We start from the raw sequence: 72,089 nt of genomic DNA, 5'->3' as shown, positions 1-72,089 counted from the left end.
GCAATTATCATTTTCAAAATTCCCAGTATGAAATTGATTCTATATGTACATCATTTTTACTAGTGCATTATTTCTGTGCTTCTCCCCAGCAGAAATGTGCATAGCTGATAGTTCCAGTTCTATTCAAATCTTAGAAGAGCATCTTTTCTCACCAAAGACAGAACTGGAACTTGCAGAGCTCTGCTTGTCTCAATCCCGCTTGCAAGCATTCACACAGGTATACCAGTTTTTGCAAGTGGCCATATTTGGATGTTAACAACATCCCTAATTTGGGAGTTCTGAATGACCTGGTCTTGTTTGTAGAGCAGTACCTTTCGCAATCTTCCATTCTGGACTTTCTATAGATTGTAGCATATGTGTATTTTTCAGTACCTTTCAGTCCCATTTGTTCAGCCTTGAGGAACACTGATGTGATGGTGTACACTAAAACATCAAGATTCCTCTTTGTACTGTGTTTCATCAATGTACACAGGACTTCAGTATATCAGTAACCTAGACAGGACAAAAAGGCACATATGAACAGAAGGAACTGAAAGATTGGTGCCATTGAATTACGTGGTTTGATTTTCTGAAGCATGGAGATGTCATGAAGCCAACTGCCATTGTATAATATCCAGTCTGTTTACTGTGTGATATCAGATTGGCTGAACAAATCTATGATATCTTATCTACAGAACTCATTGTTAGCCATGGAAGTTAAAAGCACCTGTGCAGAAAAAGACACAAAGAGTAATGAACATCAGGGTTCTTTTTTGTAAAGTAGATAACCTATTCTGCAAAAAGAAAACCCTGTTGAACTTGAGAATGCTAATATTTTGAAATGGGCACTATGAATTTTCATTACAACTATCTCTTTAAGGAGAGGTACCCCTGCAATATAAATCCTTGAGCCATTCTGCTTGCTTAAATAACAGTAGAGCTATTATCTTATTATCATTGCTGCTGCTGTGGATTTCTCAAGTATTCATGATCTGTTCTGTGTATAGTGTAGTAACATTGTGTTCAGGGACAGGGGTAAATCCTGCATTTTGAACTAGCCATACTAGCAGACAAATAAATACTTCTGTGTTGTTTTCAAAGAAAGCACCTGACATTTCTGCATGAGTAATGGTTCCTTAAGAAAGAATATTTTAATTAGCTTTACCTAATAAATGGCCTCTAGTCCCATATGGAAAAACTTGTAGAAATCCTGATAATAGGAAATACAGATTTAAAAATAGATGTAGACTATCAAACAATAGAAAACATATTCTTTGAATGATATCTGGAATCTGGGAATCAGGCCAGCAAGTAAAAACATTCAGGATATGAATTAATAGAGTTCCAAGATCAAAAGATCAAAGAGTTTCCTCAATCTACTATGCAGATGACATTTGATTTATGAATGTTTGCCTTGTATCAGACTTCCAAAAGAAAAAGTCTATTAGTCAGAAACCTCTTCAGAAGTTTTAATGGCAGCCTTTGGGTTTCTGGGTGAAATATTAAGACATTGTTACTATATTCACTTTAATTCCAGCACTTTCCAGGCTTTGCAGCTTGTGCATGCTCATACAAATTATTATACAAATTATTTGCGTAGGTAAGCTTATTTTAGAATTTCCTATTCAGGCTCCTAAGAATAAAAGAGCCCTTCTGGATCAGACAAAAATCCCATGTAGTCCAGCATCCTGTTTCTCACAGTAGCCAACCAGATGTAGCTGGAAAGCCCACAAGCAGGACCTGAGGGCACTAATCCTCTCCTGCTGTTGGTTCCCAGTGATTTGTGTCCAGAGTAGGGATGGGTGAGAATTTCAATTCAGTTTACATTTCAAGTTGAATATCAAATTTGCACTTGCCGACACAATATGAGAATAGAAACAAGTCATGATTTGAAATTTGCACTTATTCAAAATTTGCGATGAAGTTTGCCAACCAACCAGTTTACAAAAATACATAGATTAGAGGAATACATGTATAAAAATGAATATATGTGAAAATAAAAACCAAAAATGCATTATATGATAATAAATGGCTTTCAAAATGTGTACATTAGTCAAAACTGACTAGAAAAATGTGCTTATTAGAATAAATTCACAGTAAAATACTGGAGAAATTTCATGAGGATTTATTTTTAAAAAATGCAAATTGCTGCAGAAAAGTTTAACATTGAAAAAATGAGAAACTGAGAACCAAAACTGACAGATTTTTCCATCTCTAATCCAGAGCCATACTGCCTCACAGAGCAACCCAAATGATAGGATGCCAGTGGAAGGTGGGGCCTGTGGAGGAGAAGCCAGTGGAAAGCCCAGCGGGATCCTCCCCCTGCTCGTGAACCACCAGCCCAGCTCAATGCTGGCTGTACCTGCAGCCACACGCATGAGCCAGCTGGGAAGCACTGGCTCCCACAAACAGGCCTCCCATGTAGTAAGTGCTCCCCGTAGACCACAACGGAAATTATTTTACTGTGCCGGTCTTTTGGCCAGCGGAGTTTCTGGGCAGATTGGGACACAGGCAAGGGCTCTGAACACAAGGAGTATCTCGCACAAGCCCCCCCTCATGGCCCCAGCCTGCCACACCCACGGAATGCCCCACATTCAGGGCTTATGCCGGTTCTCCATCTACCAGGCTGGCCATCCCTGGTGGACCCCTGGTGGCAGTATGGCTCAGTCATGGTGAAAGGCTGCTGCCGGCAGAGGCTGGCAGTGCCGGGAGCCTGCCAGCACAGCCGAGGGTCTGTGGCATCTAATTCCCCTGAGCCTGGCAGAAAGGTAAATTGGATTGCACCCTCAGAGGTAACATGTAGCCTTCAGGACTAGTAGCCACTGACCCATTATAGACCTTTTCCTTTCAACACCTAAAAACACTGGATTGGGTAAGTGTTATCTCAATAGTGAACACATTTTGTATCCCTCTCTCCATCTTTTGCCTGTACAATGAATCAAATTTCAAAGGTGCTGTTACATTTCACTACAAATGTCTCAGTTCATATTACTGGAATATTTGTAATGAAATGGGAAAAAGTGGAGGAAGCAGGGAATTAGAAGATACTGAGAATAATTATTAAACCCTCCTTTCTTTACCTTCAGTATCATGGAAATTACTTTTAAAGTATTGACAAAGATAATATCATACTGAAGTAAATACAGTATGCATTATATTGACAAGAAATGTCCTCATAAATGTTGGAAGATATGTGGCAACTGATGAACATATTTACCTATTTAGTGGTCATGGCCTATGGCAGTCTTCCCCGATCTGGTGCCTTCCAGATATTTTGGACTACAGCTCCCATTGGCCATGTTGGCTGGGACTGAGAGAAGTTGTAGTCCAAAACATCTGGGGGCAACCAAGTTGGGGATGACTACCCTAAGGTAACCTGATACTGGCAAGCTTCCTTAGCTATATAAAGTGCATTTCAAGGTGTGATGAAGAAGTAGCTAGATTGTCTGTTCATGAACAGCCTGATCAGTAGTAAGCCAGAATGGGCTGCCATGGAGGTAATGGTGGAACAAAGATGCTGCAACACCTCCAGGCTCCTCCTAATGCCTTATAAGCCTCAGAGGGAGTCATGGGAAGGATATATTTGATGAAAGTGGAGATTGGCTAGATTATCTAACCCCCCCTACTCTCTCTCTCTCTCTCTCTCTCTCTCTCGTGATGAGCAGGGCTTCTGTAGTCTAGCAAGAAAAGAAAAGAGTGCAACCTGCCTCTGAAGGATGCAAGGAGCAGCTTCCCTAAGGTCTAGACCAGCCTTTCCCAACCAGTGTGCCTCCAGATGTTGTTGGACCACAACTCCCATCAGCCTCAGCCAGCATTGCCAATGGTCAGGAAAGATGGGAATTGTGGTCCAACAACATCTGGAGGCACACTGGTTGGGAAAGGCTGATCTAGACAATCTAGGATTCCAGGAGTGTCTGTGACACAACATATGTAATCCCCTTGAACCCACTTGTAGTTCTGTTGGATCACTTAAAGAAAGAGAATATTCCTGGTACATAAAGTGAAGTAATAGGCAGCTGCTGATAGACAAAATACACACTTATGTGGTGTTTACCCTAAATACACATTTTGGGGTTAAAAGCGTGTTATTATAAAATGCATATTTGATATGCATTTTAAAGTCATGATGATACATTTTTGAACCAAGAAATGTACAACAACATTCAGAAAAGCACAAACATAAAAAATAAAAAACCTTCCAAAGGATGGCTCTTTCTAATAAGCCTAAGTGACTGGGAAATACAAATCAGGTTGTTTCACTTAAAAATGTGGACTGATTGAACACCCCTAATTGGATTTTGTCTTGATGATACTTGTTCTGCATACAAAGATAATACACACATATTACACAGTATTTGTGCTGCACTAATCTATATTCTTTGGACCAGAGGGAAGCCACCTATTGTTTCTGTCATTTTAAACTTCCCTGTGTTTGCTGTGTCTGAACCTTTAAAGTATGCTGCAGACAGACAAAGGATAAGAGTAAGCATGAGCTGTTTTTGGTTTCTTCCATCTACCTTGGGGAGGCAAATGCAATTTGTTCTTTGCATAGGGCAGCCCGCTGTGACACACCCTGTGACACCCCCCTGCCCTAAACATTTATCCAACTAATAAATGCTGCCTTTCCACAGCCACTGGCAAGAATCCAAATCTCTGCTTCACATGACCTGGAACAAACACTCATCGTTAACAGGCTATGCTGTGACAATCATTCCTTATGCTACAGCTGTTGCAAGCAGACTCGGTGTCACTGGAGCAGAGAGAAACTTCATGAAAAATAATATGGTTGTTGGTTACATACAACAGTAGGGATTCAGAGAATGAAAGGAACAAAATATCTTGTCAGCACATCTGAAAGAGAGACTGAGCGTGGTTTAAGCATTTCTGTTCCCTTGTTGTTGTCCCCTCTTTTCTGCCAAAGAAACCATCACATACAAATTCTATTGAGATGTACTGAACACTTGCCTGCTACTTAATGTTGTACACCCAATAGAATAAGTGAGGGAAAGTCAGAACTGACAAGGTCATCCCTGTTGCAATTGCAAAGGTCCTAGAAATCAGTGGCTCCTGGCTCTTATAAGAAGACCATCCTATGCATTTCTGACCTCTTACTGTCAGTTGGAAGCAGCCAAACCCTTCAAAGGGGAAGAGGAATGACAAGATAGCCCAGTTTAACCTCTGCCTCAGTGACTGCATCCCCTAGGTTCAGGCTTGCCATCTCCTCCTACCTGCTTCTTGCTCAAGGGATAGCCTCTGGCTTCTCCCCTGCCTCAAGTTCTGTCCAGTGATAGCATGTGTACTCTTTTAGACATGTGTATAACAGGTGAATGACAAAAACAAGACGTGTAAAAGACAGTTGCGCCAAATGCTGATATATCGGTTGAAAAAGCTCCTGTTCCTTAACGCAAAAGGTACTGCAATGTGAAAGGAATTTTAGAAATCGGAACAGAAGTGCTACCTTTTTAATCGATTAAACTAAAGCAATCAGCCCCATGTGTGAAAGCAGCCAAAGACTACTAGTTTCATTTATCTTACTCTTTGCAAACTCTCCTCAGAAAATAAAAATACAAGCCTGCCTGTCCTACCCATCCAACCAACCACTCCTCAACATTCCTCCCAGATATGTTCATCATCCCCCATTCACTCCACCAATCAGCACACAGCATTCTTCAACATTCTAACTCACTCACTCCCTTCCCCCCTCTCTCCATATCACATTTATTCTAATATAAACCCCTTTCAAATGTTATCTGTTTAACTGATTGTAATAAACCAGGAAAAGTGAAACATCACAGGCTGTCATATTTCAAAGAGCAGAAAAATGCTGTACCGCAAAATGGTGTGTCTGTGGCATTCAATGAAATGTAGATATGTTTAAGGGCCCATGTTTAGTACAGGAGACACTGAACCAGTGCAAACAAGAACTGAGCAGTGTTCTCCGATATCTTGTGGGTTTTTAGAGTAGATATTTGCTGACTCCCACAAAAGGTCTCAATAGGTACTGGTGAACATATTGGCATTTGTGGGTACCATGTTGGCATCCCCTGCTCTGGAATAATCCTTCAAAAAGGCAAGGGTAAAGTATTTTTTCCCTAAAAAAATGTGGTGCTAGAGAAAAACTATGTGAAAGAAACCAACTACCTAAATACACTCATAAAACAAGTGCTTCAAATGGATGCTGTAACTCCTGCCTCAGCCCCACATGACTAACTGTGACATTTCATGGGTTTATCTGGCAGATTCAGTAACACAACTCTGTAAGATGTCAGTGTAAAAGGATCTCATACCTTCTACTCATTACCCTCTTTTAATTTATTAATATAAAATGGACATTTTAAAAGAAAAGCTTTTCAAAATGAAAGAGAAACAAAATATAAGATTCATAGCCTTGGCCTAGTACTAAGTATGAATTCTGCTTAGATGTTTTGTTTTGTTTTTGTTGTTGTTGTGTAAACAGTGGGTGCTTCTTTTTTTGTAATCCAGATATATTTTTATTTTGAATGCTAGCATCTGTCACAAGGATAACTATAAGATTTCATACATCAGTGGAACTACTACTATATTTAAATAAACTGCTGTTTATAAGAAGGCAGTAAAACAGAAGGAAAACAATGTTAATAACTGTCCAAATATTAGGTTCTGAATTGAATTGCCAGTTATTAGAAAATGTGGTGAAAAGAGAGTCATTTGAATGCTGAGTGTGAAGCAGTTTCTGGCATACTATAAATTTCACATGCATACATGTTATATAGGGCTGCACAAATCATACTTTAGAAGTCAGTTTCATTTGTGCAGTGTCTGCTGTAATAGACCAAAAACAATTCAAGCATGCTTAGTTTCCATTTTCAGGGAACTCAGGGATCATTCAGTCGAAGGAGCAGAAGCTTCTAATAGTATTTGAAATATAGCATTAAGAAAAGTCACAAGCAACAGTTCAGTTAGCAGGGCAGTTTATAAAATTCCTGCTCTCTCAGCACTATGGAGGATTTCTTTCTCTTCTTTTTCTTTTCATTGCCTTAATTATGTATTGAAATGTACTATTTTGAGTAGCAAGCTGCCTTTAAACAAAGGCACAGAAAAAGCTGCCTTATACCAAGTAGGGCAATTAATTCCTCTAATTCAGTATTATCTATAACACAGCAGCTCTCCAGTATCTCAGCAAATGGCCTTTCCCAGCCCTACCTAGAGATGCCAAAGACAGAGCCTCGGACCTCCCGCATACATAGCATGTGCACTGAGCTGTGGCCCCTCTCCTAAAAATGCTACCTTTCAGAATAAACATTACAATGGGTCTTTATGAGGAAAATAACTTTCCAGTTAGTCTCACTATATCTGCTACTCTGTTGCATTGTCTTTTTAGGGGAAAGGCCATAGATCAGTGGTTGGGCATCTGCTTTGCATTCAGGTCCTAGTTTCAATCCCTGGCATCTACATGTAGAATTGTAAATGTCCCCCGTCTGAAACCCTGAAGAGTTGCCACCAGTCAGTGTAGACAACACTGAGCTAGGTATGGACCAATGGTGGGCCGGTAAGGTAGCTTCCTATGTTTAGGGTTGCCATATTGCCCGGTTAGCCAGGTTCTACCCGGATTTTATGCATGCCACCCGGCGCCCGGCTAGCCCCTTAGGTGGCCCGGATTCTCACCTTTAATTTAAAAAAAAAAGTTTCTAGGTGGTCCAGTTCTCAAGATATGCATAAAAACGTCAGCCGCCCCCCCGACTGTTACATCTTTCTTTAAACAGTACTGTATACATTACTATAGCACTTCCTAGCTTTAACCCCGCCCGTTCAGCATTGCAGCCAATCAGGGATTGTGTTTTAGTTTCATTCAACTGAGGCAGTGTCTAGAAAACAAAATGGTGGTTTCACCCCCTGTTTATCTGAAATCTCATAAATTGGGTAAGTATATACATTTCAGTTTCTTTTCCTCTTGTGTGCAGGAGTCAGATCCTGGGCAGTGTTTTCAAAACCTTCCCAATACTTGCTTTCGTGGGGGTGAAGCATGCTAATCCCATATGCCCAGAGTAAATCCCATTGAATTCAATTGGACTTACTTTTGAGTAGACATGGTTATGAATGTGCTGAAAATCAATGGGACTGGAGTGAATGTAAAAAAGAATTGTGTTTGTGTCCTCCAGTCCTATTTTAAAGCAAGTAGGCAGGGCTTACTTAGGTATTACAGTTTTTATTCTGTAGGAAAGTAATACTGATTTTAAAAAAAACTAATACTGATTTTTCTGCAATGACCAGCTGGTTTGACAATAAACTATTATATGGGCTGTATGTATTTATACATCTGCAGTGTGTGCATGTGCGTGTATGGGGTCTTTCCAACACCCCTGTGAGGTAGGGTTGGAAACCAAGGCAGCTCACAACAAGAAATAAATCCCTTTAAAATCCAATAACCATAAAAACAAGTATAAACAATTGCAAAACAGCGTAAAGTGGCATGATTCGGAATTTTGGGTTGTGTGAATGAAGTTGCTTATCACTTGAGGTTGCATTACTGTCCCTGTTTGAGTAAGCCCCACTGAATACGCTGGGACTTGCTTCTGAATAAATAAACCTAGGATTGCACTATAAATATCTTTACAGTTTGTGTTAATAATAAATATATTTGATAGTCATGCTTATATAAATATTTCTTCATTTATCATATTTTGGGTTTTTGGTTAGGAATCCTGACTGGTTGTGAGATGCTGAGTTTTTTGCCTTACTCATAGGAATCTTGTTGTGGTTGGTATGGTATTACATTTAGGATAGTGTTACTGCCTTCTGTGTTTTTTTTCCTATTTGCATTTCACTTATCTTTAACCTCACTCCATTACAGCTATAGAAGCAACAGCAGCATATGCAAGATAATTAACTCCCATTAGTGATAAGAACAAGAATTTATAATTATTGTATCAATTAAAACAAGAGGCTTATCAATATTTTGAAGAGGACCAGATATTTATTTTGTTTCTGAGCCCAGGACTGGGTCTTTCATGATGCCCGGGGGGGGGAGCAGGAGAGTAGTCGATAAGACAGACATCTTGGCATTGGTAATCTAATTAGCAAGGTATGTGTGGGGTTGTTGCACACTTCCAGGCCCAGTTTCATTTTGAGTATGGAGGTGGAAACTGTGTAGATGTGGTTGATCAAAGGGAGAAGAAATTTTGAGTTAAGCAAAGCTCTGCTTTTATAAAACCTAAGAAACATACAGATACTTTGAATGTCTGAGTGCCTGCACCACTGGAATACTGGAGGAACTTGTAAAACTTGCTGCAACAGTATTTAGAACTGAGCATGTGGCGTGAAAGACTCCTTTTCCTAACATTTTAGCTTCTTGTTTTTCTCCACCCACCACATCTTTGAAATATATTGTATATGGTTAACTGTACTGCTGCCCTGACTTACTTTATGTTTGTTGCTATTTTGTGTTTTTATTATGTTTTTATATTGATTGTGTATTTTTATTGTTTTTATTATATTTGTAAGCTGTGCTGAGCTCTGTTTTTAACAGCAGAAGGGCAGGATATAAATCCTCATAATCAATCAATCAGTATTCCATAGTGTTGGAAACTAGAGTCTAGGCATTTAAGGCTGAAAATGTTGCTTTTTAAAAAAAGATTTCTCATATCTTTCCCCAGTTTTTGGTGGTAATTCCTAGGCACAAAAACAAAACAACTGGACAATCCAAATTTTAATATGCAAATAATATGCACAATATGCAAATAATATGCAAATACTTTACATAATATGCAAATACTTTACATAATATGCAAATTAACCTGCCCGGGTTTCTTCTTGTTGCATTGTTCTTGTTGCATTGTTCGTGTTGCATTGTATTTTTACTGTATATTTTTTACTGGTTATTTCTTATTTATTTATTTTTGTAATATATTTTATTATGTTGTTCACCACTTTGGGGGCCTTTTGCCCCAAAAGTGGTATATAAATAAACTATACAAATAAAATAAACTATACATTACATTGTTTTTCTGAGGTTAAGCAGACAGGCATGGCCAGCACCATGGGTCACTTAGTATCTCAGCAGCAGGGAAACGGAATACAGGCTTCTGCTGGGCTCCTAGCAAGAGGAGCTCCACATCCTGTACACTATAAGCACATATACCCTGGGCAAGCAGCATTGTACCCTGAGAGAATTTGCTAAGAATCTGAAGACATGGGATGAGCCCTGCATTTATTTAAATTCTTGTCATTTAAAAAAATGGCAATAAAACTCTATACAAGATAGCTTTTCTACTAAAATGAGATGTGGCAGTAATGATGTAAAGAATTGTCTCTAGAATTATTACTGATTCTCCAACAGTTAAGTGCCTTCAGGCTATTACTGTATGTTTTTAGTAAATGTAACTTTCACTTTTCTTAAAGTATCAATCTATAGCACAGAAATTTCTTATTGCTTGCAAACCTTCATAACTGCATTTTAGATTAAACATATGGAGTGAATCAATAAAGATACCTGATGAGATGCAAAGCAAATGTTAACACATTTATTTGATAAATGTAAAAGACCAGTAGATAACGCTGTGAACTTTTGGAACAGGGAAGCATTTCTATATGGCATAATATTAAACAGAATTTAACAGGATAAAAATCTAATTTTACAAACATTTTGGTAACATATCTAGAATCAGAGTTGGGTAAAGCTCTTTAGCACCACCTGCTGCTGGAGTCAAAAAAACTCTTTGAAAACTCAAAATAAATTTTAGTCTGATTTTAAATATTCATTTTAAAGTTTCACATTTAAAGCAGGAAAACAATTATCAGCAATCACCACTATCCTTTGTAGCATCCAAAAGGCTTCAAGAGTTATTATGCATGCAATATATAATTTTATTTCTAATCTTATAAATTCCTGTTAAAATCTGTTATTCTAAAACTTGTTGCTTTCTACAAGAGATAAGACATAAATCTGAGCATCTGAGAACTTTAGAATTACTGAGAACCCTACTGTTGCTGCCCTGCACTCCGGCTGGGAGGAAGGATGGGGTATAAATAAATAAATTTGTGTCTTTTCTTATGCAATTGTCCTTGCATTATTTCTATTTCTTATTATAACATCTGCTATAGCATATTAAATTACACAAAGAAAAATTAAAAGAGTATGCATAAAAGCTGCACATTCCCCCACAGCTAAGATTATTGTGAAAATCTAGGAACAGCATAGCCATGGTTCACTAAAATTTAGTTTTAAGAATATGGGAGCAACATACAAATACCCCAGGTCATAATCACAACAGTGGTTTACCTGTTTCTTTCATCTGTTTTGCATTATTGTCTTGACAGTTTCACTATTAGAGTGGAGTCTTGTAACTCTGGAGTATGCATTCACATAGTATGCTAAGGCAACTGATGTCACTATCAACCTCTTTCAAGGAGATCGTGGAGATCAAAGAATAGAAATCAGCAAAGCTTTACTCTTTAATCAATCTTAGATAATACTGTTCCCCATATAACCAGAGCTTGGAAAAGTTACTTTTTTGAACTACAGCTCCCATCAGCCCTAGGCAACATGGCCACTGGATTAGGCTGATGGGAGCTGTAGTTCAAAAAAGTAACTTTTCCGAGCTCTGCATATAACCTTGCTTGCCCACTGAGATAGGGTGATGTCCAATGTTGCAAGACTTCGACTCATACAACAGGATTTCCTCTTCCTCTCTATCTACACTCCCTCCCCAAACCTGTTCTGGAGACTACCCCAACTGTCCGGAGGAGGTTTGGGGGGCATGTGAGGAGCTGCAGGCAGAACAAAGGAAGGGGAAGTCCCATTGTACCATCAAAAGTTGGTTCTACTGGCAGGTGGCTACTATTGGATATCACCCACTATCTCCAAGAGTTTTAAATAAATATCTCAAATAAAAAACTAAGTAAGTTACACTAGCAACATTAAGAACCTGTACGCCCTTTAGTTCGGGTTGTTGTGCTTGTGTGTGCTTCTTGCTTCCTTAACATTATGGTGGAGCTTCTTTCACAACAGAGATTGCTTATCTAATAGAAAGTGTTGCTATCAAACTGTTTGGGGAAGTGATCTTCCTTGAACAGAGGTTTTCTAAAATGTCAGATACTTTTACTGTGCTATATAAATAACCATTTTAGGAAGTGTATCTCACCTGAACCTTTATCCATTTGCTTACTTGCCCACAAAGCCAAATTTCCTTGTTGCTACTGCCCTATTGATATTTACTTTGCATAAAGCTCAACCTGCATTTTTCAGGAGTTAAGTAGCTTCTATGTCTGAAGTGCAATCCCATCCAAAGTGAAAGTCCTTCACTCAAAGGAAACTTTATTTTTCAACAGCATATTGTGAATATGAGATAGCCAACTGATTTATCTAATTTATATCCAACTTTGTATCCCTGGATTTAATGGTATAAAATCCCTACATGTTTTACTTTTGGTACCTCATGCAAAGTAATTCATCTCTTAAGTGAGTCAATGAATAAGACTCATCAACTTTCAAGATTCCTAATTCTATGCTCATTGGACAATTAGTGAACAAACAACCGGAGTGACAAGTTTTTCAGCCACGGCATTCATATAAATGACACTAAGAATCTGAAGCTATATCTGGAAGAGCATGGTGAAACATCTGTATAGAAGACCATCATGTATCTTCAAGAAAGCCAGGAGGCATTACATGGGACCTTATTTAACATGGGAACCAGCACATTATCCGTATCCTTTACACGCAAGACTTCATATGTTACAAACATGAAGACTCCTTCATATATTAAAGATACAAAACCACTTTTATTTAGGAATTACCTTGTGAAATTGCATTACACAACACACAAACATACATCATGGTTTTCCAGTATACATGCACCCATCAGGACTTTTAAAATAATAATAATTGTACCACCATCTCACAGAATATATCCCATGTGTTCTGGAAACAAAAGAGATATTCAAGTAAAGAGGATTCCTATATAAAATACAAAATACATGTCTAGATTTTATCTGAAGTCTCTCTTTCACAGGAGATGGCATTTGAGAAGAATCACATTGACAATAATGTTTATGGATCATCTATATTAAAAGTAATAAACAGGTGCTCTGTAGATATCTTGTAATGGTCCAGGGGTTATTTTACAATATTAGGGTTAACATCTGCCTAAACATGATACCCAGCTACTGACAGATGATAGGTAGTAATTGTCCAAGCAAAGCTTTTGAATTACATGTCTTCAAATATAAACTGCTCTGCCTGATTGCTTTGAGTGACAGTTCTCCATGTCTGCAGGGCTGTGAAAATTCTTCACTTCATAGGCACTTTGGAAAGTGATTTCTGACACACAAACTTTTGGCAGCAAGTTTCAAGGGGGTCATCTAACATGACTGATATAGTAGTTAGTGTGATGCTGGCATAGCACATTTAACAGTTGCTGAACTCCGAATATGACACAGTAGGATCCTAATTGCAGCACTGTATGTGAGGAAAAAGGAGATGCTTATGATGCTTGACACATCCTTTATCACTATGACAAAGGAAGAGGCACTGCAGCTAGCTGCATCAGGGTATAGTACATTGCAATTACATGGACTCCTTTTACACATAGGATATTGACCCTCATTAAATGACAAGTGAGCCAGTCGGAGAAGAGGAATCATAACCCACACAAACCTACTAATGATTATTTAAGTTATTACCTTATTTATCCAAAAAGCTTGAGGATATCCATTCCTCATATATGAACAAACTGATGCTTACAGGCTTCCTACAGGTATCTGGTTGGCCACTTAAGAACAGCGTGCTGATCCAGCAAGCTCTTCTTATGTAGCACACTGAGCTTTAGATCAGGGACATGGAATCTGACATGGCCATGACTACTAAACATTGTCCTTCCCAAACTGTTTTTCTCCCTGCAGAAAAAAGTTATGGGATACTCATATTCTCCACTCAAAAAGGGGAGGATTTAGTAGAAAAATCACCAGAGTGGGAAAGAGTAAGAAGCATCTTCACCGCCAATACCACCCTGCCAATCTTCTGCTCCATATGGTAGCCACATGGTTTCATTTGTTGTTGGGTTTTTTTTAAAAAAAAAAGAATCAGAGAAATTATTATTATTATTATTATTATTATTATTTACATTTGTATACCACCCCATAGCTGAAGCTCTCTGGGTGGTTTACAACAATTAAATGACTAAGAATTACAAGTGGTTTGGGTATGAGTGATCATTTAGAAAACAGAACAGGAAAGAATTGGATATCACCTTTTCTTTATCATCTATACTTCCTGGAAAATGGACTGCTGGCAGGTGATGGGTTGTACTTCACAAGGACTGGAAAGAATGTGTATGGCCACAGCATGCATAAATTCATCTGGAGAACAATAAACTGAATCCTCCTAAGGGGGAGGGAGCCATAAACTTGGTGGTAATGACTAACAAAGGCTTGTGCACAGTAAGAGGAACTGAGGGAACGGTTCTAATGGGGCCCAGTAATAATTTTCATAAAAATGTAGGAAAGAAGACAAGCCACAAATCACATGGTCTTCGATGTCTGTATAGTAATGCCAAGAGTATGGGAAACAAACAGGATGAACTTGGACACTTAATACAGGAGAGTAAATACAACTTGATAGGTATAACTGAAACTTGGTGGGATGACTCCCATAACTACAATACAGCAATTGAAGGATATAACTTGTTCAAAAAGAACAGAAGGAATAGAAAGGGAAGCAGAGACGCACTATATGTTAAAAATATTCATCCCTGCACAGAAATACAAGAGGATAACTTGATAGCGCCACCAAGAATATCTGGATTGAAATAAATGAGGCAAGGAATAAAAGGAACATGGTGGTTGGAGTCTACTACCGACCACTCAATCAAGGAGAAGACAAGGATGAAACTTTTGCAAAGCAGATTGCCAATGTTTTGAGGAGGTATGATGCAGTAGTAATGGGGGATTTCAATTACCCTGATATCTGTGGGGAGACAACTTCTGCTAAACACGGCCCCTCCAAGAAATTCCTGACTAGTGTTGGAGATAACTTTCTCCTACAGAAAATGGACGAAGCAACTAGAGGATCACCTATCCTTGCCTTGATTCTAACCATAGAGATGACTTGGTGAATGAAGTGGCAGTTACGGTAATTCTGAGAGAAAGTGACCACACTATACTTGAGTTCTTGATTTTAAAGGAAGCAAAAGCTGAGAGAAGCCATACACGTACCCTGGACTTCAGGAAAGCCGATTTTAATAAACTCAGAATAAGTACGGTTCTGTGGGAAGCGACCCTAATGAGAAAAGAAGTCCAAGATGGGTGGGAGTTTTTAAAAGAGGAAATTCTAAAGGCACAATGGCAAGCAATTCCATCACGAAAAAAGGGGGAAGACAGCAGAAGAAGCCAATGTGGCTTCACAGAAAGCTTAGAGATAACTTGAAAACAAAAAATGACACATATGGAAAGTGGAAGGAAGGCCAGACTACAAAGGAAGAGTACAGACAGGTAGCATGGAATTGCAGAGATGGTGTCAGGAAAGCTAAAGGTGAGAATGAGCTGAGATTAGTGAGAGATGCCAAAAGCAACAAAAAAGCTTTCTTCAGATATATCCATAGTAAAAGACAGAGAAAAGAAACAGTGGCACAGCTACTCAATGAGGATGGCAAAATGATGACAAAGAAAAGGCAGAAGTGCTCAATTCCTACTTTGGCTCAGTCTTCTCCCAAAAGAGGATCTATGACCCTCCTGGGAAAGTTGAAGGGGCAGGATTGCAACTTGAGATTCAAAAACAAATGGTCAAGGAATACCTAACCACTTTGAACGAGTTCAAATCAGCAGGGCCCAATGAACTGCATTCTAGAGTATTGAAGGAACTAGCTGAAGAACTCTCAGAACCATTGTCTGTTATCTTTTGCAAAATCATGGAGGATGGGTGAAGTGTGAGATCACAGGAGGAGGGCTAATGTTGTCCCTTTCTTCAAAAAGGGCAAAAAGGAGAAACCTGGGAACTACAGACCAGTCAGCCTGACACTGATCCCTGGGAAAATTCTGGAGCAGATTATAATATGATCATTCTGTAAGCACCTTGAAAACAATGCAGTGATTACTAGAAGCCAACATGGATTTATCAAGAACAAAGCAAGCCAGACTAATCTTATCTCATATTTTCTGATTGGGTAACCTCCCTGGTAGACTCCCTGGTAGGCTGTGGACATAATATTGTTGAGGGTTGTTGCAGAAACATTCCCCGTGGTAGAAAGGGGTTAACAATGTAAGGCCACACAGCTGCGGCTAATCAGTTGGCCGGGCATAAAGCCCACAAGCACTGAACAGTTTGTGTGGGGGGTAATAGGAGATAAGCAATGTTTGTTGGAGTGTTGGATAAAGGTTTTGTGTTTAGCAAACAACTCTGGGTTCGTGTTTCTTTTGCTGAAGGGCTTGTAATTCCGCACTGTGTCCTGGGCAACAAAGGGCAGCTGGCTAGTTGGTCCAGGGCACAAGAACTCAACAAATATATCTCGACTTCAGCAAAGCTTTTGACAAACTGCCCCATGATATTCTGATTAGCAAGCTAGCTAAATGTGGGCTGGATAGAACAACTATCAAGTGGATCCACAGTTGGCTCCAGAATCATACTCAAAGAGTGCTTATCAACATTTCCTTCTCAAACTAGAGGGAGGTAACGAGCAGGGTACCGCAGGGCTTGCTCCTGGGCCCAGTGCTCTTCAACATTTTTATTAATGACTTGAATGAGGAGGTGCAGGGAAAGCTTATCAAATTTGCAGATGATACAAAATTGGGAGGGATAGCTAATACTCTGGAAGACAGAAACAAAATTCAAAGGGATCTTGATAGGCTGGAGTATGAGGCTGAAAACAATAGAATGAAACAGACAAACTGGAACAGGTTCAGATAAAGGCAACGAGGATGATCAGGGACTAGAAACAAAGCTCTATGAGGAGAGACTGAAAGAACTGGGCATGATTAGCCTTGAGAAGAGAAGCCCGAGCGAAGATATGATAGTACTCTTCAAGTACTTGAAAGGTTGCCACACAGAGGAGGGCTAGGATCTCTTCTCGATCATCCCAGAGTGCAGGACACAGAATAATGGGTTCAAGCTACAGGAAGCCAGATTTCAACTGAACATCAGGAAAAACTTCATAACTGTTAGAGCGGTACAACAATGGAACCAATTACCTATAGAGGTGGTGGGGCCCCCAACACTGGAAGCATTCAAGGGACAGCTGGACAACCACCTGTTGGGTATGCTTTAATTTGGATTCCTGCATTGAGCAGGACTCGATGGCCTTATAGGCTCTTCCAACTCTACAATTCTATATTCTATGAGCATAAATAAAGGTTTTTCAAAAGAAAAGCCAGCAACAATGTCTTAAGAACAAAAATAAACCTCCTGTTTGCTTGATTGTTACCTTAGCTTATATATTTTTTTTATAACCAATAGTGACTCTTACCCTAGCACAAGTCAGAGCATTGAGTTTTTGCTGGTCCCCCCTCCCATTGTAGCCCTCTGTGCCCTGTCTCATACTTTTACAAAGGGTCCTCCAACCTTAGGAGCAGTTTAGGAGTGGGGGACTGTAGTGTGTAGAGGCAATCAGAAAAAAATAGGGTGCCTTGCCATGCAAGAACAGATGCCACCACTTCATACAGCCCATTGGTGGAAAGGACAGTTCTTCAGTGTTAGGAAATGTTGGGAAATGACACAATTTGAACACGTCAGATGCATTTCTGCCATACATGATTATACTAACTAATCAATTATTTGTTAATATACTCCAGTCTTTACTCATGCTGGCATTTTATAACATTGCTTTATCTCCGTATTGGTACTACCAAATTCTGCAGGACTTATCAATTTACAATGTTTGACAAACTTTTCTCCACCCTCTATAAAAATGTATGTTTCCTTTTTAACCAAATTAAATATGAAAGTCGTGAACCTTTTCCTACTGTAGTTTACCATTTTATATGCTTGCTTTAGGACTGTGTTCCAAAAGGTAATCTGTGTGCTTTATCTTAATCTCATGCCTTCTGAGCCCAGGAAAGTAGTAATTAAACACTGTCTGATACTCTCTTGTGGGATATGGAATTAATAACACAATAGTCAATGAAGCCATTTTCTATACTTGGCAGAACTGTTCTTTCCCATTTAATTCAAAACATCTGGAATAAGGAAATCATTCATTTCCACATTTTAAGAGCAAACATTTTGCTTGGAAAACCAATGAAGAGAGATACATTTCTTGCTGAATCATCATCTCTTGTGCTTGCTCTTATTTCAGTTACTTTCATTCCTTATTCACTATTGTTTTTAACATCAGTATTTTGCAAGTAAGGCCTCACAAAAAAATCAGGAAGGCTGACTATCTTTACAGTACTTAAGGAGGCTCTGTGGTACCAAAATGTTTGTTGGGAGAGAGAAATTGGAACCTCAGAATGCACACCCTTTAGAGGAGCCCAGTTCTTCCAATCTCCTCATGATCCTTTCAGTGATCAAGGGAAGGTCAGTCTATCACCACTATAATGGTCAAGGGGTGGGAGGGGAGATTAAGGGATAGAATTGTTAACTTCTACAAAAATGCCACAGGTCCCTACTTTTAAAATTACAACATGCAAAATATCAGCAAAAGCAAAAAGGCACTGACAGAGGAAGCAGCTCAAGAAATTTACCCCCAATGAATGATTCAACTTGGACTCCTGTTCCCACCCCCTCATGAACCTTCAAATGAGTAGCCCTATTCACCACTTAAAGGAGTCCTGTCATCTAGTGACTTTCAGAAACTAGCACTGTGGGAACTAGCTCACCATACACAGTCCCCCATAATTGTCCTTCACATCTATCTGTGCTTCCATCTGATCCACAGGATGGGGGAGGAATCCAAAAACTCAGATTCCTAAGCAAATTTACCCATACTCTGGATGATAAGGACACTTCAGAAGCTGAAGTAAATTTGAATGGCGGCATCACTGCCTCCTCTGTTCCTGTAAAATATGTTTCTGTCTTTGACAAAGGTAATCCAGTTGCCCACAACCCTTGCTGCCATGCACTTTGAATGCAAACAGCAAGTTCCCCTGTTGTCCTTAGGAGGAATTTTACAGTGGGAAAAAACATGTCTGCTCCTGTGTAACCACATGCATATATACATTAAGTATGGGGGAGAAATTCAATTCAGTTTCATTTAAAGCTGAATCTATCAAATTTGCACTTTCCAAAGCAATATGAGAACCAAAACACAGACAACCTTTGAAATTCACTCTTACCTGCATTTTGCAGTGCAGTTCTCCAACCAAACAATGTTTACAAAAATGCATATATCAGATGAAATTGTGCATCAGAATGAATATATTAGTGAAAATAACATGCAAAAATGCATTATATTAGGATAAAGTGCTTGCAAAAATGTGTAGTCAAAACTGCGTACAAAAATGTGTTTATTACAAGAAATTTGCACTGAAATGCTGAAGAATTTTCTTTTAAAAATATTAAAATTGCTGTAGAAAAGTGGAGAACTGAATTTGAGATTAGGGAAAAAATGAGAAATTGAGAGAACCAAACTTGACAGATCCTTCCATCACTAACTTACATGTAAATAAAATTAAGCTTTTGATGCAATGTGTGTGATTTTGTGCTCATGCACCTGAGAAAAAATTAATGTGAAAAACTGGCTCTAGAACAGGTTTCAAATGCTCAATAAATGGATATAGCTGGGGCTTAGTTGTTAGGAGGTGCTTCCACACCAAATTCCCTCTTTGCACTTACAAAGCAGGCATGTCAAACCTTCTTTGGCATGCCTTTTGCATAACAGGTTTCTTTTTATGTAGAAGGAATTTTTAATGTGAAGGCACTTTCTAACAAATGATTTCCCCCAAGTACATGCCTGAAGCAGTACAGTCCCAAGAGGCATGTGCTGTTGTGCCCTGCTCAGTGCCTGAATCATTCCTGAGTGACCTTATCAGACTGTACAGCGACACTAGTATAGCTGTCAAGGATTACTAACTGCTCACAGTGACTGACTGTGATAGCCTCTACCTATCACAGATGGAATTCAGCAATATGGCAATGAAGAACTTTCATTACGCTAGGAATCTGCAGTTGTAGACCCTGGACCAAAGACCTTGTCTATTGCACATGTGGAGTGATAAGTGGGCCCCTAGAGATGAAAGAGTGGTGTGGAAAGCAGCTACAGTTATGAGGCTGCCCACTTGGTAGGGGAAGGGGTTGGGGGTCTATGGAAGGGCAGGGCCTTGGCCCAGCCTGTCTCACTACTGCTCAAAATAAGTCTCCAAAAACACTAGTTGCTGCCCGGTGCTGGCCCTGCAGCTGTTTTAGGACATGTCAGGTGACAGTGGGTTTTCTTCTGTATCAACTAACACACTAGTTTTTCATTTTCTTACCTTCCATACATCTGTTTCCCTCTGCTGTTTTAAAATCACAACATGTTTTTCTTTAACTGAACTTTGAAATGGCTGCAAGGCACATCCATTTCTTCTGCAAGCCCTAGTGAACTTCAGAGCAGATATCTGAGAGCTCAATCAATGAACAATGCTGGAATGCAGACCTTGCTTGCATCAGCCTCAAGATACTATTCACTCCTTTTTGAACTCAGAAAAAATCTGTTTATTGTCTGACTGCTAGTTTATTTCTATTCCTTTAAAAAACTAGAGGTTGCTCTCAGCTATAAAGATTCAAGGATATTTTCAACAGGCTTCCCAGTACTGAGAACTGTTTCTCTGTATGCATGACTTATGTGTAAGGAAGGTAATTTTCTAAGGCAACAAGGGCTTTCACTGAATTTCACCCAAAGCAACATTCAGAGCAAATTTAGAGGATTTTCATTGGTCAAAACATCCATGGAATTTCAAGGGAACTTAAAAGGCAGTTCAATCAGTCCATCAATATTCCTCCAAATGTATGTAAGGTGGAGTGGGCATTCTTAGTTGCCACTAAATTTGCTCTAAAGCAAAATCCAAGGGAAATTTCTGATCTGATAAAAGAACTGAGGATTTTGCAGAAAGGCTGGTAAAATTGCTCAGCTGATGGACTGATCATATTGTCCAGGTTATGGGAGGTAATAGGTACAAAGGAAGATAGGAAAAGAGGTACAAAGGAAGATAGGAAAAGAGGTGCTGGCCAGGCAGGTGTGAGTGCTGAGAGAAGCCAGAAGAAAGGGTGGTTTATAGGGTATGCCAGGGAAAAGGACTAAGGGCGATTTAAAATGAGTAGACAATGTGGTCCCTGTGATGCCCCTGTAAATGTTGTACAGTAATTATGGTAAGTGTCGGTTTTGTGGGGTAAATGTGGTAAGTAGAGTGAGTGAGGGGGGAATACATGGGTTGGAACGTTGAGGAATGCTGAGTTGTGATTGCCCGAGTCTCTGGGTGGTTGAACGTATAAATGAGAGAATGACGGTTGGTTGGTTGGTTGGTTAGAGGTTTTGGTTCTGGGTTTTGGAGGGGTGGATTTGTGTTTAGGTGGGTAGTGAGGCAGGTTTTAGGACTAAGATATATAAAGAGAAAACTATTATATGTAACCACACATACGTTGACTGAACTTAATCTTGTTTATTCCTTGTGTTATTAAATAAATAGTTTTGGTTTAACAACATGCCTGATCCTTGGCTGGGATATTACAGACCAGAAGGGTGGGCAGAGTAATACCAAAGCTGGGAACAGTATCAATGGTGGCAGCAGTAAAAGGATAGTGTAACAGCAGCAAGTATCCAACGCAACCTAGGGCTGTAATCTTTAAAGGCAGAAAGATACAGGGTGGTTGTGACCTGTAAGTGCACTCAGACACTATGTAGCAAAGCGTGGATGAGACTGGCACAGTCTCAAGGCAGTATTATGTTACAGAGTGTCAGGTGGTGGTGCCTAGTAGTGGGATCGTGAGAGACCTGTGCTGGGGCCAGTGTGAGAGATCCATTATGAGACCAGACCCTGAGTAGGAGTCTGACAGTCCCCTCCAGACGTTTTGGACTACAACTCCCATTGCCACCACACCTAGAAAGTCGACATGTGAGGCTTAACATTGGAACAGTGTTATACTTTAAAAAGAATATAACAAATTTTGCAGAACCTGCAGGCCAAATCAACCACATTAACCAAATTCAAACTATGCAGACAGGTGAGGATTTAACCATCTCTGGTAGGGAAAGATCTCTCTAGTCCCGAGCATGCAGTTCTGCTCCACACTGTGGCTCCTAGCCAAGGATGTGGAGGCAAATCCTCCCTCCTTGCTAGGTGAGCCTGCACATCTGGAATTCACTATACTGGTATTCACCCAAATGCACAAGTCAGATTACAAGGTCACCCCCCAGGTTACACCAGGCATAAAGTAGTGACAGCTCCACAAAGGATGCCCTTAACCTAAGAATGCCTCAGTATACATCTTGGTGACCCCCACCTTCCAAAATTCCACACCAACAGGCAATCAACCACACCACTCCCAAAGCCAATTGAATGACCCCCCCCCCGGCTGTATGAAGTAGGCAAAACAGGTAGGAGCTGAAAAGAGAGAATCCAACCAAAAAATTCCTACTCAGTCCTTAAATGGTGACTGGCAAAGCCCATACTATATAGGAAGGGAAGGTGGGTGTAGAAAAAACAGCAAAGAGGAAGAGTTGGGGTGGAGCCGGCTTTTAAGCCATGCTCTCCCCTTCCTGATTGGGCCTCCACATGGAAACCCCTCAACCCCTCCCTTTGGAAGGCAAATCTCCCACATCCTCTTTCCTAAGGGTGGATGGGTGGAGGAAAACACATCCCTGCTGAAGGTAGGAATGATACCATCCTCAACCAGCACAACCAGTGCTCAAGGATGATGGGACCTATAATCCATAACATATGGAGAACACCATGTTGGCCATCCATGATTTAAAACATTGGAAAACATGACAACAACGACAACAATAATCGTCTTCAGTCCTGCCCTCTGTATTCATACATTATTGTCTTTGGATTTCTTCTGCCCTTTTGTCCTAGGAAATCTCGTCCTGAGAACAGGATACACAAAGTCTAAAACAGGTGGATGAGCAGACGACATTCTAATACAAATGGGAGCTACGAGAAAGAAGGCCCAGAAGGGGAGTGGGGAAAAATCAAAGGAGTCAAATAGACAATAATTTGAGAAGGAAGGAAGGAAAGGAAAGAGGGACCTTGGGAAAATATACAGATGTTACATGTGTACATTTGAATCCCCACATGCATTTATACTCACTGGAAACACCACTTCTGTGAGTGTAGCAGAACCTTTTGCTGGAATTAAACCCACACATCATTCTTATGTGTATGATTCCATCCTTAGCCCTCAATAAAACACACAAAGAATAAAACGAAGATTGGTTTGTTAGAAGAAGAAACAGGAAAAATCCAGCATTTCACAATTTATAATTAAGGCAAGCCATGTTCTACCTTTTATTCAATCGTTCATTCCCTAATGCTCTAGGCAGATTAAGACAGAGAATCTAAGCCTAAATACATTCAGAATTATACCAAATCATACAGAGAAAAAGAAATTAAAGGAGCTCAAGAGATGAGGGTGAATATACCTTTCCTAAAGATTGCAGAGAGAGCATAAGGTCAGAAGCGAACTTTCACATCTATCCATCAGCGAAAGGGCCACCCTTCCTGTAGCCTTCACTAGACTTGAAAGAGCTCTCCTTTCCTTAGTTCTCATGGTTCTGTGTAGGCCTGATGTTCCTAGAGTGTGGTGCACAGTGAAGAAGTTGCTGGAGCTCTGAGAGGTGCTACCAACCCTTCAAAAACTCAGGTTTAAATAAATTTGTATTCATTAGACTGAATAGAAATTAGGAAGGGAAATACTAGTGAGTGATTAGATGGGGGTATAAGATAGAATACCCTAAAAAATGATTGTTCTACCTACCCAAGTTAAACCTTTACTTGTAGTCTCCAGAGAAAATGAATACGTGTTAATCTAACTTTTATTTTATGTGAGTTTTGCTAGCTCAGACTTTAACTTGGGCACCCACCATTGTTTAGTTAAAGGGATTACTCCTGAGCATACCTGGAGTTTAGACCTTTCCGTATGACACATTAATCCTGTTGGTGCATGTCTTCCTGGGATTAGTAAACCAGTTCTGACCATCTTGTGACTTTGGGGACAAAGGCAGGGCCTTTGTCCTTCAGGTCATCCAAATTATAGGTTCTTATGCTCTGATCCATTGAGATGAACCTAAGGGGGGGGGAACGACCATTTTAGGCATGCCTCCTTACACAAGAAGTTAATTTGGCTGTCATTCTCTGTCAAAGGCAATGCACCACATACAGAGATAACTGGCATGCCAAGCATGTGTGGCTATCCTAGGAGCATTGCTGACAATGAACTGGGAGTGGGGAAAAGTCCAAGTAAGAACAACCGACTCAAAATCAGATTACAAAACCTTTGGTGACAACTCTGTATATTTACTGATTTTTTTAAAAAAAACCCTCACAATTAACCATTGTATACATTACATAGCATATAATACACCTGTTTAGCTTCACATTTATGTATTGAATGAAAGGTAGTCAAGGACATGACCATTTCATCCCTCTAAGGAAACAAGCAGATGAGAAGCATACCTTCCGCACATGTTATTAAAACAGATCCTTTGTTGTCAAACTAGGGTCAGATTAGTTCCAGAAAATCTAAATCCAAACCTAATTTCTGGCAGGGCCTATAGGATCAAATATGTCTCCTTGGCATTCATCTGCTATGTGAAACCCTCAAAAGGACAGTGAATGACAGCCAAAGTTATTTTCAGCTCCAGCAAGTGAAGGTCATTGAGTGCAACATCTGCCTTGCTGGGACTTGCTTATTCATGCACCATTTTCTACTCATCCAGAGGTCACAAAAACTCACAGAAAGACCAATTTGCCACTCAAACCGTCTGCTTCTACAGATATTGAAGCAAGTTGTTTTTCTACCAGTTCACTTTGAATTTTGGCAAAGCTTACTGACTGCAGAGATCGTAGTCCACCCCGAGGACATGATTATGTGCATGTTAGCAAGTACTAGAAGTGTGTACTGTGTGACTATTTCAATAGCTCAAGCAGATTCATTTCGATGTGCAAAATTACTTGTAGAGTGCCTTTCCTATCAAACAATGTTTGCCCTGTAAAGAATAAAAGAACCAGCTATTCAGCTGTTATAAATCACTTAATCTCCACAGACAACTTTGGCTGATGATCTGAAGCTTATAGGCTTACAGAAACAAAGCTTCAAAAGTATAAGGTCACATAATCAAATGAGTAATTGCTACAGCAAATCACTCATGCTGGTACTAACTTATGGTTTCATTTCACTTCAAAATGTGATATAAACATTCCTCATATCATTAGTAAGTTTTACCTAATGTAAGAAATTCAGCCAATATAACTACTAAAAATAAGTGTATGTGCTAGTTGACATACTACAGCTCTAGAGGCTGAAAATGTGCTTTTTCAGCTCATTCATGCTACACAAAAAAATTGTACAGTTGATCCACAAAGGCTTTAGAGAGAGAGAGAAGCTTTTCCCTTGGGTACCTGCATGAAATAACTGTGATGATATCTGTTTCATGTAACAGGCCTATGAACAAAACAAATTATTCTCAACCCAGATAGGCAGGAAGCATCACCAAAGGATCCAGTTTTATCCTGAAAATAAAGTGCATGGATCTTTTTCTTCTGTAGAATCTTCCTGTGTGTAGAGCTGATTATTTGTTTTGGTAGCACTAATTTTCAATGTTCACGATCATGAGTCAAACTCATACGTTAACCTTAGAAAAGGTGGATTTTGAAACATGACAAATTTGAAGTTTATTTTTTAATTTTCTAATTAGAGCCAAATTTGTTGCCACATTTTCTTATTGTTAGCATTTGCTTCCCCTCCATAATGGACACATTTATATCACAGTTCAGTGGGACTTTATCAAACTAATGTGCTTGTATTTCTTAGCAAACAAAATATCTCTGGACACCAAGGGATATCTACATGGGATCAAGTCCTGTGAGCTGTCAAAACAATACACATATACTGTACGTGCAGCTTAAGTGTATGATGCATGTGTACTTAAAAATAAGTCCCACTGAGTTCATTAGCAATTACTTCCAAGTAATTATGCATTGGATTGTAGCATGTATACCTGTGTAAATCAAATGTTAGTCACTCGGCTACTATTGCATTTATATGGCTCTATATATTCTTTATATATTCAAAGACATTTTTTGAGCAACCTAAAAGATGACTGTACACGCGGACATCACCAAATGGTCAATATAGGAATCAAACTGATTATATAATTGCTAGCAAAAGATGGAGAAGTTCCATACTTTCTGCGAAAACAAGACTAGGAGCTGACAGTAGTACAGATCATGAAATGGTAATATTGAAAATCAGAGTAAAGCTAAAGAAGAAGAACAAAGCAATCATAATGCCAAAATACAAAAATACAATCTAAATAACATCCCAGAAGAATATAAAGATAAAATAAGGAACAGATTTGAGGCTTTAAATGTAGTTGACAGAGAACCAGAAGAACTATGAAGTGAAGTCTGAGACATTATCAGGGAAGAATGCAAAAAGACAATATCTCTAGTTCAAAAGAGAGAAAGACCTCAGCGGGTGTCTGATGAAACTCTTAAAATGGTTAAAGAGAGAAGGAAAGCAAAAGCAAAAGGAGATAGAAACATGGTCAGAACCCTAAATGCAACAATACAGCGACTAGTGCGTAGGGACAAAGAGGACTATTACAATAGTTATTGTACAGAAATAGGAGAGGAGGACAACAAAAAGGGTAGAACAAGAGCCTATTCAAAAAGATTAGATAAATTAAAAGGAAATTTAAACCATACAAGAGTAGGGATGTTGAATAATCAACAAGGGAACACACTGACTGACCAAGATGAAATAAAAGGAAGATGGAAGCAATACACTGAAGAACTCTATAAAAGAGATGCAAGGATGACAGATGCATTCATGGAGGAATGGTATGATGAAGAACCAGAAATTTTAGAATGTGAGGTGAAAGCTGCTCTTAAAATTCTTGGAAGAAACAAATCACCAGGAATAGATGGCATACCAATAGAATTGCTACAAGCTACTGAGACTGAATCTGTCCAAATTATGACAGAATTTTGTCAAGAAATATGGAAAACTAAACAATGCCCCACAGATTGGAAGCGTTCCATATACATCGCAATTCCAAATAAAGGGGATCCCAGGGAATGCTGTAATTATCAAACTATTGCCTTAATATCCCATGCAAGTAATGCTCAAGATTCTACAACAAAGACTCTTACCATATATGGAGCAAGAAATGCCAGATGTCCAAGCTGGATTTAGAAAGGGAAGAGGCACCACAGATCATATCACAAACAGACATTGGATAATGGAATGGACCAAGGAATTTCAGAAGGAAATCACCCTGTGCTTTATAGACTACAGCAAAGCCTTTGATTGTGTAGATCATGAAAAACTATGGAATGCTTTAAAAGAAATGGGGGTGCCACAGCATCTGATTGTCCTGATGAGCAACCTATACTCTGCACAAGAGGCTACTGTAAGGACAGAATATGGAGAAACCGATTGGTTCCCAATCAGAAAGGGTGTGAGACAGGGTTGTATTTTATCACCCTACCTGTTTAATCTATACACAAAACATATCATACAGAAAGTGGGATTGGACCAAGATGAAGTAGGTGTGAAAATTGGAGGGAGAAATATCAATAATTTAAGATATGCCAACGATATCATACTACTAGCAGAAACCAGTAATGATTTGAAACAAACGCTGATGAAAGTTAAAGAGTAAAGCACAAAAGCAGGACTACAGCTGAACGTCAAAAAGACTAAAGTAATGACAACAGAAGATTTATGTAACTACAGTTGACAATGAGGACATTGAACTTGTCAAGGATTATCAATATCTCAGCACAGTCATTAACCAAAATGGAGACAATATGAGAGAACTAGAAAAGGTCCGCAAATGTAAAGATGTATCACTGAACACTAAAATCAGGATCATTCAGACCATGGTGTTCCCAATCTCTATGGATGGATGTGAAAGTTGGACAGCGAAAAAAGCGGATAAGAGAAAAATCCACTCCTTTCAAATGTGGTGTTGAAGGAGAGATTTGTACATACCATGGACTGCGAAAAAGACAAATAATTGGATGTTAGAACAAATTAAACCAGAACTATCATTAGAAGCTACAATGATGAAACTGAGGTTATCATACTTTGGACACATCATGAGAAGATATGATTCACTAGAAAAGACCATAATGCTGGGAAAAACAGAAGGGAGTAGAAGAAGAGGCAAGCCAAACAAGAGATGGATTGATTCCATAATTCCTGCCATCATGAGACCCAAAGGCTCTGGCGATGGTGGGCCTTTGCAGCCATACCTTTGGCGTGACATGGCCACATGCTCCTGTCACATAGGGGGCAGAGCGGGGTGGCTATTTCAGCCCTGCTCCGTCTCCCCTCGGCCTCTTTTCGGCCTTACACGACACCCATCCGCCCTCCTTCCAGGGCAGTACAAGTGTAATTGGTTGCTTCGGGGGCAGGTAGGAATTTTTAACTTGCCAGCCTTCGTTTGCTGGAAAGTTTTTTGCCTACCCTATACTGTTCTTCTAATTTGGCTTAATTTGATGTGGCTGATTTGTTGCCTGCCCTTGTAGTTTAATCTGTAAATAGGTTATTTGGTCGCATTTGGCAGATATGTGCAGGATTTAACAACGTAGGGTTTGGTGACCACCCTTAGGCACCCTTTAAGGTGATCTGTGAGTTCTGAGGCCTGCCTTCCAGGTTGTGCGGCCGGTTGGCAGGATAAGGCTCACCTTTGGGGCTAACCTGTAACACCCACTCAGAGTTGTGCGGCTCTGAGGGGGGATGGAGCAGGAAGGCCTCCTTAACCACCCTCCAGGAATGGGACCCAGAAGAGGAGATTGGGCTTGGACCATCCCCCTTTCCCATGTTAGGGTGCCCTTGCCCAATTGGGGATAAGTTAGGTTCTGCATTTGTCTCTGCAGATCATTTTATTGTGCAATCAACCATGTAATTGGGTTTATTCCAATAAACATGGCTCTTGATTTACCCACACTTCATCTTGTCTTGCCTCCTCATTTCCCAGCTATGTGGCAAAGGAAGCCACAGACCTGAACTTACAAGATCTGAACATGATGGTTCATGACAGATGCTATTGGAAGTCACTGATTCATAGGGTTGCCATAAGTCGTAATCGACTTGAAGGTACATAACAACAACAACAAATATATCCTTTATATTCTATAGTGAACAGTAGTTATTAACATAGTAACTTGGATAAATAGCTGATATCTAGCCAGTTTGAGGTTTCCTAAAAATCCAAGATCATGCAACAGCTAAAGGTGCATGCAGATGAAAAAGATTACTTATTGCATGTTCTCTTTAAAAAAGAAGCCTTCTTCAAAAGTGTTTCACTGTTTGAAACTGTCCTTGCCTATATATATGACAGATTTATTCCCCAGCTGAGCTCTTCAATCTCCAACTGCTGCATGTTAGCAATCCTTTTCTGTTGCCATCAGTTTCCAGCTGTTGTCATAAAAACAGAAATGTTCGTGTTGCTTCAAAATGTCCTTGAAGCATTTACTTCCTGTCCATCTTCTGTGCAGCAATGTTCTCCTGTAAGTCACTATGAACCAAATGCTGTTGGCAACCTGGGATCATCTATCCTCAATATATAGCCAACCCAGCATATATTTTACTATGAAAAACATATCAATTGTAGTTAGCTGGCTGTACTTCAAGGCATCATCATAGAAACTCCCCTGCCACTGTATGAAGAATATTGTGCTCATGGGGGTCGCCGACAAAACTTGTGTAGGAGCTGAATATGACCTTGCTAACAGGCTGAGACCAACAGCTATGCAGAATTCTAATCTAATCCAAAGCCTATATGGAACATTCTCTACAACACTTCATAAACGAATATATTTGTCAAGCACAATTGTAGCTTAAAATACGCAGTATTTCATTTCTTAAAAAAATACACATGGCTGTGTGTAGGAGAAATGGTGCCTCAATGGTGTGTTGTATGTACAGGTGTGTTGTATGTTTCTGCAACACTATTAGACATGTTGAGACTGTTGTCTCGTGGATGTGAAAAGGGCAGCAACTTATTAGTTCTATAATGTATTATTATTATCCATACAAGTGTCATACCAGCCATGAGTTTGAATCATAGAATAGTTGAGTTGTGTCCCCTATAAGGCTATCTAGTCCGACCCCTTGTTTAATTCAAGAATCCAACTGAACACATAACTGACAGGTGCCTGTCCAGCTGGTTCTTGAATGCCTCCAGAGTTGGAGAGCCCACCATCTCCCTAGGTAATTGGTTCCATTGTCAGACCACTCTAACAGTTGGGGAGTTTCTCCTGGTGTTCAGCTGAAATCTGGCTTCCAGTAAATTGAGCCCATTATTCCCTGTCCTGCACTCTGGATAATCAAGAAGAGATCCTGGCCCTCCTCTGTGTGACAACCTTTCAAGTACAGGGTGAGAGCCTGTGCATTTAACTAAATGATTGGAGAAAACTGCCAGATGCCTTCAGAATGAGAGTCGGCAAGTGGCAGAAGGATTGGCCCTCCCTAGGTGTGAGATGGGGGGGCAGTAGATGTGCCCTGTGTGAAAGATACTGAGTGGGTCTCACTGTTCCCAGTTCTCTCAGAGGCCTACTGGGATAAGTGGTTCAGGTAAGTTTTGTTTGTGGGCTCTTGTTGTGTCCATATCAGGTGTTTAGGAGTCTTAGTAAGGAGGAACATGGGTGATGGGTAGAAGGAAATATAGCCATGGGAGAGGTGATGAATTACCTTAGAAGACAAGGGCAAGGCTTTTTATGCCTTGTTCCTCGCTCCCACTCCTCTCATGGTCAGGTTCCTTGTTGTTCATCTGCTGTGCCCACTGGCCTGTGTGTGCTGTTTAATGCCACATTGGTACACAATAAGACAACATTCATCCATGATTTGATCATAGATGAAGGTGCCAATTTGGTGTGCGTTACCAAGATGTGGGTGGGTGAACTGGGAGGAGTTGATCTGACCCAGCTTTGCTCACCTGGATACTCGGTGCAACACCAGCACGGGCTGCAGGGATGGGGGGAGGGGAATTGTGGTCTACAGAACTTCAGTCTGTCACCAGGAAACTACTCTGTCTTGGAGCTGGCTGTGAGGGCCTGCACCTGGTGTCAGGCCAAGAAGACAGGAAACTAGAGTTGCTGCTGGTGTGCCATCCACCCAGCTGCTTCTCTGACCGTGCTGGCAGAGGCCGTCTCAGCTGTGGTATTGGAGGAGTCCAGAATGAAGGTCCTGGGTGATTTCAGTGTCCATGCTGAGGCTGCCTCTGAAGTTCTAGCTCGGGACTTCATGGCCTTCATGATGACCATGGGGCTGTCTCAAGTTGTCACCAGCCGAACACATAGGGCAGGGCACACCCTCAACTTGGTTTTTGCTCCAGATGGAGGAAGGGGTGGTCTGGAGATGGGAGGATGTCACCCCATTGTCATGATCAGACCACTTCCTGGTGAAGTTTAGACTTATGGCTCTAATGGTAATATTGAAAATCAGAGTAAAGCTAAAGAAGAAGAACAAAGCAATCATAATGCCAAAATACAAAAATACAATCTAAATAACATCCCAGAAGAATATAAAGATAAAATAAGGAACAGATTTGAGGAGCTTTTCGATAGTGTCAGGGTTCTGGTGACATCAACTTCAGGAAATTAGGTTTTAGATCCTTCGGAGGCCCACTGTGAATTGTTTGCAAGGCACTTTGAGGGTAAAGTTGCTCTCTCCATAGCAATATTGATGCCCCATCCACATCTACTATAGTACCCAGTGAGGTGTCCAGTGCAAAATCTGCTGTACCTTCTTGTGGTTGGTTTCCGTTGATGCAGCCTGATGACGTGGACAAGGTGCTTGCAACAATACAGCCAGCAACGTGTCCTCTCAACCTTTGCCCTTCTTGGCTTATTAAAGCTTGCTGAGAGGGTTTGACCGAGAGGTGTGCTCAATGGATCACTGCAGGAAGGAGTGGTTCTAGCCACCCTGAAAGAGGTGGTAATCAAACTGCTCCTGAAAAAGCTCAGCCTGGACCCATTGGTTTGTGACAACTACCACCCAATTGCAAATATCCCCTGTTAAGGGAAGGTGATAGAGAGGATTGTGGTGCAGCAATTGCAAGTACTCTTGGATGAAACAGATTATCTTGACCCATTCCAATCTTGGTTTAAGTTATGAGATTGAATGGTTATTGGACTGAATCGGCCTTGGTCACCCTAATGGATGAACTTTATTGGGAAGAGGACAGGGGGAGTGCAACCCTGCTGTTCTTACTTGATCTCTCAGTGGCTTTTAATATGATTAATCATGGTATCCTTCTGAGCCAAGTTGGTGAGATGGGTATCGGAGGTACTATTTTACAGTGGTTTCAATCCTATCTCCAGGGTCTTTTTCAGAGAATAGCACTGAGTGGTTGTCTTTCGGCCTCTGGCAATTGTGCTGTGGGGTGCCACAGGGTACCATCTTGTCCTCCATGCTGTTTAACATCTATATGAAGCCCTTGGGAGCTGTCATCAGGAGATCTGCGGCGAGGTGGCAGCGGTAGGCTGAAGATAACCAGCTCTATTTCTCTGTGACATCTTAATTGGAAGAGGCTGTGAAAGTCCTGGATCACTGCCTTGACTCGATGGTTGGCTGAATGAGGGCCAATAAACAGAGTCTGAATCCTAACAAGATGGAGGCACTGTGGGTTGGTGGTTCTTGAGTCTGGATAATTGAAAGAGCAGGCCCATAGTCTGGGAGTGCTCCTGGATCCATCTTTGGTGCTAGAGGCCCAGACGATCTCAGTGGCTAGGAGTGTCTTTTGCCAGGTTTGGCTGGTAAGACAGCTGCAGCCATTTCTGGACCAGGATAGCCTGACCTCCATGCACTGGTAACCTCCAGGCTGGATTACTGTGATGAGCTCTATGTGGGGCTGCCCTTGAGGTTGGTCCAGAAGCTGCAGCTGGTGCAAAATGCAGCAGCGAGGCTGCTCAGAGGGGCAGGGTATCACCAGCATGTCACCCTGCTGCTGAAAGAATTGCACTGGCTACCTATTAGCTACCAGGCTAAGTGTTGGTGTATAAAGTCCTATACAGTTTGGGACCAGAAAGACCATCTTATCCCTTATTTAACCAGTTGCTTACTGTGCTCTGCAGGTGAGGGACTCCTGCAGATATCATCTTATCAGGATATCTATTCTGCACAACATAGGAGATGGACCTTTAGTGTGGTGGCACCTACCCTTTGGAATTCCCTCCCCTTAAATATTAGACAGGCGCCATCTCTGTGATCTTTTTGATGCCTACTGAAGACCTTCCTCTTTCAACAAGCCTTTTAAGTAGAGACCTTATCGAAGTCTGCATCTGTGTTAGAATTGCTTTTTAAGGATGTTTTGTTGTAATATATTTTAAAGTCTATTTTTATGTTTTAGAGTGCTTTTAGTGCTTTTATTTGCCGCCCTGGGCTCCTACTGGGAGGAAGGGTGGGATATAAGTCTAATAAATAAGTAGTAGAAGAGTGGTCTTATATCTCCCCTCAGTCTTCTCTTCCCAAGGTTAAATATGTGCTAAAATCATGTGCTTGCAACAGGCCATGTCTCTTTTTGTAAACAAAGATGACACAGGCTTCTTTGATATAAATCCAGACCATGGTGCAGAGGGTTTGAACACTTGTGTCTGCTTTGTTTAGAAAAAAAGATGCGCCCAATCACAAAACAAAGTTAAAAAAACCATAATTTAAGTGGGTGTTTAAAGTCAAATCTAGTTTGAACTTAACACCATGCCTGCCTTTGAGTCCAAGCAAGCTTTTGCTCATGTCATGAGTGTGGAATATGCCTACACTCATGGGATTCATTGCAACATCAGACTCTTCACTTTGCCAGGCAGTCAGCTTTATTTAAGCAAAGGCTTTTACAGAGTTTACTGTGACATTCCCGTTCCGTGCCCGGTACTTCCGGGCAAAGGGGCGTGTTTGCGGCCACAGCTGAAGCCTGGCCGCCATTGGGTGGGCATGTGTGCACGCAGCGTGCCAGCGCGCCATCATGACACACAGGAAGGAGGCGGGGCGGCTGAAGGCCATTTAAGACCACTCCACCAGCCTCCCGCCCTCCTTTGAATTTTGGCGGCTGAGGCTTTGTGGCGGCGGCTGCTGCGCGGTGCGGGGAGCCTCCCGGCGCGGGTGAGGCCTTCCGGCCGTGGCAGGGCCTTTGGTGAGCCGGCCTTGCAGGGGCAGTGGCGGCAGCAGGACGCGGGGGGCCTTCTGGCTGCGATGGGCCGGCCTTGCGGCTGCGACGAAACACATGAGGACTTCCAGCGGCGGCAAGGCGCGGGAGGACTTTCAGCCGTGGCGAGGTGGTGTAAGGAAGATTTATGGTTGCATTCCTAAGCACACTTAGAGAATAAATAAGGCCCACTGAATATGGGGAGAATTACTTCTAAGTAGCATAGAAAGGATCAGCCTGCTTATGCTATTCTTCTCAGTTGCCATCAAGAGGTCTTTTTCAGCCCTTGCACTCGGTAGAATAAGATCTAAACTAGTGCTTTGTTGTTTGATTGTTAATCAGGCAATGAGTGCCAGCCAGGGACCTTTACCAGCTTCTTTTTAATTACTTGGTTGGCTTCTTGGTTTATCTTCCCAGTTGCCATCAAGAGGTCTTTTTCAGCCCTTGCACTCGGTAAAATAAGATCTAAACTAGTGCTTTGTTGTTTGATTGTTAATCAGGCAATGAGTGCCAGCCAGGGACATTTACCAGCTTCTTTTTAATTACTTGGTTGGCTTCTTGGTTTATCTTGAAAGCACCATCCTGTGCATCAGTGAGAATTTCAAGCATGGCAATGAGGTTAATAAAGTTTTTGGCCCCCAAACTACTTGATTAGTCCTGTTGATTCTCTGTGGCTGTTCATAAAATGGCAGCTGCTTCATTATCCTGATCTACCCATGGAACTATAAAGAGCAAGCTAGCATTTAATCCATGTTTTTCAAAGTATCCTAGCAGGAGGATATGTTAATATGCAGTGGAGATGGAAAATGCATCTGAAGTTTAAATGAGTCAGAACTGCAGATCCCTGGATAGTGGGAATTCAGGTGGTTGATTTTTTGTTTGAACATCAAAACCATTCAGTACAATTTAGTTGAGTGTTTTTGTTTTTGTTTAAAAAACAGCTGCTTATTTTTGTTGTCAATCATTTAATTCCTATTTAATTCACTGCACAGAATGGTGAATCAATGTGATACATTGGGTGACAATACTGTTTAAAAAGGGATTCAGCTGAAGAACCAAACTGAGGTATCACAACAGTTTACGAAAATGAAAAGCTAGGTGATCTTATGATTATAAGTCAGCCTTCCCTAACCTGGTTTCCTCCAGAGCTTAGCAGCCATGGGTTAAGAACATAAGAAGAACCTGCTGGATCAGGCCAGTGGCCCATCTAGTCCAGCATCCTGTTCTCACAGTGGCCAACCAGGTGCCTGGGGGAAGCCCGCAAGCAGGACCTGAGTGCAGGAACACTCTCCCCTCCTGAGGCTTCCGGCAACTGGTTTTCAGAAGCATACTGCCTCTGACTAGGGTGGCAGAGCACAGCCATCATGGCTAGTAGCCATTGATAGCCCTGTCCTCCATGAATTTGTCTAATCCTCTTTTAAATTTAATCCTCCTTTAAATTTCAGCCTTCTGCTGCCTGTGGCCGCCACTTCTTTTGCAGAATAACCTAGAAAGATGCTCTGTCATAAAGTAGCGGCTATTTGGATTGGAGCAATGCAATGTAATTACAAAGAGCAGGGGCTTTTTGAGGAGGGTGGGGGGCAGCTGGAGACAGAAGGGAGGCGGCAGGAGCCAGTAGGGACCCCAGTTAGTGCTGCAACCTCACCTCCAAAACTACCTCAACTCCAAAATGCAAAGGGAACTCATCCCCCCTTTTTTCACTGTTAAGCTTCTCCCCCCCTCAAATACGTTCTTCAAAACCCAGGTAAAAATATATGAACCTTTCCATCAGTTAAGTCCCATAAACCTCTGTCCTAAAACCCATTTAATCTGTGATATTCTGAGTAAACACACATAGGATTCTGCTGTATGTGTGCAATCACATGCACCCTTCCAGGGGAAGAAGTAACGAGACACTCGGGGATTTTCTCATAAGTAAGTATGCATAGAATTGGTCCAATTCATATTTCTCTGAGTAAATTATTTAAACATAATGGAATTAATCACGTGCAGGCTGCACATTTGCTTGCATCTTCTCTTTAGCTAGTTTACAAACTGGTCTGTAGATAAGGTGCCCACCTTTTTACAGGCCTCTAGTCCTGTGCTTTTAAGGGTCATTTGATCTGCAGACATTAGAAGATGACATTGCTTAACTCCATGCCATCTAATAACTGCTGAATACGAACCTGCTATTAAAGGCACAACAACAAGCCAGAAGGATATGTGGGGCCAGGGCAGCCCCCAGCAGAGGCTGCTTGGAAAAAGTGTCCCTTCCCAGCTACGCTCGAGGGCTATGGACCTTGCTTGCAGACTGCCCAGTTATGGGGGGACTCATTTTATGATGTGGTTTTTCTTTATTATGCGGTTTTCCGGATCCTATGGACGCACTGGTCCAGGGGACAATTGATGAAGACATACAGTTGGGCAGGGTTATTGGCCCCTTCCCATCATCCCCTACCTCTGCTCTCTCAGCGCCCCCCCCGTATAGTGCCCAAAGTGGCAGTGGGCAAAGTCTACCTGATTCACCATCCGTCATACAAGTGGGGTCACTCAGTGATGCCTTATGGGCAAGTGTGGCAGCTAATCTGCCTGTATTGCCGGCCGTTACACACGGTGGATTTTGAGCTGCTGAGTTTTGCCTGTTAAGTCAACTATGCAGCAGAGCATTACCTAGGGGCTGCTGTATTCTTGCATGGAGCACTTCAGCCCCTTCTTGGAGACGAGAGGGCTCAGAAGCAGTGGGGCACTACTTTCATGATTTACAGTTTACGGGTAGGGCAGACTTTGGGTGCATATTAGCACCTGATGGCACAGTTTATAGCGTAGCTATGAACTGGGGGGTTCCTTTGGCAGCTGGGGAAAGGGAAGATCCTGCCCCAGTGTTCACCTTCCAGGATATGAAGACTGACTTTTGGACCCAGGGCTGCAGGCTCCCCTGGAAAAGCTTGAACTGTTGCAGATCAAGATCCTGCAGTTTTCAGGGGCTGGGGAAGGTGTTTGCTTCCTCCCCTTCAGGTGTTGGGGGCCTTCTACGGTGGGGGTGATGGTGCCATAACAGGGATTTCACAGCCTTACCACAAGTTCAAAGTTTTTGGCTGCCTTGTGCGCCAACCTGTGGTGTGGCCCCCTCCTTTCCTGCGGCGCGTCAATGGTGTTTCAGTTAGAGGAAGGACCGACTCAGCTAGTCCCATACCGCATACTGGGAGATGGGGGAAGGGAGCAGAGATGGCCATATGCCTATCTGCTGCCCCAGCATGCTCACCAGCTATCAGAGGGCAGGAGGGGATTCCTGGGAGTTAGGGGCTGGCAGGGGCTATGCAAAGTGTGGCCTATTCCTATGAATCACGTGCTGGAATTCATCACAGATGGTAGGAGTGTAGCTTGTCTGTCAGTGTGTCGCAAGGTAGGCTGGCAGGGGGCCTTTAGGACCATTCAGATGTCTTGGGATATGTCATGTGCTGGCCAGCTGGCCCATGCACACCCCCATACCCCTTATCCTCATCCTCCATGTTCACCTGACCCGCCAGGGATGGTTGATCAGGGAGGTGCCCTGAGACCATCATGCTTCAAAGCTCAGCAGTTGCATGTAGCGGCCCTCACACTTAATTTGGAGCCTTCCGGATGGGGTGCGAGGGTGTTTGGGGGCCAGGTCAGACTTCCAGGCAGACCAGGGGTGCAAGAGTTAGCTTCTCTCTTCTCAGGCCACAGGAAATTGGGTGCTCCTCTTCATTAGTTCCCGATTCCTCACAGGAAGGACAACACATACAGATTGCATCTAGTGCTTCTATCCTGTTATGACACTGCTGATGTAATTCCCTTTAGATAGCTCTATGAAGTTTGATAATTCAAGGGAAATGCGAGCTCTTTTCAGTGCTGCTCATCTGTCTTCTGTTCAAAATGCCACTTAAAAAAAATACCTAAATGCACTATTACAGAAAAGAGCATACTACTTTCCAGAGAAAACTTTTATTGGAGCTGCATTGTTTGATGCATAAGTCAATCAAGCCAATTAAATTCAGCACATGCTTAACTTAGTTGCTGGCATTAATTGTCCTTTACAACACAATTTTATGCATATCTGTTCAGAAATAATCCCCATTAGGTTCAGTGGAAAATGTAGTAAGGAAAATGTAGTAAGGAAGCCAAGCCATAAATCACATGGTCTTCGATGTCTGTATACTAATGCACAGAGCATGGGAAACAAGCAGGACGAACTTGAACTCTTAATATAGGAGGACAATTACGACTTGATAGGTATAACTGAAACTTGGTGGGATGACTCCCATGACTGGAATACAGCAACTGAAGGATATAACTTGTTCAAAAAGAACAGAAGGAATAAAAAGGGAGGTGGAGTCGCGCTATATGTTAAAAATATATATCCCTGCACAGAAATACAGGAAGATGAGCTTGGTAGCTCCACCAAGAGTATATGGAATAAAATTAATGGGGCAAGTAATAAAAGGAATGTGGTGCTTGGAGTCTACCACCAGCCACCCAATCAAGGAGAAAATGAGAATGTAACTTTTGAAAAACAAATTGCCAATGTTTTGAGGAGGCATGATGTAGTAGTACTTCAATTATCCCGATATCTGTTGGGAGACCAATTCTGCCAAATATGGTCCCTCCAAGAAATTTCTGACTTGAGTTGGAGATAGCTTTCTCCTACAGAAAGTGGAGGAAACAACCAGAGGATCAGCTATCCTGGACTTGATTCTAACCAACAGAGATGACTTAGTGGATGAAGTGGCAGTTATGGGAACTCTGGGGAAAAGTGACCACACCATACTTGAATTCTTGATTTTAACAGAAGCAAAAGCTGAGAGTAGTCATATGCATACCCTGGACTTCAGAAAAGCCAATATTAATAAACTCAGCACAATGATAAGTAAAGTTCCATGGCAAGAAACTCTAATGAGAAAATGAGTCCAAGAGGGGTGGGAGTTTCTAAAAAATGAAATTCTAAAAGCGCAACAGCAAGCAATTCGAACAAGGAAAAAAGGGAGGAAACAGCAGAAGAAGCCAATGTGGCTTCACAAAAAGCTTACAGAAGACCTGAGAACAAAAAAGGACACATACAGGAAGTGGAAAGAAGGCCAGGCCACAAAGAAAGAGTACAGGCAGGTATCACAGAATTGCAGGGATGGTGTCAGGAAGGCTAAAGCTGAGAATGAGCTGAGGTTAGCGAGGGATGCTAAAAGCAACAAAAAAGCTTTCTTCAGGTACGTCCAAAGTAAAAGACAGAGAAAAGAAATGGCGTTACAGCTACTCAGTGAGGATGGCAAAATGATAACAGATGACAAAGAAAAGGCAGAAGTGCTTAATTCCTACTTTGGCTCAGTCTTCTCCCAAAAAAGGGTTTATGACCCTCCCGGAAAACATGAAGGGGCAGGATTGGAACTTGAGATTGATAGACAAATGATCAAGGAATACCTAACCACTTTGAACGAGTTCAAATTGGCAGGGACCGATAAACTGCATCCTAGAGTATTGAAGGAACTAGCTGCAGGAGTCTCAGAACCGCTGTATATTATCTTTGTGAAATCATGGAGGACTGGTGAAGTGCCGGATGACTGGGGGAGAGCTAATGTTGCCCCTATCTTCAAAAAGGTCAACAAGGAGGAACCAGGGAACTACAGACCAGTCAGCCTAACATCAATCCCTGGAAAAACTCTGGAGCAGATTATAAAGCAGTCAATCTGTAAGCACCTTGAAAACAATGCAGTGATTACTAGGATCCAACATGGATTTATGAACAAATCCTGCCAAACTAATCTTATCTCATTTTTTGATCGGGTAACTTCCCTTGTAGACTGTGGGAATGCTGTGGACATAATATATCTCTACTTCAGCAAAGCTTTTGATAAAGTGCCCCATGATATTCTGATTAGCAAGCTAGCTAAATGTGGGCTGGATGGAACAATTATCAGGTGGATCCACAGTTGGCTCCAGAATCGTACTCAAAGAGTGCTTATCAATAGTTTCTTCTCAAACTGGGCTGGAGTAACGAGTGGGGTACCAAAGGGCTCTGTCCTAGACCCAGTGCTCTTCAACATTTTTATTAACAAATTGGATGAGGAGGTACAGAGCATTCTTATCAAATCTGCAGGTGATACAAAATTGCAGGGAACAGCTAATACCGTGGAAGACAGAAACAAAATTCAAACAGACCTTGATAGGCTGGAGCATTGGGCTGAGAACAACAGAATGACATTCAAGAGGGATAAATGCAAAGTTCTACATTTAGGAAAAGGAAACCAAATGCACAGTTATAAGATGGATACTTGGCTCAGCAATATGACATGTGAGGATCTTGGAATTGTCATTGATCACTAGCTGAATGTGAGCCAACAGTACGATGTGGCTGCAAAAAAGGCAAAGGCTATATTAGGCTGCATTAATTGAAGTATAGTTTCCAAATCACATGAAGTATTAGTTCCCCTCTATTCAGCACTGGTTAGGCCTCATCTTGAATACTGTGTCCAGTTCTGGTCTCCGCACTTCAAGAAGGATGCAGACAAACTGGAACAGGTTCAGAGGAGGGCAACAAGGATGATCAGGGGACTGGAAACAGAGCCCTATGAGGAGAGACTGAAAGAACCGGGCATGTTTAGCCTGGAGAAGAGGGGAGATATGATAGCACTCTTCAAGTACATGAAAGGCTATCACACAGAGGAAGGCCAGGATCTCTTCTTGATCGTCCCACAGTGCAGGACACGGAATAATGGGCTCAAGTTGCAGGAAGCGACTGGACGTCAGGAAAAATGTCCTAACTGTTAGAGCCATATGACAATGGAACCAATTACCTAGAGAGGTAGTGGGCTCTCTGACACTGGATACATTCAAGAGACAGCTGGACAGCCATCTGCATTGAGCAGGGGGTTGGACTTGATGGCCTTATAGGCCCCTTCCAATTCTACTATTCTATGATTCTATGCAGCTTACCCCCTGGTAGGTAGGTAAAGAACTGCATCCAGAAAGTGCTCCCTTTAGCTAATCGTACCCACAGTTTCAAACTCCCAACTGTTCATGTAACCTTTTCATCTTCATACTTTATCAACTGAAGCATAACATTTTCCTAGTATCTACATAAAACAGAAAAGCCACAAATAACTATTTTAACATTTTTTGTTAATATTATGTTGATATTAAAATGGTTTTTTTGTGAAAGTCCTTTCATTATATAGGGCAGCAGTCTGGGAAATCGAACCATGCACACAACAAATGATGTCTGTATATCCAGTGTGATACCACTAATAAATAAAATGACTGGTGGGCAAAGGCATCCCTGGCTAATCTTGTTTCCTTAGGTACAGTTCCAAGTCAAATAATACAGATTTTATCATTATTATTAATCATAGCTTTTTAAGAAAATAGGAGTCACATTGTACAACCTGCTAATAATTACCAGTAATATAATTAAATTTGGGTTTAATGATTATCTAAATGAGCTCATTACTTATTATAGATATTTGAAATAATCTAGAGACTTCAAATATTCATTTCATTATATTTCTGATATTGATCTAACAGACTGTGTCTACTGCATTCATTACGCTATGTCTACATAGCATTGCTTAGTAGATCACTTGTTTCTAACCAATTATTATGCAAATAACAAAGAATTATTTTCTTTATGTGCCTCAGAGACAGAGAGGTTGGTTTGGTTTAAATAATACTTCTGAAATCATTTATAGCATTCATGAATGCAAATCAAATCTAGTGTTTTTCTTTTATCTCAGAACTACAAGATACATAGCAGCTAAGCAACACTGCAAAAATAATTTGACTTGCAACTGAGCAATATTTCATTTGAAAAGTTCACTTTTGAATGTTCTAGATGTGGAGTGAATTCACAGTTCTGATACACAGAATAATATGTGCCTATTCCTGAACCATATATCAACGAGCCTTTTAAGTAGAGACCTTGTCCCAGTCTGCGTCTGTGTTGGAATTGCTTTTTAAGATGTTTTGAAAGCTTTTTTAAAAATATTTTTTAAAGATGTTTTAATATATTTTAAAGTCTGTTTTTATGATGTTTTAGAGTGATTTTAGTGTTGTTGTTTGCTGCCCCGGGCTCCTTCTGGGTTGAAGGGTGGTGTATAAATTTAATAAATAATAAATTTAGGTCTGTGTTAAAATATGCCAGAAAGAGTAGGATAGAGGTAAAATCATGATGTCATGACCATGTCTTTTCTTTTTTTCTTTTTCGAGACAGCAAAATTGTGCCATAGTCCCAGGCTATGGTCTGAAGGCACATGAGAACAAACAACGAGGGTGGTAAGCATGAATTATTCAGTTGCACAGAATCAGTGCAGAAACTCCATGCACATTTGTGCATACATAATTGTTGAAGATAAACTTTTTAGACCTGTTTATCCCCTGACGAAGGCCAAGTCACTGAGTGGCTGAAACTTGTTGGGCTTTCTTTTTAATAAAACCTATTTGGATTTTCATTTCAAGAATCCTTTTTTCCAGCATCTTGGGGTCTCCCCCCACTTTTTCTCCTGAAGGCACATGAGGCCAGCACTCTGCTGAAGCCAATCAGGGTCAGGTGTGGTCAGTGCCTGGATGGGAGACCGCCTGGGAACCATATGTAAGCCGCCTTGGGTTTCTACCATGGAAAGAAAGGTGGGGTAGAAATGAAATGAATAAATAAATAAATATGATGGCACAATAATCTGCAGAAATTGTGAAGTTGCAAACATTTTATTTCTAAGTAAAAGGAGGGTCCACCAACCACAACTTCCATCACACGAGTCAGTCAGTTGACAAAATATGAACAGTCATACTCCACACAACACCACATTTCACAAAACATGCACAGCTACTGCATATACCATGTGCTGATTGACACTGTGAACCCACAAACTAGCCCCTGACTGCATGGACCACATTTTCCATTCACCTCCAGACCTGAAGAGATCCGGAGGCAGCGGGCTTTGCAGCCATTCCAGGAATAAAGCCTGGCATGGCTTCAGCCACACAGTGCACCTCGGCGCATGCTGCATCGCTAGAGGGCATGGGTCTTTTATTTCCGCCCCACCCTCTCTACCAGCCTCTTCAGCTTGCAAGGCGCCCACCTGCCCTCCCTTGGCTCAGTGCAGGTTTCTCGGGTTGCCTTTAGGGGGCCGAGTAGGACTTTTTTGTTGGTTGGCCATTCTTTGTTGTATAAATGACAATTGAGTTTTCAAAAGCATAATCCTATCCCAATGAAGTTTAGGAAGCTTGCCATATAACCAGAGCACTACAAGATCGGAGCCAGTGTTTTGCAGGGAATATATAATTCCCTAGATTGTAGAAAAATTGGCTGGCTTGGTTAAGAAAGAGAATATAAATAACCGTTTAATTTTCAGGGACAACAGATAAAGAAAAATACATTTTATGTATTACTTGTATTTTTTATATACTCAAAATTTGTATGTGCATTGTTGAATCATTATGGAACTGCATGAGAACTTAACTGCTTTTGTAAATAAGATTACAAAGAAAAAGCAGTAGATATTGGAAGCATCACATTTTCTCTATGTAGCTAGTGGATATCTGATTCTGATCTGTCAGGCATTAACAACCCCGGACAATGAGTTCTATACATTTGCAATTCAAAAATGTCTCAGTAATAACATTACTCTGTAAGAAATACAGTTTATCATAATAAACTATCTGTACTACAATGCCTATGCTTTGATAGTTTGGGGGCTTTTAATACATTCTTGTGCTTAAAAAAATACAATTCTGATCGATCATTAATGATTTACAGGAATTTCCCTGGTGAATCTGTTTATACAACCTCACACTTTACATCTGGAGTGATAGAAAGTCATATTTTCATTTAGACTGTGAAATGAAAAAGTGTATTTCACCTAAAAATCTATATGTTTTAGCATAGTTCATAGAAATATACTCATGCAGATTAGGTGTTTGATTAGAGTTAGATATGTGAGAAAATAGAAACATAATAACTGGTTACTTATTTATATATTTGGATGCATTTGTGTTCATCAGAACTTCATTTGAGCAAAAGCTCAGCTACAGAACCTGTTTTGAACACCAGTGACATGTGAAGCAATAACAAAGAGAACAGAAGTACTGATAAAGCAGAACATGCCTCTGAGCATATGCAGAGTATCTCTGTATCACTAGTGAGTAACCACAACTGCCCTAACATATCTGACACTTGAAAACATGGTTTGGGGTCAAATAATGAGTTCTTGACACTGAGTGTCTACTTCTCAAGACAAGGAGTAAAATCACTACAGCCCAATACATCCCCCCAAATTACAAAACAATCATACTTTCGATCTCACCAAAATTTGTATCATATGCAAAAAAAATTATAATGGAGAAACCACTGTATCTGAATAGAAGGAATCATGAAGATGGTCTGATATGTTATGTGACAGCTACTTTTAAACTTCTTTAATTTGTTTAAGCTGGTAAATTCGTCTGGAGATCCTCAACATTTGTTATACTTCAATAAATATAACTGTCAAGGGTTAAGAGTCTTGACCCCCCTCCTCCCAAGATCACAGCCCTGGTTTTGTACCCTTCAGGTATCAACTGACCAGAGCTAGTCAAAATAGCCACAGAGCAGCCCTTCCAGATAGCCTGCTACCACCATAAGGAGCGCCTTTTTCACCCCATCTTGGAGAAAAAATACAAGCTTTGGCCCTTAGAGGACCACAGGAACAAGAGCTAAAAATAATAAATAAAGTTTAATAAATAACAAGAAGAAAACCACACTCTCTTCTCCTGGAACCTTAAGCCAAAAGCCTTAAAGCCACATGGCGCTGGATTTAGACCTGAGTTCTCCTGCAAGATCATGCACAGCATAAATAAGAGGTAGTTTGATTAATAATTTTAGACGTGCAGATGAAAAATAGCTAAGTACATACAAATACAAAAATGCAAAAGAGAGCACTATAAAAATCTTTTAACCCAATGCATCCAAAGAGATTAGGCACAGAACATCAAGATTCAAAAAGACGGCGAGGTAGTTGAGAACCAAAGGAATAAAATAACAATTTCTAGCTATACCTCTCTATACATGCCGACAGTTTCTGGATAGCAAGAACACTTGACCCACCCAGTCAGCCAGCCACCCAGCCACCCACCCCTGATACACACATCAGGAGGACCACCACCATGGCAAAGGGGGGAATAAACAAAGGATTCAAAATACTTTTATAGGATCAGCATAGCAATAGCAGGCAGATTTTAAAGCCAATCAAAGATTGCAAATGGGAAGAATATTCTGCTGGACCTTGACACAGAACCAATCAAGTGTAGAATTGATGGAACCTTCTGGAACTCAGACAAGTCCTAACCAATCAGAGTGGGAACCTGAACAGAAGTTTCTAGGCCTAGGTCCTTGATGGGAACTTCACAATTTAGGCATGTGAATCTAATTAGCAAAAACAGCCACAGCCATAGAGAGGTGCTCTTACCAAAGCACAGGTGGAAAAGATGAACTCATCCCACCAATGAAATGAAGAAGCTGGTAAAAAAATGTTTGTTTTTCATAGACCAGCTGCAGCACAGATTTTACCCTTTAGATTCACACAGGATGGATTCCTAGAATCCTTTATGGCAAAGGCATTTTGATAGGCTTTCTTGACAATAATCTTAATCCAAGATGATGTCTCATGAGTCTTCCTTGAGGATGCTGGGTAAGGATGTAGCTCACTTGTTGGGTCTAATCCATTTTTCATTTTGCCAGGCTGGCAGATGGTTCCATTCTGTGTTTTTTTCTGTTTCCATTCCCCCCCCCCCGCTATTCCTGGTCCATTTTTCTCTCTCCCCTGAAGTAATGATTTTGTTAACAATATTGTTAATTAGGGTTGCCAGGTCAGAATCCCAAACCCTTAGATTTCATGGGCAGGCCTGAGTGATGTCATTAAGCATGATACATTAAGCATCAACCACAGTTGTTTGGAGCATACAGTTCAAACAAAAACATTCATCTCATTGGAAATTAAGATAGAAATATTAGCTAAAAGATGGAGTCTGGGTAGGGAACATTTAATCTAGCCAACTTGCTTCTGGCAAAAAAGGTTGTGCCCTCTGGCCAGACCAGTCAGCAGAAAGCCATTGTAGGAAGAAAGGAGCCTAGTGTTGTGGAGATGTTAGATGGGAGCACTCAAGAGTAAAGATTGATGCCCCTGAAGGCTGCAATTCTAAATACAATTACTAAGGGACTAAGCCCTATAGAACACAATAGGACTCACTTCGGAGTAGATATAGTTTGGATTGTGCTGTTGGTAAAGTTTGATGAGGGATCCTCTGCAAAGATATCCAGAAACAAACAGGGTTGGCAACCCCCTGCCTGGAATGCCCTGCCCCTACATTTTAAATGGCTGCTCCAAACTTCTTTACAGATTTGACTCTTCACTTCAGAAAGACATCTGAGAAAGGAATAAGAATAAGAAGATTCTCTACCCTTTTCTGCCTACCCTGTGGGCTGCTATAAACTCACTTTGACAACCAACCAAATTCCAGTGAGTAATAATTGACAGAAAGAAAAAGCACATGGTTTGGTCTACCTTCACAGGCAGCAGCTTGGAAACAACAGAAATTACAGCCACACTTCCCAGTATGTGAAATCTCTTTTACCACTATTGGGCAAGAAACAAACTGTCATGCAACCAACAAGGCGCATCATCAGTGGGTTTAAGAGGGTTGAGCTGAGCACATGGAACTACTATTGTTGCTTTTATGAATGTAAGGAAGTGAGGTTAAAGGTAAATAAAATGCAAATAGAAAAAGAAAAGAAAAAAGACAGTGGTGATTTCCTAAATGCAATACCATACCAACCACAACAAGATTCCTATAAGGCAGAAAACTCAGCATCCCACAACCAGTCAGGGTTCCTAACCAAACCTAAAAAAATCCTGGCAGCCAGTCAGCCAAGGTCACAGAAATTCCCACGCAGCACAACCTGAACTAGGGGCTCCAGTTAGTGCAGAATGCTGTGGCACGATTGTTGACATGAGTGAGACCCTGTCAGCACATAATACCTCTCCTCTTAAATCTGCACTGGTTGCTGATTTGCTACCAGACCAAGTTCAAGGTGTGCTTTCCATCTGACAGTTGCCACATAGTATTTGTTCTGCTCTTATAAGAAATCAGGCCTTTAGTGTGGCAGCACCTATGCTTTGGAACTCCCTGCCTATTGACATTATTGTATTCATTGTTATTTAGGCAAGCCTACCCAGGCATGTAGAAGCAATTCTTTTTTAATTTGTTTTTAACTCATTTAAAACCACTGAGATTTTTTTTTTACAATGAAGCGGTATATAAATGTTGTCAATAAAATGCATAAATAAATTTGGAGTCACTGTGGCCCTTGGGTCTCTTTCCACTTTTAGGAACAAAGGAATCTGCCTTACACTGACTCAGGCAATTTGGTACCATCTAGCTCAGTACTGATGACATGGACTAGAATTGGCTTTTCAGGATTCCAGCAATAGTATTTTCCAGAAATTGAGTTTTGGGCCTTTGCATGCAAAGCATATGCTCTACCACTGAGCGACAACCCTTCCTGTGTTTAAAAAAGTATCTTTTAAAATTGTTCTTTTCAATTCACTAATGAATGCACATCATATCTAGGGCAGATCCACACCATTAATTTAAACCACATTCAATGCATATTTGAAGCACATGAATCCCACCACAGAATCATGGGAACTGTAGTTTGTGAAGGGTGGTGGGAACTATAACTGTGAGGGAGAAACTACACTTCCCAGGATTATTTAGGGAAAGTCATGCACTTTAAATTTGAATTGGAGGTGTTTAAAATGTATTGTCTGGATCTGCTTCATATACTTTGCCTGCATGTTGATCATTTTAATTATTTTTTTAAAATGGAAACACAGTAGGGCCCCACTTTACAGCGATTCGCTAATACAGCGGACTCAATTAGACGCAATTGGACTAAAGCCCACTCATACGGAGCTTGTTCCACTTTTATGGCGGTTTTCAGGCATCACGCACCATTCTATTCAATGGGTTCTGCTTTATAGCGGTTTTCGCTTTACAGCGGGGATCCGGAACGTAACCCGCCGTATGAGTGGGGCCCTACTGTAAGCTATAAAGTTTACTGGGTGACCATGGGCTACTCACTCATCTCTCAGTCTAATCTGCCACTGAGGATGAAAACAGAGGGGTACCATGACCACCCCAAGAAAGAAGGGCACATTTAAAATGTAGAGGAAATAATAATGTGCAACCATAGTGTGAAATCAGATACTTATCAGAACATAGTATGAAGAAATATTTATATAAGCATGGCTGTCAAATGTTATTTATACAACTTGTAAAGATATTTATAGTGCAATCCTATGTTTGCTTACTCAGAAACAAGTCCTAATGTATTCAATGGGGCTTACTCAAACAGGGAAGCATGCACAGAACTGCAACCTCAAGTGGTAATGAACTACACTCACCCAACCCAAAATTCATAATCATGCCACTTTAAACTGTTTTACAACTGTTTATACTTGTTTTATGGTTATTGGATTTTAAATAGATTTATTTCTTATTGTGAGCTGCCTTGGTTTCCAGTTGGCAACCCTACCTCACAGCATTGTTGGAATTACTCCATATACACACACACACTGGAGATGTAAAAACATACCCTATATACTAGTTTATTGTCAAAACTGGTTGATCATTGCAGAACTTTTTTTAAAAAAAATAAAGAAGTATTAGTTTGCTACATAATAAAAGCAGTGATACCTAAGTAAGCCCTACCTAAGTAAGCCCTGCCTAACTGCTTTAAAAAATAGGATAAAAGGGGAGGGGGGAGACATATTTACAAGAAAAGGAAATTCTTTGCTATGTTCACTCAAAAGTCCCATTAATTTACATCACAATCCTAACCGTCTACTCAAAAGTAAGTCCTATTGAATTCAATGGGGTTTACTCCCAGTATGTGGGATTAAGATTGCAGCTTTACTCCCAGAAAAGCGAGTATTGGATTAAAGCTTCATTTGGAGAATATTTTCAAAACACTGCCCTCTTCAACAGCCCAGGAAAATTCAAACTTGTTTGACTTCTGCACACCAGAGAGAAAAAGATGGAAAGCTATATAATTACTCAATTTATGAGATTTTTAGATAAGCAGGAAGAAAAAAAACAGTTTTCTGGCCTTGCAATGGGATCTAGGTACTGCCTGGAGGTCAACAAATCACAGCCCTCACTTCACTTATTGGCTACAAACCTGAAAGGGCAAAGTTAGAGCAGCCAGCTACTAGCTCGTTTAACAAAAGTTGCAGGGGACAGCTGACATTTTGGTGTATAGCTCATGAACCAGACCACCTAGAAACTTAATTATTTTTAAAATGAAAGCTGAGAGTCCGGAAATTAAGGTGACTCACCCGGAGACCCAGAGAGGACCCAAAAAATTCAGAGTCGCTGGGCAAAAACCAGAGACCTGGCAACCCTACTGTTAATGGTATTTCTCCTGATGTTGTCATTCTTTCTGCCAATGGTCTCTTTGTTTTTCTATTTAAATCTAAATTATGCCGATAATTACATATCAAGTCTGTCTCTTGCCTCAGGCTTACTGCTGCCCAAATACTGTAAACCATAACCCCACCACCCCCACAATTAAACTAGGCTTGTTCATTTGAATTTATTTGCAGTTATGTGATGTAATTTTGACAGGTGAAAACTGAAGCATGGTTGAGTTTAACAGAGACTGTAATTGGTGGCTACAGAGTGCTTTTTATCACCTTAGGTTGATTTGACAGCAGATCTGCCTAATCTAAAGAAGGCAGGTCTTGCCACAGTTATACATGCCCTAGGTACATTCTAAGTAGACTACCTCTATATACTGTATGTGGGGCTGCCTTTAAAGACAGTTGATATAGAATGCAGATGCCTAGTTGCTTGTTGGGTCCAGATGTCAGAACAAATAACACCTATTTTATATGAGCTGCATTTGGTTGCCACTTTGTTCCCAGGCCCATTTTAAATTGCTGGTAGTTATCTTTAAAGCCCTAAACAGTTGGGGACAAAGCTATTTCAAGGCCTGTCAACACCTGTATGGCACTTATATTCGCTTTTGAGGCTGTGCAAAAAGGTAAGGGGTCTACAATCCCCCACAACCCTGGACGACTACACCCCTGTTCATCCATTAATCTTCTGACTCCAGCCTGACGTTAGTCTGAACAATCTGAGCTCTCAAATATCACTTGCTCCCTAGGTTTCCAACTTGCTACCAGATGATCAGTGCCAGCATGAACAGGTTCTGAACATATTGATTTCACTGCTTGCATTTCCCCCTTTAAGGTTTTTTTCAGTTCGTAGTCCTTCAAATGACTAAAATGCAGAATTGCTAAATAGGAATAATCTTCATAATCCTAGAGCGGAGTATAATAGATCTCTTTTCAGCTATCATTCAGACTGCATGTAGTCCATTTGTAAAAGATGGACAGTTCCTTGCAAAGTAGGGTATGAATGCTAGAAAGCAAAATCACTCTCTAACGTATAACACTCCAATCTTTTCTATGTGCAGAGTTGCTTTTTCAGGAATAGTATTATAGGAGTAAGTAATTAATGAATTGTGCGTATAAAATTTTCTGCAACATGTAAAACACATCTTCCATACTTTGTTTAAAGTAATATTCACATGAAATAGGAGATAGGATCACTAACAACTTCTGAATATATTAGAGGAGATATCTTGTAATCCCTTAAGAAAGAAACAGAGAAGAGGATAATATAAGTTTTGGGGGATATACTCACTTATAAAAGTTATCCATGGCATATATTATATAGTATCAAAGAGGTACTGAGATATCATTAGCCCTGCTTGAATGAAGAGATAAGATGTATAATATATTTAATTTTGTCTCTAACAAGCTGGTTCAAGGGTACATTACATTGAATTCCTTCCTCTGCATTTTCATTGCTTTAAGGTTTCCAAATTTGTAGCGTTCTCTCTTGTCTGTTTTTTTATACTTTATCTAATGTCCTATTAATGGAGGATCCTTCAAGCATCCTGGCCCCAAGCAATTTGGGCCCTTGAAAATGATGAAGGAAAAATGGTTTTTTTCTATATTCACACAGACAGGCAGTAAAAGCAGGCTTGTGTGTAGGAAAAGCAGGAAATGGTCAAGTTCACCTTGCTGTGAATTCCCAAGCTCTTTCTGTGCCAAGATTGGTCAGTGCGTAACTAGGGTTGCCAGGTCAGAAGCATCCCAAAACCTGAAATTTGAGGGGCGGGCTCTAGTGATTTCATGGGGCGGGCCCGAGTGATGTCACGGGGCGGGCCCGAGTGATGTCATTAAGCATGATACATTAAGCACCATTCACAGCTGCTTGGAGCATACAATTAAAAAAAATATCTGATTGGAAATTAAGATAGAAATCTTAGCTAAAAGATGGAGCCTGGGTAGGGCTAGCCTACTTGCTTTCAGCAAGAAGGGTTAAGTGCCTTCAGGCCAGGGCAGTCACCAGAAGGCCACTGCAGAGACAAAGGAGCCTATTGTTGTGGAGATGTTAGATTGGAGCTTTGGGGAGTAAAGATGGAGGCTCCTGAAGGTTGCAATTCTAAACACACTTACTAAGGGATTAAGCCCCACAGAACTCAACAGGACTGACTTCTAAGTAGATATAGTTTGGACTGTGCTGTTGGTAAACCTTGACTAGGGTTCTTCTGCAAAGACATCCATATCCAAGCAGGGTTGGCAACCCCCTGCCTGGAATATCCTGCCCTTATCTTTTAACGTGGCTGCTCCAAACGTTTTTACAGATTTAACCCTTTACTTCAGAAAGAGGTCTGAAAAATGAGTAAGAGTAAGAAGTACCTTTTAAAATTGTTTTTTAATTCACTCTTGAATGAACATCATACCTAGGGCAGATCCACACCATTCATTTAAAGCACATTCAACACCCATTTGAAGCACATGAATCCCACCACAGAATCATGGGAACAGCAGTTTGTTAAGAGTGGTGAGAACTATAACTGTGAGGGGGAAATGACACTTCCCAGAATTCTTTAGGGGAAGTCATGCGCTTTAAATGCGAGTTGGATGTGCTTTACACATATTGTGTGAATCCACTTAATAAATATTGCCTGCATGTAAACTGTTTTAATCAATTTTTCAAAATGGAAATGTGCTATAACCTGTAGTGGGTGACCATGGGCTCCTCACCATCTCTCAGCCTATCTGCCCCTCAGGATGAAAACAATGGAGAACCATGACCACCCCAAGGCATACTTAAAATGTAGAGGAAGTATTGTACAACCATAGTATGAAATTGGATACTTATAGGGACACAGCATGACAAAACTGGGTGGAAGTAACGAGTGGGGTACTACAGGGCTCGGTCCTGGGCCCAGTGCTCTTCAACATTTTTATTAACTACTTGGATGAGGAGGTACAGGGCACACTTATCAAATTTGCAGATGATACAAAATTGGGGGGCATAACTCATACCGTGGAAGACAGAAACAAAATTCAAAGGGACCTTGATAGGCTGGAGCGTTGGGCTGAAAACAACAGAATGAAATTCAACAGGGATAAATGCAAAGTTCTACGCTTAGGAAAAAGAAACCAAATGCACAGTTATAAGATGGGGAATACTTGGCTCAGCAGTACGACATGTGAGAAGGATCTTGGAATTGTCGTTGATCACAAGCTGAATATGAGCCAACAGTGTGATGTGGCTGCAAAAAAGGCAAATGCTATATCAGGCTGCTTTAAGAGAAGTATAGTTTCCAAATCATGTGAAGTATTAGTTCCCCTCTATTCAGCACTGGTTAGGCCTCATCTTGAGTGCTGCGTCCAGTTCTGGTCTCTGCACTTCAAGAAGAATGCAGACAAACTGGAACGGGTTCAGAGGAGGGCAACAAGGATGATCAGGGGACTGGAAACAAAGCCCTATAAGGAGAGATTGAAGGAACTGGGAATGGTTAGCCTGGAGAAGAGAAGACTGAGGGGAGATATGATAGCACTCTTCAAGTACTTGAAAGGTTGCCACACAGAGGAGGGCCGGGATCTCTTCTCGATGGTCCCAGAGTGCAGGACACAGAATAATGGGCTCAAGTTGCAAGAAGCCAGATTTCGACTGGACATCAGGAAAAGCTTCCTAACTGTTAGAGCCATACGACAATGGAAGCAATTACTAGAGAGGTAGTGGGGTCTCCAACACTGGAGGCATTCAAGAGGCAGCTGGACAGCCATCTGTCAGGAATGCTTTGATTTGGATTCCTGCACTGAGCAGGGGGTTGGACTTGATGGCCTTATAGGCCCCTTCCAACTCTACTATTCTATGATTCTATGAAAATATTTATATAAGCATGACTATCAAATATGTTTATTATTTATACAACCTGTAAAGATATTTATAGTGCAATCCTATATTTGTTTACTCAGAAGCAGGTCCCAATGTATTCAGTGGGGCTTACTGAACCAGGGAAAACTGTACCCTGAAGTGATAAGGAACTTGCTCTTTTAACAAGTCTTTTAAATTGAGACCTTATCCCAGTCTGCGTCTGTGTTGGAATTGCTTTTTAATATGTTTTTAAACCTTTTCTTTAAAAAAATGTTTTTAAAGCTTTAAAAAATGTTTTTAAAGATGTTTTGTTTTAATATATTTTAAAGTCTGTTTTTATGATTTTTAAAGTGCTTTTAGTGCTTTTGTTTGCTGCCCTGGGCTCCTACTGGGAGGGAAGGGCGGGATATAAATCAAATAATACATAAATAAAAATAAATAAATAAACTTCATTTTTTAAAAAAATCAGTATTAGTTTCCTACATAATAAAAACTGTGATAAACCGTGCCTAATTTCTTTAAAAATAGGGTTGGAGGGAGAGAGAAAGATTTACGACACAAACACAAGTCTGCGCTATGTTTACTCACAAGTCCCATTAATTTACAGCACAATCCTAACCATGTCTACTCAAAAGTAAATCCTAATGGAGTTCAATGGGGTTTACTCCAGATACATGCTTTACTCCCAGCAATTGCTTTACTCCCAGAAAAGCAGATATTGGATTAAATACTTTCATATTTCATAGCCCAGGGTCTGACTCTTGGACAGAAGAGGGAAAAAAAGTTAAGCCATATTACTCACGCAAACTGCAAAAATCTTAAAGCCACCATTTTCTGACGTTCAGCCTAGGCATGCCTGGATCAACAAGTCACAACTCTGGCTTCATTGGCTACAATCCTGAAAGGGCGGGGTTACAGCCAGAGCTTTGAAAAGTTACTTTTTTAAACTACAACTCTCATCAGCCCCAGCCAGCATGGCCACTGAATTGGGCTGATGGGAGTTGTAGTTAGAGCAAGGCACTGTAAAAAAAAAGTCGTGTGGGGGTGGTTGACGTTTTGGTGTATATCTTCGGAACTAGACCACCTAGAAACTTACTTTTTTTTTTTAATTGAAGCTGAGAGTCCGGAGGTGAAGGGGTGCTAGCCGGAGAGCAGATTCTGGCTGTTTGCCGGAGATCTGGCAACCCTATGCATAACTGACATATCATTAATTTGGGTATTGTTTTAAGCCATGGGCAACTTTGGGTTTTGGCACGCATTCTTGGGATGGCTTGGTGTGTTGTTGTTTTTTCTTTTGATAAGTGGAATGCAGCCTCCCCAGTGGGTACTTTTATTCTTGTCAGGCCTCCTCTAGGCTGAAACGCAGGCGGGTGTGTTTTGCATGTAATTTTTTCTTTTAAGCTATGTATTTTATAATATAAGAAAATAACCTTTTCTCTATAGCAGTGTAGTTATAAGTGGAATTTCATATAGAAACTTCCAGTCACTCTAAGGGGAACCAAACTTGGCCTTGCATCATGGTATCACTTAAAAGAACATGTTGTAACATCCTAACATGTTCCTGGCCAGCTTGGCTGATCAGGAGCCATGAAGGAATGGAATGTATGGTACACAGAAGAATAGTGGTAATCCAGGTCAAGTAGACAGTAGATAGATTAGAGATATTAGTCAAAAAGAGACAACATGACAATGGGGTGGGAGGTATCTGCAAAATTATGAATATACATATATTCATTTTAATAAAAGTTATCTGGTTGGTTGGAAATATTGCAAGAGGGAAGAACTGTGATGTTCTGTGGGAAGGTACCTATGGGATTGGTTAACTACTATCACATGCTGTAACTGTACTGTATAAAAGAGCTTGCACACAGTGCCTCAGTGCAGTCCTCTTCAGACTTTCTGGAAGGCTGACCCTGCATATGCTTGTAAAGAATAAAGGCCTACCTTTTTGCTCCAAGCCTGTCTCTTAAAATTATTTTTTTAGTACCCCCAGCCAAAGATCCCATAGGAGAAAAATTCTCCATCACTATAACAAGGCAGAATGTCTAAACTTTCTTTTATTTTCATCAAATGAATCACTGAGGATGCTTATTAAAGATGCCGGTCATTGCTCAAATGCGCAAAGGCTATCTCTCTGCTATATAATAGGAAGAAGGTTAAGGATTGGGTTGGGAGGGGAAGGACAAAGGCTTACTTCTGACAGCTGGCTAGTGCTTTTTAAAATGTTTCATTTTGTCAACCAAGATTTACTTTTATAAAAGGAAATAAAACTGTGCACAGGGTTCGTGTATTATACTATTGTAACAGAAGGGCGGAGTCTTTGCACAACTGCCAGTCTGGGTAGGCCAGTAGTGCCAGATGCTGTCAAAGAGTCTGCTACCACACACCTCTTAGCACCTTCTACCCCCACACAGGAGTGATTTCTGATGGAGCAGCCAAACTACCTGTCTCTTTGCTAGCCCCCAATATAGCTTATTTTCCTTTGCTTACACACACAAGTACCATGACACCAAGATTATTATTATTATTATATTATTACTACTACTACTAAACAAATTTATAGTATAAGGCCACTGAAGCAGTGTTCAAGATAAATACAGAATACAAAACAAAATCACATGTTCTAAAATCAATAAAATCATTTTAACAAACTTTAAAAACAATAAAACCATATTTACAAATTCCAAAAAATATAAAACAATTTCTTCAGATATAATTGTTCCATAAGTGACTGGATCAAACCGCAGGGAAAGCATCCGTAAACAATGTGTATTCAGCAGGCACAAAAACATCATGACACTAGGCATCTGACTGATTTCTGCTAGTAATTAATTCTAGAGAGCTGGAGCTACAACACTAAAAGCACCATTTCTAGTATAAGCTAAGTTAAGCACACCCCTGGAGCATGTGGTACTCTCAACAGTGCCCCATCTGAGGAGCTCAGTTGCCATGGAAGGCTATATGGGGAGAGTGGGTCCCTTAGATACCCAAGTTGTTCAAGGCTTTCAGTGCTAAAAGCAAAGCTTGAACTGTGCCTAGTAGTATATTGGCAGTCAGTATAATTCCCTCAGCAGACGTGTTATGTGGTGTGAAGGGGGTGCTACAGTCAACAACCCAAGCTGCTGCATTCTGTACCAGCTGCAGCTTCCAGATTAAGCCCAAGGGAAGCCCTGTTAGAGTAAACAAATATTGCATGGTCACTTTAAGGGATGTTTGGGAAATATCCCATGTACCTGTTTACCATGATGTAACTTCCTAATGGGCAGGGTTTAGTTACCTGACTTCCTTCTCCTTTGTCCTGGGGGATTTTTGAATAATCTCCATTGCTGATCTTACCATTGAGAGAGGCCGCATGGCAAGATGCTCTCTCTGAGTGCATCCATTACTAAAGACCAAGATGACTGAGACTATTTTTTCTTTCATCTAAGCTATAGAGCCTATGTTCCTAACATATGAAGAATTCGTGAGTAAACATTCTTTTTCTTTTACCTAAAGGATTGTGTCTGTTGTTATTTATATAGAGAAAGGTGGGGCTGGTTTACATTCTCATTCTGCTGCTTGTATTTTTACAACTCTGCTAAGAAATAGGACCAACCAAATTAGTTCCTATTTCTGTGTGTATTTTTAATAATACCGAACAAGCCCCACATAGAGCAGTAATCCAGTTTTAAGGTTATCAGTGCCAAGCCCACAGTGGCCAAGCTATATTGATCCAGGAATAGCCATTATTGTCTTATCAACCGAAGCTGGTGGAATGATCTGTTCACATGAGAGGAAAATTCCCTTTGAGTCTGAAAAAAATACACACAACTCCAACAGCCAATTTTATGAAGCTCATTAAACAGAAAATAAGAGGGTAAACAGAGGAGGCGGAATGTTGCTTCAATAAAATAAAGAAATCAGTTCAGTCTAAACCTACCTGCTCTACTGCAATTACTTACAATCAGGTGTCTTGTAACTTCATGTGTAGCAGCGTTGATTGATTGTCAGTTGAAGTCCACTTTAACAGTCCATTTTAAAGAGTTTTGGACCAAGTGGGTTTTGATTGACAGCTGGCATTGTCCAGCCAATCACAAGGCACTCAATAGCCAGGAGAATGCCCATGGCTAGAAGCTGAAACAGTTAAGGTGGGAATAGGCTGGAGATGGAGAATCAAGGTGCAGAACAGCCTTTCCTCAGCTGTTGGATGTGACTCCAATTTACAGATGAGACTGAGCAATCTTAAAGGGACAGATTGGGGAGAGCAGAACTGTCACAATTAGTATAGCATATTACCTTGCGTTTAACTCAATATTGAAGTGGCTGGGAGAGGTAAGAAAATTAGAACATGCATAAGAACCATTTAGTAATACGGAAGTGGTCCATATGAAGCTACTTTATGCTTGATCAGGCCACTAGTCTATCTATCAAAGTATTTCTACCTTGATTTGTGGCAGCTCTCCAATATGTTCAGAATACTTATATTCCACTTTACAAAGATTCTCACAATGAAATCATATTGAAATTTAGTATCAGAAATAGAAATAACATGGTGTCCCTGTGATGCCAGGATTAGTCAGGTAGCATTCCCCACCCACATTCTTGGTCTTCCCTGCTGTTTTCTTAAGCATTCTCCTACAAGGCAGGGCCATAGTGGAGACTGTCTGTAAGTTGAAGGGCTGTAGCCTAGTGGTAGAGCAACTGCTTTCATACAGAAGGTCCTAGGTTCAATCCCCAGCACCTCTAAGAGGGGCTGGGAATGTCCCCTCTCTGAAATCCTGGAGAGCCTGCCAGTCAGTGTACACAACACTGAACTAAATGGACCAATTGTCTGGCTCAATATAAGATAGTTTCCTATGTTTCTGTACTCAGAATATAACCTAAACTCTTACTGAAATCACATTAATATTATTTTCAGCATAACTTATCAAAATTAAGTCTTTCAAAAATTGAAAATATATGCCATTAATTCTTTTTATTATATTCAAAAGAACTGTAGCAATGGCATCTGCTTTGTGAAAACAGATACACTTTCCTTATTCAATTTTATTTCTCTTTAAAACTCCTGCCATAAATTTAGATTCACTGGGTTGGATCCAGACTTCCTGTCATGCTTAGAGTAGACCCACTGTTGAATGGGAGAAGTACTATTTATTTCAAGGGGTCTACTCTAAATATGGCTAAGTCTATTGGCAACATTCAAGGAACTATAATATAACTATTACACTGCTGATATGTTTTTTCAAGTTTGGGTAGCTAAATGGATACACATTATGGCTATATTTTTTAAACGATATATTAGATGCATAATTTATATAAACAGATGCTAACTTGTGAAAGTAGAACAAAACAGTAGAAAGACAGCTCAGTGGATCACATAAGCTATTTTGCTCTATTATCAACTCAATGTACATTATATTTAAAATAATATTTACTTATTTATTTATTTATTATATTTATATACTGCCCCATAGCCAAAGCTCTCTGGGCAGTTTACAGCAATTAAAAACAAATATACAAATTTTAAAACACAAAAAACAATTTAAAATTGTTAAAAACAATTTAAAAACACATGCTAAAATGCCTGGGAGAAGAGGAAAGTCTTGACCTGGCGCCGAAAAGGTAACAGTGTTGGCACCAGGCACATCTCGTCAGGGAGATCACTCGATAAATAATATCCCTCTAAACATAAGCAATCATTTCAAAACAGTTAATCACACCACTTTTCTCTCTCTTTTTTGCAATGGAGCACAACAGAGAAGGTCACATCCATAGAATAACTCAATTATAATTTTCTGTCAGCTTTATTATCCCAAGACAGTGAAGCCATGTAATTAAATCGACTGTGACACTGCAACTCATTTTCAGATGTTTAAAAAAGGCATATGGTACCTTTCATGGAACATTTAATAGCACTATTCATTAAAAACTTTGACACCCCCATGTATTCTTCCTGTGTTGAATTAAACAGACTATTACTATATTAGTCTGTTTATTTATGATATGATGTCATATTTTCAGTAACAACAAATAACACAGAGACAGGTAGCATAGTAGTGTAGTACATTTGCCTATTGAACAATTGTTTGGCTGAGTCACTTTCTTTTCCTTGTTTGCAAAGATGCCACAGGAATCCACTGAAATTTTAATTTATCTTACTGGTTTCCTTGAGATGACATCCATTGGGCCATGGATACATTTGTGGTTAATTGCTTGAAGTCAGAGCCTTCAGCACCTTTGAAGTGGAGTCTGTGCTAAAGGTAGGGATAGAGGAGGATTTTGCACCCACAGTAATATCTTTGTGGTGCCCGGTGAAAACTTACCTTTTTTCCCAGGCATTTGACTAACATCTCCGTTATCTTTGTAGGTGCTTTTGCTGGCTAGTTTCTTGGTGATTTCAGTCATGTGACTGTGGTTGAAAGTAGATAGGGGTTCTCTTTGTTGCTTCTAGAATTAATCAATGAACATTTTTAATAGTTGTTTTTGTTTTGACTTCATCTGTATATTTTGTATTGTAAGGGTTTTTTTGTATCTTCAATTGCCTCAGGACTTTTTTGTAGTAGGCACCTAACAAATGAAATAAATATATAATACTTGTTCCATGTAGATGCCACATAAAGAAACATTCCTGTGGTGAGTTTTCAATAATGTAGAGTGGCTCATGTTTCCTTTGTTCCATGTCATTAGGAGCCATTGGTAGAGAAGGTGTGTGTGGAAGGCAGCTATGTTAGTCCACATGAAAAATCTTCCAAACTCCACAAATGGACAAACTCCTTATTAGGACAAACCAAAGTGTTACAAAACAGTGTGCAAGCTTTCATGTTCTCCAAAAATTTTCATCAAGCAAGTTGTTATGCAAAGCAGGAGGAAGGAGGAAGTGGATAGGGTATGGGGGAGAGAATAAAATTAGACTGGAACTTGAAGCCATGAGGTCTACAATTAGATTTAGCTGGAAGATGGAAATTGCAGACTAAATTAGTCTGCTAGCTGCTTGCATATATTGGGTTACTCCTAAGATTCCGGGATGAAGCAGCAATGACTGACCCCCCCCATCATCTAAATCATAAAGCCCCGCTGTTACCCAGTTTGCTTTAAGTGAAACACTTGGGCTTCTGATTAGGGAGAAAGCAGATATAAAGACAAATTGTATTATTATACCACTTAATGCCAAAAATAGGTTTCCATGTGGTTTAGGGTATAAAAACCAACAATACAACATTATTAAAATACACAATAAAACAATCCCATTGAGATGTCCATAGTTAATTATGCAGTAAAACAATCCCATTCATACACAATGATTAAAACAGGAGACTCAAATCAAGACATCAAGGGAATGCCGGCAAAAACAGGTGCATTTTCAAGAGCCAGCAGAATGCCAATACAGATATGGGATTTCATATTTCAGCAGGGAATGCATTCCAAATCACCAATGCCACCAGTAGAAGAAGCCGCCCTCATATCACTGCAAGCCAATATTAAACAAGCTGTGGTAGGACTAACCGGGTTCTATGGAGGGAAAGTCAGTCTTTCAGGTAATCTGGTCCAGGATTGTTTAGGGCTTTATTTGTAAGTATCAGTACCTTAAAACTGGCTTGGTGGCTAATAGGCAACCAATGCAGATCCTTTTAGCACTAGTGTGATGTGTGCCTGGAAGGGGCACTTCTCACCACCTGGACCATAGCATTCTACACCAGCTGCAACCTCTGGACCAGCAATAAGGGAAACCCCACACAGAGCTAAACATGAAGTTACCAGCCCATGAATCACAGTGGCCAAACTATCCCTGTCCAGTAAAGGGTGCAGCTAATTTACCAGTTGAAGTTGGTGAGAAGCATTCTTCACCACAAAAACCACCTGTGCCTCCATGGACAAAAGTTGTTCCAAGACCACACCTAAACTGCATACCATTAGAGGACATTTTGCCACAGAAAAAGCTTAGGTAAGATGCTATGCTCCCAAATATCCTTCTTTTTCTTTATTATTCTGATTGGCAACAGGGAACACTAATTGCATGGAACTGGGTAGAGCTTCATCCAATTAACTGGAAGATTTTAAAAATCTTTGCCTGGTTGAGTTTTGTGCAACTACTCTGGCTGAGCCTTTTTTAGTAGGCAGGTCACCATTGAAGCAGGAGCAATAGTTCTGAGAACATGGAACTTTTACACTGCCTCTGCTTTCATTTTCAAAGGTTTTGCTTGTGGACTTCTGTGTCTGTGGCCACCAGCTTGTCTGTATTTTCTTGTGAGTGTATTTGATGGAGTGAGAGTGATTTTTAACTTGTAGGCCATGACAGTGACTCCCCTGGTCTCATAAATGAAGGCAGCCAGCACAACATCAGCTGAAGTCTATTATTTTCTATATTAAACAGGATTGTGAAGATCACAAGACCTTTCCAAGCCTCTCCCTGTTCTTTCCCCCAACTAGCATCAAGGGGGGGTGGGTATCTGCAGACCATATGAACAAGCAGTAACCATGTGAAAACTAGTGTTGGGCTGAAATATTCATTGTATACTTTTTAAAAATTACTTTCAGGGTGAAAATTGAATTGATCTTCAGGGGCAGACAAAATCTGAAAATGCAGTTTTCAGCAGGCATTTAAAGGGTTAAACAGAAGGCACCTACTGAATCTCTGTTGGCAGAGCATTCCAGAAAACCTTGCCGATGACACTAAAGGCTCGATTTTGTGTTGGTGTTAAATGAGCCTTACCAGTTTGGGAGATGACCAGAGTCACTCCTGCAGATTATAGTGACTAAGCTGGGATATAAGGGTTCAGGCGGTCCCTAAGATACCTTTGCCCTAAGTTATTCAGGGCTTTGTAAATTAATACAAGGGCCTTGAACCTGGCTCGGTAGTGGATGGGCAGCCGGTGCAGATTTTTTAAAAGTGGTGTCACATGTTCTTGGCCATGTGCTTCCAGCAGCAGTCTGACCGTAGCATTTTGCATCAGCTGGAGCTTCTGAACCAGGGCCAAGGGCAACCCCACCTAGAGTGCATTGCAGTAATCCAGCTTTGAGGTTACCAACACATGAACTACAGAGGTCAGACTGTCCCTGTCCAGGAATGGCTGTAGCTGCTGAATCAGACAAAGCTGGCAAAAGGCACTCCTAGCCACAGAGGATAGTTGGGCCTCTAGTAACAAAGTTCAGTCCAGGAGTACCCGTAAGGCTACGGACCTGGTCCTTCAGAGGGACCGTGACCACATCCAGAACAGGTAACCTGCCTGTCTCCTGGATATAGGAACCACCTACTAAAAGAGCCTCCATCTTCCCAAGATTCAAGCACAGTTTTTATTGGTCCTCATCCAGTACACTACAGCATTCAGACACCGATCCAGAGTGTTCGTAGACTCTTCTGATTTAGATGTTATGGAGAGATAGGGTTGCGTGTCACCAGCATACTGCTGACACTTTGCTCCAAAACTCCTAATGACCACTCCCAATGGCTTCATATCAGGGTTGCCAGGTTCAGGGCCTGAGACTGATCCTGTATCTTTAGGAGAAGAAAAAGTCAGCCAAGTGCAGGTGTTCTTGCAACACTGTAATGGAAAAAACCCAAGGTAGAATTCTCCCTTCCCCCTGCACAACTTTTAAAGATACAGAAGACCTCTTGGTTCCCAGGGACATTCTCTTCTAAATTGCACAAAATGCTACCAAGCTGCTACAGGCAGTCAAGCCACTCCTTGAAGCAGGAACAAAGTAGTGTATGTGTATAAAAAAACAAAAAGCTACCTCATCTCTAAGGTAACTCTACCACAAAATGCCATTGTCTAGCCCCGAAAGTCACTGATATTCTCTCTGTGCCCTGCAATGGCCACTGGGAATCATATGATGTGGGTAAGTCATGTGATGTGTGTTTGCAAATATTACCACCAGGGTGTGAGAATACTTATAAATGGTACCCATCAGGATAGAAATATTTTGCTGTAGGTAGGCCATTTTGCTACCTACAGTTTCACTGTGGCAACCGTAAATGTTCAGATTCTTAGGCTGCAATCCTACATATACCTCCCTGAGAGCAAATTCTGCTGAACTCAATGGGACTTACTTCTGAGTAAAGCACTGTTAAACATTCTAATCAACTTGAGTGGATAACCACTCTTCATGGTTTTTGACAGAGAGAGTCTCTCCCTTCCCCGCCCTCTCAAGGTTCTATAAAAGAAGGGATGGAAAAGCTGTAATGGGGGCTGGGATATAGGATGTACTATTTATTGCAACTGATGGTGGAGATTAAGAAGTTTAGTTGCAAGTGACAGTCCTTCTACTCCAAAGTAATCCAAACGAGTGGCTACTTGTGAGTACAAAAGGTTATACTGCCCATTGAAACATGTATAATTTTCTTAAATGCTTTAGTACATTCCAAGGCTTAATTAATTTATTATACAATTTGTGTAAAAATGTGAGAAAATAAGTAACACTATCTTAGATGGTTCACAGGACATTAAATAATTTAGTAGGCAAAGTGTGCAGCCACAGGAAATACAGTGCATTGGTTAAAACTGCTGTCTATAAGTCAATGCAACCCACACAGGAGGATGGATTTTTGTCTTTGTCTTTTCCGCAGTCTTGGAGTTGTGCCTAATAAGAAAAACATGAGATTGTCCTTGCAGTTTCTGCAGGCTGTTTTTCAAAGGGTCAGTCAATGAAGTTGGCAAGGCTTGGAAGGATTAAACTATCTGCAGATGCAGAGGAGTTTCTTTAGAGCATTAGTTCTTGTAATTTATTGAACAAAACTTGTCTGAGCTCTTAAGAGAGCTAGAGAGAAGTTGTTAACTGAAGAGAAATGGGTCCCAGAAATGTGTGTGTGTGTGTGTGTGTGTGTGTGTGTGTATTATATATTATATATGCATTAACTAGTTAAGGAATTATCATAAAATGTCATGAACAAGAGGGTGATGGATTCAGTTCTTTACACTACATTCCCTGGCCCAGCTTTCTGTCTCTCCCCCACCCAGAACACCCACTTCACAATTTTTCACCCATCTCCATTCAACACCTTCATTCTTCAACTCACTCAGCTTTGTATAGACCTTTAGCCTTATTTATTTTCATACAACGGGATTGAGTTGATCACTAGTCTTCCCTACTGCCACTATAGCTTCTTCATCATGCTGAGAGTGGGGCCAGAGGTGGGGAAGCAATCATGGACCTCCCTTGATCTCTCTACAGCAACAGCTTCAAATGATAGATGGGTCTCTTTCCTCAACATCCTATCTATCACAGAAGTCATTTACATGGGCAGAGTAAGAGAGGAGCCAACCTCCTTTTGCAGACCCAGTGCAGAAAAAAACTTGCTCAAGTGACAAGTCATGCTTGCCAGATGTAGAAGTAGTGAACAATCTACTTGCTTCTACAGCAGACTTAAATTTGCGTGAGCAAAGCTAATTAGGTTAGCCACATAAATAATTATCCATGATAACAATTTCTTCCGTTGCCATGGCAAAGGATGCTATAATCATGCAAATCATAGTAGCCATGTGAACAGGTCCATATGAAATGGTGCCTCCTTCTGGAATCACTGTGTACACATGGTTTACTCTTGCTGTTGTCGTCTGTCCTATTATTTACATCACCACCCCTACACACAGTGAAGCATCAGGGAACCTTTGGTCACAGTCTTCTTCATTTTTATCACAGGACTCAAAAGTGAGGTGTATTCTCACTGACAGAAGGCTCAAAAAGTCTAAGAACATTGTTCAAGTTGTTGACTCTGCCAGAAAAATTGGCTAGCAAAAGAATCTTTGAAAATTTAGGGTTCATTGGAAAACAACACCACCTCAAATAAGAACCACAGAGTTTATAAAGCTCAAAGTCAGGAATTAGACTGTGACAAGAAAAATAAAAAGGTATCTCTGCCTTTAAATGAATGTAAAACAATGCATTACAGGATCAACGTTAACATGAAAACTAACAAGTTGTGACCTTTCCATAAACTAATGTGAATGCTGACATGGTTAGATTATGTGCAGTACTGTCATATAACATGTGGTGGAAAACAATCTGAAATCCTTGGTGTGTTAATGCTTACAATTGCTTGGGAAATGGAAAAATTCACACCAATGAAAAGGAAAAGTATGACAAATTCAAACTGTGCATGAACCATTTCCAAAATTAATTATTAATTATATGAATTCTGCACCTATACTTGAAAAATTTCAAAAACAGAATGGGACTCAGTCAATGTATAGAAATTCTGGATGAAGTTGGGAAACCCATCCACACTTATATTGTAGTAGTCATTCTTCATAAGCCTAATGCAATAAACAAGAATGCTTTTACTGGGGTCTTCAACTAGGCCTTTACTGAGTAGATTCCTCTTTCTTGGCCTACTTCCCAGCCTGATGTATCTTCTCTTTGTCATGCTTCAGTTAATTACTTACATTTGATAGCCACCTCTGCCAGTCCCATTACTTATTGCCACTTGTGAACTATTGTAGTAAAGGTGTTTGTCACTTACCCCAAGGTCATTCTAGCCGTGTTTTAATTTGGTTGTATTCCCTATCTAGTAATATTGATGATAATATAGTATGAAGCATTTCCAGTTCACAATCACCCCATTGAACAAGCACCATGTATTTGCCTTAGGATACTTTTGCTGAGTAAGCCTTTAGAACATAGCAGTGTTATCCTGGAATGTTATCTGCAAGTTATCACAGTGAGCTAGGGAGGAATATAAAAATCCTGTTCATTCTGTCATTTCTAGAAGAGGAAAAAATTATGTTGGCTAGGATTTTTCTTTCTGAAATATGTCCTGCTTGTTATTAATCTTTACTATAGATTTTAGTGGATATGTGGAACTCATACCTACTTTTACAACACAGAATTCACACGTGCATGCACACATGCGTACCCCATTCACAATATTATCCTGCACTACACTCTATAGAGGCACTTTTTTCTTTTCACTTTTTCTGCCCTTTTGCTTTTCCTCAGCACTATTCCTTCTCTTTCCTTGCCTACCAGGTTGCTTCATTTGGAATGATCCCTAACAGAAATGACCCACTAAGACTGCATTTTCTGTATAAGATGATTACTTCTTCAGAGAAACCATTTTTAGAAAACAAAGGGGGAAGGGATCATAATACTTCAAAAAGATCTTTAAAAGGAAACTAAATAGTTTCAAAATACAGTATAACTGGTAACATGTTGCAAGAAAAGTCTAGCACAATGGATATAACAGTTTTATTTCTATACTACCTGTCTATCATCTTTGGTTTAGGCTGTAAAGTTGGTCAAAAAGCATTATGAATTTTCCACATATTTGAGCCATTCACTCTGGCTATAAGCTACACATGCATTCATGGAGTAAGTGAGCCATATAATAAAAAACAGCACAAAGAAGCTGTTTCGGGTCAGGAGAGTGGTAAAGACTAAATTCTCAGCCCCATCCCATCAACTGATTGGTGCTATTGTTGATTTTCTGAATGGGGCTATGCATCTGTAACTCCATCAACTGGAGTGGCAGATGAGCTGCATATGTAGCATTCATTTATTTATACAGTTATTTCTTCCCAACTACACAGAAGCCTGCTTCTGCCTTTCACAGGTGTATCCCTCCTGGTGAGATCAGGACATCTGTCTGAATAAATGAATAACCAAACCACTGTCTTTTTACAATATAAGGGTGTTGCCAAAGCTCTCAATGCTAAGCTTGAATGTGATTATTAGAAATGTTCTTGCAATTGCAGTTTTGTCCTTGCTCTCTTTAACCTGTCATGTCAGTTATAGATATACCACCTTTCTCTTGACTGAATGTTTGTTCAGCTATTCAACAGTGTTTTAATTAACTTTCTTTCCTGTGGTTAACATAGTGTAAGTATAAATAGTTTATTTTATTTCTTTTAAGGGTGGAAGGAATAATTAGAGATTGTTGGTCCATATAACCAATAGTTCTAAAAAGAGTAATAAAATTCGTATATAACCATATTACTTTTTGGCCTGTTGAAAAGTTGGAGGAGTGCAACAACACCTCCTTTTCAAATCAGGAGAATTTTGCTTTATTCACCACCTCTCTTACCCCACCGGGGAGGGGGGCGGCAGTCAGTTAATGATTTCATTCCCCAAACAGCTTGTGCACTGTTTGGTGTACCTCTTTTGATTCTTCTGTGTGCATAATGCACTCCTGAAACATAAGTGCCATTATGGCAGAATTTAACACTAAATCCACTTCTCACCTCCTGCTGGTCCACCCCCCTCAATTTTGATTTATTTGGTTTGCCTTTTTGGCCCAATTTTAAGTTGACCGTGTTTGTGGGCTACCCATTATCTTGTGAGTTTTTGATGAACCAGTTTTACAGCCTCACTGCTGGACTCAGTGTTCCTCTTTCCACCAAAAATACTGAGGGCCCTGTCCCTCTGCTTACCTTCTTGGGCATTAAGGTTGACCCTATGGCGCAATGTTGCCAGCTTCCCTGGGCCAAACTCGAGCTACTACAGGCTAAGATCCTCACTGTCACTCATATGCTAGGAAAGTTCCCTGTCCACCCTACAGTAGTTGGACGGCCATTTGAATTTTGCCTGCAGGGTTATTGCACCTAGCCGTACTTTTTAAAGATGCATTTATGGTGTCATGGCAATACTCTCCCAGCCTTACTATAGATTTAGAGTTAGAGTTGTGGTGACCTTTACCTGTTGTTTTAGTTTTATTGCTGTTTTGATGTTGTGATACTTATATATTATGACTTTGTACATCGCTCAGAGTGGCTCGGTTTCCAGCCAGATGGGCGATAAATAAATCGCAGAAATAAATAAAATAAATAAATAAATAAAAATGCCTTGTGGGCTGATTTGGCCATATGGTCTTCCTGTCTCGGGATCAGTCTAGACATGTGGAGGCAACAGCAGACATTGTCTCAACCTTATCACGTCTAATCACTCTACATATAAGACAGGTGAGTGGCACTCTAGCACAAGTTATTCTGGCACTTTCTAGCTTAGGCTGCAAGTCGGGAGCTCCTTCTAGGAAGAGAAAGAAACCTGTCTAACTGCAAATGTCTTTTTGCCGGACAGCGTGACCTTGGAGAGATTGTCAGCTCTCCCTATGAACCTGTCTTTTCACTCTGGCCTGTCTCTATTTGCTCATTGGCTATGTCTGTGCTGTGTGCCAGGGAAGATTCCTCCTCAGTCATCAGAAATTAGGGGGGATGACTAGCAACATTAACCTCACTAGCTGTTAGAGGGTTCTGGAAGTGTCTCACCCAGGATTTCCCTAGCCCCTTCCCCAACATCTGCAACCCACTTTTCATTCTTCCGATGAATCTAAAGGTCCTCCTTGGGGCCTATAACTGCTGGAAAGGCTCCAAGGCCTGGGCCAGGCTGAGAGAAGTTACCTGCAAGCACAGCCCACCATCAACCTTCAAGGCTGAAGGTGCCAAGAAGAAGACAGAAGCCAAGGGCTTAAAGCATTTGATGCCAGGTTCCTCCAGGGGTGCCTAGCCCCATGGGAAGGCAGGATCCACAATCCATGCCCAACACAAAACCTAAGGCCAAAAGTGCCATTGGCACCCAAGCTCAGGTGTGAAGTAGTCCACTTGTAATGATGGCAAAAGTTCCCACAAGCCACAACACTGGCGCAAACTGGTTGTCGCCACCAAGTCCAACACTAGCTTTGGGAGAGCAAACAAGGCCATGAACTGCTGCTACACAGCCAATGCTGACCACGTCACTGAGACGGTGACAAGAGGTCGGCTGACAGTCCATTCTCTCCTGATGTCACAGGCCAAAGAGGGAGCAGCACAGGCAGTGTGGCATTAAATAAGCTCAGTTGCTCTGCCCCTGTATGACAATGCTTGGTGTGCACAGTGTGCCAAATGACCATGCCACAGTTTGTCAAAATGGTGGCTGGAGCTTCAACCCCAGGTTGCAAACATACCCCATGCCTTGATACTTTGAATAGGAGCACAAAGTGAGGATTCCCAATGAAATTTATAGACAAGAATTGAACCTGGATCTCTACACTCTATATCGTAACATTCTACATCATTTTGACTTTCTCACAATGCCTGTACAACTTGTCAACCATCAAACCAAACACAGCCCACCATCTAGGGATGAGCCATCTTCTGCCTTTACTATTCTGTGGATTCACTCTGCCTTGTGTTCTTCTACTTCTGAATTCTGCTTTAACTAGGGCTCCAAGTTAACCCTATAATCCCCAATGAACAAACAAGTAAAGTTATGCATCCCAATGCACAATAAACAGCACAACAAGTGAGACTTACATTCCTATAATATACACCAGCAGTTCAGGACAAAAGTCCACTTCCTTCACATGTGGTAACCTTATAGTGAAGGGTGGATAAGACATTCAATAAATAATAATAAAATGCCACTTGAAAAGAATCAGATCAACAATCCTATCAAGATTTCTTTTTTGCAGTGATTTACCAACACTTATAAGTGTTGATAAATCATGCACATTGGAAAAACATAGAACTAAAATAATTCAGATGCAACTGCATGCCTGATAATATGAATATTACTTCTTTGCAGTGTTTCACCAATGTACATGTAAGAACTGAGAGCTGTAGCAAACTGTGCATGCTCAATGTTCTGGTAACATTTGGAAATAAAGAACAGAACTATTGATTATTTCTGGAGTACCATTTTAACTTTGGAAACAAGATCAGTAATTCAGAATTGTAAAATCTGGAAGAAATTCAGATGACCAAAATTTTGGTAGCAACTGTCTCACCAGCCTAAATGAGAATGGATAAACCTGTGATTTTTGTATGCTTCTGATATTGTGAAATGGAGTGGGTTGTTAACACCTGGCAGGCCACAAGATATGATTGGATTGTATTCAACTGGGAGGATTCCAAGTTATGCTGGATGTGAGACAGACAAAAAGAGAAATTCTGATTTTCTCTCCCATCCCTGTGTGTGAGATAGTGTGTGTGCATGTGTGAGATCTGTGTGTGAGAGTGTGGAGTACGGAACCACTACATAAATGAAGTGGCATAACATACTAGAGTAGGGCCAGTTTCCCTCCAAAACTCAACAAGCATACTATTAGTATATTGACATAAGATACTCTCCACAGTATGTGTGTGTACACACACACACTAAGGACTGAATCAGTCACAGGAGGAATAGACACACTGATATTATAGTTGTAAAACGTGCAAGATATGTTCTGAACAGAGTTTGCAGTGAATACAAGAGTCAGGTTGAAGAAATAGCATTTACGGAGCACACAAAAAGCAAAGACAATATTTCACACATAAAAAGAGGAATATACATAAAGCTATGGACATAAATGACTAAACTGAGATGGAGAAATAAATTAAATTAAATTAAATTGAAAGAAGCTTGGGAAAGTATCAAGCCAGCCCACAGCTTGAAGGCTCCTATTTCTGTTTTTTATTAGTGTACTTCTCTGACAGAACGGTCATGCTGAAATTTAAATAGTTATGTAAATCAATATGCAAATCACCTGCAACCTCCAGGCATCTGGAAAGTTGCCAGGGCTGTTTCAGATCCAAAGTGTTTGAGACAACACAGCTTTGTGGTTGTAAATTCTCATGCAAATTGCATAAATTATATCTATGTGTAAATGTAAAGCTATGGGTTTATTGACGGTATATCACCTGAGGAGTTATTATTGGAATTGTAGCAACAGTGTCATTTGCTGAGAACGTTTTTTCTATACACTGTAGCTTCATTCTAGTTGGAGGTTTTTTCAGTTCTTGTTCCAGGAAGAACTCTTCCTGTGTACTGGATGAGCCAGGTGTGAAGTAAATACAGATGTAGAAACACTCTGTTACTTTATTTATTTATATTTCTAAACCACCAACTCATTCAAAAATATATCATGGTGGTGTACAATAAAATTATTAAAACATCGTAAAATGATAAAATATAGAAATCTATACGCAAATAAAATTAATTCTCTAAAAAACACTTGAGAAAACAGAGGCATTTTCAGTAGGTGTGTTTCTGTCTGATTTCAGTGGGAACAGCATTGCAAAGTAATGGTGCCACTATGGGAAAAGCCTTAATATGCATAATAATTAAACAAATATGAGATAACTGTGGAACAGTCAGAAGGGCTCCTTCAGATGATCCAAGTGATCTGGCCACTGTATAAGGGACAAGACAGTCCTTTGGGTAACTTGGTCTTAGGCTGTTTGAGGCTACATGCAATAATAGGAATAGTATTAACATAGCTTGATAATGTACTGGCAGTCAGTGCAGTTTTACTTTAGAATCACTTCACCTATTAAGATCTCATTAGCTAGTCAAATTCATTCTGTTATAACATTGAAAAAATTGATGAGTCCCACAGAATTTCATAAATTTTGTTTACAGTGTAAACATTTCATCCATTAATGGAGAATTACAACATATATTGAGGCAAGGCCTTTAGCTTGGGATTTATTCCTTTTCACTTATAGCCATAAACACCCCAAATAAGATGTATAAATGATGTGGTGAAAGGGTTGACAAACTGTTTTATTTTTACTTTTTCCGAAAAACCAAGTGATAATGGCTAATAATACTAAGGGATCCAACAACTCCTGTTAGACAGTTTAGATAAGAAAGCACATTGGTCTGATGTAAATTATTGTGCAATATACAAACTAGATTACTTTGCACTTATTACTTTGCAATTAT

Source organism: Rhineura floridana, chromosome 5 (genome assembly GCF_030035675.1).
Source record: "Rhineura floridana isolate rRhiFlo1 chromosome 5, rRhiFlo1.hap2, whole genome shotgun sequence".
Lineage (NCBI taxonomy): Eukaryota > Metazoa > Chordata > Lepidosauria > Squamata > Rhineuridae > Rhineura > Rhineura floridana.
Note: the sequence above shows the minus strand (reverse complement) of the source record.